We start from the raw sequence: 60,948 nt of genomic DNA on the forward strand, positions 1-60,948 counted from the left end.
GTGGTTCGCAGGGGTTCCGTCCTTCTAGAAGAGTCATAATTTCTGACAAGAGAAACAAACAAAAAAAATCCCAAGACTTGGTCTTGGATTAGCAGTGCTGGAGAAAGAATATAATATTGCACTAATTTCGAAAAATAATAAAATATTAATTAAAAAAATATTATTCCAAAATTTTGAAAATGTAATATTTTATCAATACTAAGCAACGGTGAAAAGATGATGATGTGTTTTTCAAAAACGGTTTTGGAGGAAAAAAACGAAAGACGTAAGGTTTTATTTTAAAGACGAACGATATCTAATTTTTCTTTAAAAAACACCCCTCTTTGCCTGACTGGTGGTTGCACCAAATCAGAGCGGTACCTGCTCTGATACCACTTGTAGGACCGTTAGATTCGATAGAGGGGGGGTGAATATCGATTCGAAAAAGACGAGTATAAACGCAGCGGAAAAATAAAATAGACACAGATGTTTTTACTTCGTTCGGAGCCTGTGACGACTCCTACTCGAAGGCCCGTGGTCCTTGACCACTTTCGTTGGGCAATCACTAACAAGTCGAAATATAATTACAGAATGAGTACAGGAAATGCTAATGACAATAAGGCAATACCGACAAAGAAAATTAAATAAAAACCAGAGGAGCACTTTTGTCGGAGCGTTGTTGTCGTCGCACTTGAACGTCGAGCAGCAAGACCAGCAGTAGAAGAGTTCTCAGTGAAAGTTGATTTCTGAAGCTCCTGCCTGGGGCTTCTTTTATATGCTATTCCGGGCGCCTGGATTCCTTCCGGGCGCCTGGAGTGTGACGTAACTGCTCAAACCAAGATGCTCCACGTGGCGACGACTTGGCTGGATAAAATTCGCCTTCCGGGCGCCCGGATCCCTTCCGGGCGCCCGGATCCCCTCCGGGCGCCCGGATCCCCTCCGGGCGCCTGGACCGCCTTGTTCCAGAAAACTCCCTTTTCCTGCAAAACAAAGTTAGTCCGAGGCAAATGTATATCCTGTAAAACAGATTGTCAGCACAGTTAAGGTTCAACAGATAATTAAAAAGAGTATGACTTAGATTCCGTCTTTCCGAGACCGGAATCTAGTCACGATCTCGACTTAGATATCCGAAATGGATCTAAGCCGGATCGACGCCTAATGTTCCCTTCCCGGGAACGCGTCCTCACAGTCACTCCCTTCCAGTGACTTACCTTGCTTACCTACCAGACGTCCGGTCAGCCCGTCGACCCGTCTGGACTTCTCGCCAAGCGTCCGGTCAGCCCGTCGACCCGCTTGGACTTCTCGCCAGCTATCCGGTCAGCCCGTCGACCTAGCTGGACTTCTCGCCAAGCGTCCGGTCAGCCCGTCGACCCGCTTGGACTTCTCGCCAGCTATCCGGTCAGCCCGTCGACCTAGCTGGACTTTTCCTGCACACTTGATCAAAGTGTCAGACAATAACACAACTAACTTAACCTATTTGTCATTCATCAAAACCTGGGTTAGACCGTTAGTGCTACCCGCACCAACAAATTTGTTCTTAAGGAAATAATAAAGGACATGTCTAAACTAGTACCAACTGTACAAGATGAAATATCACAAGAAACTGCAACACGTATTACAAATGATACACAATTGCAGAAAGTGTCTCGTCGTAGTGGGAGTGTTGTTAAGCAACCTAAAAAGATTCATGTTTTGGGAGAGTTTTTGGACTCAATCCCTGGAGGACATGAACCTGATCTCCGGACATATGACGAAGCACTCCAAGATAAAGATGCAGCATCTTGGCAAAGAGTAATGAATAACAGAATTAGAATATATGTATTCTAATAAAATCTGGAAGCTTGTAGAACCACCAAATGGTGTAAAAGCCTTTGGGTATAAAAAGGTCTATAATAGGAAAAGAGGGATAGACAGGAAGGTAGAAACTTTCAAAGCAAGGCTTGATGAAAAAGGAAACTTTTTCATTGGTAGCCATGCTTAAATCTATCTGGATTCTTTTATCTATTTGGCAAGTGGATGTCAAGACAGCATTCCTTAATGGAAGTCTTGAAGAAAGCATCCATATAAAGCAACTAGAAGGGTTCATTGCAAAGGGCTAAGAGCATCTTGTGTGCAAGCTCAATCAGTCTATGGACTGAGACAAAGCTTCAAAGGTCTTGGAACATCCGGTTTATCAAAGTTATCCAGACCTATGGATTTATTTAGTAACCGGATAAGTCTTGTGTATACAAAAGGTGTGATGGAAACGTGGTGGTATTTCTTGTACTATACGTAGATTACATTTTTGATAGTTGGAAACAATATCAAGGTGTTATCGGAAGTAAGGGTATGGTTGTCCAAGCAATTCGTTATAAAGGACTTAAGAAAATAAGCACATATTCTTGGGAACAAGGTTCGCAAGAAAAGAATGTTGTGCTTATCTCAAGCTTTATATAACAAGCTCGTTTTAGCATGCAAAACTCCAAGAAAGGTTTTCTACCTTTTAAGCATGGATGTCTCTATCTAAAGAGATGTCTTCGATGACATCAAAGGAGATTGAGGACATGTAGGTAGTTCTTTATGCTTCGAAAGTTAGACAGCCTAATGTATGCTATACACGAGATCAGAAATCTGTTTTGCCAAGGGCATAGTTAACAGATATCAAAGTAACCCTAGACAAGGACATTGGACTGCAGTAAAGCATATATTAAAGTACCTTAGAGGCACTAGAGATTATATGCTAGCTTACAAGGCAGTTAATTTGGTCCCTGTGGGTTGCACGAATTTTGACTTCCAATCAGATAGGGACAATAATAAGTCAATCTCGGGGTTTTGTGTTTACTTTAGGAGGAAAAGTCATAACTATGGAAGAGTGATAAGCATAGGTGTTTTTCTGGACTCCACCATAGAAGCTGAGTATATGGCAAGCCTCTGAGGTAGCCATAAAAGCTAAATGACTCAATAACCTTAAGATGGATTTATATATTGATCCTGTCCGAATCGCTGAACCAAGGGACACTGGGCACGCGGCACGCTCCCAATCGTTGGAGTGAACTTCCGGCTAGTCGAACGAAGCTCCGGCGATCCTGCACAAAAGTCTAGCCGGGAAGGGTTCCCGGCGACGACCCTCCGACGCTCAAGTCAGGTAAGTGGTGGAGAAAGTGGCTGCCAAATTTGTATTATGCGTACCTTCGGCGAAGTAATAGCCTCTTTATATAGGATGGAGAAGGAACTGATGCACGTCTACCGAGGCGCGTACGTGTCAGCAGCCCATACCATGGTATGCACTTGTCAGAGAGCTTACCTGACACCATGCTGCCACAGTCGAGCATGTTCTTTGATGTGACGGCAAGACCACCCGTTGTCAGACTAGAAGTATGGCATAGCCATACGACTTGACGGCTGTCAGCAGATATCCCCGTCTTTTACCCACTGTCTGACTGGGGTGCCCGGCCCGCCGAGCGGGCGATGAACGTCGTCCGGACGAGCTTGATTCTTTGCGCCGTCCAGGCGGCACTTCCTTCCGCTCGGTCCTTACGCACTGTTTTATTTGAGCGTCGGAACCCTGGTCCCTACCAGGGTGCCTTTTACTATCAGATTTCTCTTTCTTCTGAGTCCGGTCGGCTTGCCCTTTTCCGGCGAACCACTAGATCCTTTGACCTACCCTCAGCGTTGACTCCTTATGGGATTCCGGATTTTTACTACCGGATCATATATGATTTCTGGTTTGTCCAAAGATTATTACAATTCATTGTAATAATAGTGGTGCAGTAGCAAACTCGAAGAAACCATAAGTCTATAAGGCAAGTAAACGCAATAGAGCGCAAGTACCACCCAATACGAGAAATCGTATAAACGAGAAGAAGTTGTTGCTGCCTAGATTGCATCAAGTGATAACCTAGAAGATTCTTTCACTAAAGCCCTTAAGGCAAGAGCTTTTGATGGGCATGTTGAAGATTTGGGAATTAGATGTATGGCAGCAGATATAGCAGCTTAGTCTTTTAGTATAAGTGGGAGATTGTTAGGATGTATACTAAAAGCCTAGCTTTTGGTATAAACATTTATCTAGAAATAAGAATCACATTGGTCAAATGTCTACATTTATGATAAATGTAGTTGTTCAATTAATTTATATTGTAGATAACATGGTGTGTGGTGTCACACACAGAAGATCATGTTATCGGTTCCTTATAAATTATAAACAGTAGCTCACGATCAAGATGGAAAGGAACAAACCATTGGAAGGTCGTAGTGTAATTAGGTAGTAGTTTATCTTAACTATATAATTACACTAGTACACTTAGAGTGTATTGAGTAGGACCATTAGAGGTCGTTTCTTTTATACTGACTTTATAAATGAACAAAGACCTCAGTTATTATGGAAGTGTGTGCTCTTAATCCTAATATAATAACAAGCACATATATTTGATATTTATTTCTTTAATTTATCAATGAGTGAGATTTAGTTCGATAAATCAATAAGCCCGATAAGTTGGGAAATGATATCACTTATAGTGTGTGTTGTTGACTATAGAAGGAAATTGTGTCCTAGTAATCTAGGTTGAGAATGTCCCCAAGAGGAGCTCATAAGGATTGTCATGTTAAACCCTGCAGGTGGACTTAGTCCGACATGATGATGAAGTTGAGTGGTACTACTCTTGGAGCTAGATATTAATTAAGTGAGTTATCAGTAACTTACTTAATTAGTGGGCATTTGTTATCTTAAACACAGGGAGACTAACACACTTATAATAAGAAGGAGCCCAAAATGTAATTTGGGATTGGTGCGGTAGTTCAATAATAGTTCTCTAGTGGAATGAATTATTATTGATAAAATTAAGTTGTGTGTTCGGGGCGAACACGAGATGCTTAATTTTATCGGGAGACCAAAACCAATTCATCCTCTCGGTCCCTATCGTAGCCTCTTAATTATAGAGTACTATACCCACCTATATCTACCTTCTTACCCATCCCATAAGGGTCGGCCAAGCTAGCTTGGAGACCAAGCCAGGGCCGGCCAAAGTTTGGTTCATGGGTGCTTCAAGGTGGTCGACTCTAGCTTGGGTTCAAGCTTGGAGTGGCCGGCCCAAATTAAAATAAAAGGATTTTTATTTTTTAAAATTTTTTTCTTATGTGGATAACATGATTTAAAAGAGAGTTTAAAAATTTTAATCTTTCCTTTTATAAGATTCTACAAAAGATTAAGAGAAGAGCTAAATCTCTTTCCTTATTTGTAGATTAAAAGGTTGATTTTAATTTTGGTAAAAACTTTCCTTTTTAATCATGTTCATGATTTAAAAGAAAGTTTAAAAATTAAAAATTCTCTTTTATTAGTTTCTACAAAAGATTAAGAAAAGCTTTGATATCTTTCCTTATTTGTAGATTGAAAAGAGATTTTAATTTTTAGAGATAACTTTCCTTTTTGGAAAATTATCCACATGTTTAAAAGAAAGATTTAAATTTATAAAATTTCCTTTTAATTAACCAATCATGAAGGGATAAAAATTATTGAAAATTTTTATAAATTTTCGGAAGCAAATAAGGAAGTTTTAATTAGTGTTTAAAATTTTATTTGCTTGAAGATTTGTATATGGCCGGCCATTGTAAATTGAGAAGAGAAAAATTATTTTTAATTAAATAAATATTTCCTTTTCATGGCAAAAGAATTAATGAAGTTTTTTATTTAAATTTCCTTATTTGCCAAGACTAAGGATTATAAAAGAGGGGGTAGAGGTGCCTTCATGGGTGAACAACTCTATTATTTTTCTCCCTCTTTTCTTCCTTGGTGTGGCCGACCCTTCCCTTCTCTTCTCTCCATCCTTGTGGCCGAACCTCTCTTCCTCCTTGGAGATCAAGTGGTGGCCGGATTTTAGCTTGGAGAAGAAGGAGAGAAAGCTTACATCCCTTGGAGCTTGGTTGGTGGAAAAAGATCTTCATCTTTTGGAAGCATTGTGCTTGGCCGAAACTTGAAGAAAGGAGAAGAAGGTGCTTTGGTGGTTTCTCATCTCAGAAGATCATTGCCCACACAACGTCCGAGGTTAGAAGAGGAATACGGTAAAAGATCAAGAGGTCTTTGTAAAAGGTATAACTAGTATTTTTCCTTTCCGCATCATACTAGTTATTTTAGGAAATAATATTAAATACAAGAGGCATACGATTCTAGTATTTCGAATTTGTTTTCGATGTTGTGTTCTTTTTATTTTTTCTTTTCCTTGTGATTTGATTGTTCTTTTCGGTTGACCTAAAGTTATTTAAGGAAATGAAATATTAACTTTTCCTTAAAAGGCTTTGTCTAGTCGGTGGTGGTTGTTCCCATATCCAAGAAGGCCATGTGCCTCGCCACGTCAGTACTGGGAGCCAATTTTGGAAACTAATATTTAATGAAATTAATAACCTAGGTGATTTGGATCAAATGTGTTAAGTTCCGCAGGAGATCCAAGTCAAAAACTAAAAGAACAAATAGATTAAACTTTGGATCAAACATGTTAAGTTCCGCAGGCGATCCAAGTTTAATTTAAAAGAACACATGGTAGCTAGGAAAAGGTTCAGACCTTTGTACAAAATTTTGTACAGTGGAACCATTAGGTTTTCCGAGTAGCAACCAACACCTGGCTGCAGCCGACCGCGTGGATCCTCAGCTGCCTTGCGTGTGCCTTTCTGGCTCTATTGGAATCTCCGCCGGTCGGGCCTCCGGCGATGATGTTGATCTCGCCCCGAGATACGTTGCCCCTATTTTCCTCCTCCCGAGCGGAAGGTCAAGGTCGTTCGTGTGATGCCCGATGGTGAGCTCTGGGCTGCTGACGATGATGCTGCTCGGGGGATCTCCTTTCTATCCTTTGAACGGGGTTCCGTTGTCGATGTTGCCGGTCTGGTGAAGGCGATCGGCGTCGGTAGCTCCTTGGCGCGGGATGAGCAACGGGGGGAGGCTCCGACAGTCGCGGGTGTTGTGAGTAGCTGACTGATGGAGTGAACAAAACATCGGGGTCCATACCTTCCCTGTGGGCTTGGGCCGATTAGCCGCGACTTGCTGGACGACGTGCGACCGAGTGTGTTGATGAGGACGGGTGGCTTCGGCTCGCGGTCCTCTGGGGGGCTGGTGACTGATGGACTGCTTCCGTTCGGCGGAAGCTGGTTGGTCACTCAGGGCTTCTTTTCTTCTTGCTGCCTGGGCTTCCTCCACGTTGATGTATTCGTTGGCCTTATGCAGCATGTGGTCGTAGTCCCGAGGAGGCTTCCGGATAAGCGAGCGGAAGAAGTCACCGTCCACGAGCCCTTACATGAACGCGTTCATCATTGTTTCCGAGGTAACCGTTGGAATGTCTATGACTACCTGGTTGAAGCGTTGGATGTACGCTCGGAGCGGCTCCCTCGCGCCTTGCTTGATGGCAAACATATTGACGCTTGTCTTCTGGTGGCGCCTGCTGCTTGCAAAATGATGGAGGAACGCCGTTCGGAATTCCTTGAAACTTGTGATGGATCCGTCCGGCAGTCTCCGAAACCACCGATACGCCGATCCCGACAGCGTGGTGAGGAACACCCGGCACTTCACACCATCTGTGTATTGATGCAGAGTGACAGTGCTGTCGAACTTACCCAGGTGGTCGTCTGGGTCGGTTGTCCCGTTGTACTCCTCGATCGCAGGGGCACATAATGCTTTGGCAACGGATCGCGAAGAATGGCGTCTGAAAACTGCCGGTTGATCCGCTCGGGTGACGCGTCCGTTCGGGGCGCCTTTCCTTTTCTGATGTCCCGGACGGGTGCTTCGTCCGATGAAGATCCCTTATCTTGATTAGCTTGCGCTACCTCCGAGGGCGTCTGGAACAGAGCCCAATGAAAAGGTATCGGGGCGGGCGGCGCCCCCATCTGAGTGCCGGCTGGCCCCTTGTTTTGCCCCCATATTGAGAGCTGCTCCTGCCTGTCTTCGGGTGGCGCTCGGCCCCCCGAGGCTGATGTTGCCTGCTGTGCTGCCCGCTCGGCCTGAGCTTTCTGCTGCTACTCTATGATTTTCGCTGCTCACGCTTGGACGAGTGCTTCGAGCTCTTCGGGAGAGAGAGTTACCAGAAGTTGACGTCCAGCTTCTTCCATCTTCTTGGCTCGGATTCAGGTGCGTTCCCACAGACGACGCCAATTTGATCCTATCCGAGCGCTGAGTCGACGGACGCTGGGGACGTGGCACGCTCCGCTGTCTCCGACTAGTGGCGTATATCTCCGGCAAACCTGCAAAGAAGCCGAGCCGGGAGGGGTTTCCCGGCGACGGCCCTCCGACGCTCAAGTCAGGCAACGAGAGAGGCAGCATAATGTGGCTATAGTAAAGATTTACGCATACTTTCGTCGACGTCTGGGGGTCCTTATATAGGACCCCGGGGAAGCACGGACACACTTCTCGATGCATGCACGCTTCCCCCAACATACCTTAATAAGTCTGTGTCAGAAAAGTACCTCTGGCACCATTCCGCAATCGCCCGAGCATACCCCTGTGTACGGCTAAACTCTGCTGCTTGTCGACGGCAGGCGTCTCGAGGATGATGTTATTCCCTGTCTCCTTTGTCCTCTTAGGTTCCTGTCTGTTCCAGGGCCGAGCGGGTCGGCCGCTCGACAGACATATAACTTCAGCATCGGTCGTATGCTCGGATGAGACTGCTTCCGCCTGTGTTGCCTTGTGCATCGGAAACTCGACCCCTAGTCGGGTTGTCTTTCATTCGGCTCGGGGGGATTCACAGCCGGTCGGCTCGATTCATCCGGTCGGTCGGCCTGCTTCGCCCGATCGGCCGGGTCTCAGGGTTGAATCTCTTGACCTTTGACCTCCACGTATCGTTGACCTTCCGCCAATGAAGATCCTCTGTTCTTACCACCGGATCATGTTTCATTAACGTCCACTCAAATTTCAATTAGTCAACATTTGCATTAATAGATGAATTAATGTTTTTTAAATTATCTTTTTGGCCGTCTAATTTATGTGGCTTTAGACCACCTTTCTCTCTCGAATAAGCTCAATGACGAAATCATGATTTAGAAATTAAACTAACCCAAATCAAAATCCCATTTTTTATATATTTTATTTTATTTTAGTTAGAATATTTGAACTATCTGTTCCAATAACGTCCGCTCAAAATTCAAATTAGTCAACATTTGATTTAATAGATGAATTAATTTTTTTAATTATCTTTTTGGGCGTCTAATTTATATATCTGACTTTAGCTGATGCCTTCACAAATCACAACGGCACCAATTGAAGCAATGGCTACCGCCAGCATCGACTCCTACCTTTTGGGCGCCGCCGCCCTCTTGCTCGCCCTCCACCTCCTCCTCCGCCGGTGGATCCTCCGCAAGCCCCGGTCACGCCTCCCGCTGCCGCCGGGGCCTCGCGGCGTTCCCGTGCTCGGCGCCCTCCCCCTCGTCGGCGCAAGCGCGCACTCGAACCTCGCCCGGCTCGCCGCCCGGTACGGCCCCATCATGTCGCTCCGCCTCGGCTCCCACCTCTGCGTCGTCGCCTCCGACGCCTCCTCCGCCCGCGCCTTCCTCAAGACCGCCGACGCGCAGTTCGCCCACCGCCCCGACCCCATCAGCGCCCGCGACGTCAGCTACCAGCGCCAGAACCTGGCCATGTCCGACGCCACCCCGACGTGGAAGCACATGCGCAAGCTGTGCAGCTTCCACCTGCTCGGAGGCAAGGCCCTCGCCGACTGGGCCCCCACTCGCCGCGCCGAGTACCGCCGCCTCGTCGACGCCCTCCGCCGCCTCCACGACGCCGGCCAGCCCGTCCCCATCTTCGACCTGCTCATCTGCACCCTCGCCAACGTGGTGGGGACCATCGTCATCGGCGGAAGGGTCTTCGACGACCACGGCGACGAGTCCAACAAGTTCAAGGACATGCTCTCCGACTTGCTCACCGGCGGCGCGCAGTTCAACGTCGGCGACTTTTTCCCCTCGATTGCGTGGATGGACCTTCAGGTACCGATCTACCGATCGATAACAATCCATGGGATCGCACTAAATAGCATTGAAATTGTATATATCGCCAATCAAAAATCCACTCCACGATCATCCGTAGGGTATTCGATCGAAGATGCTCGGCGTGCACAAGAGATTTGATGCCCTATTGACGAGGTTGTTCGAGGAGCACCAAAGAACAAGGGGGAGTCGCCGTGGCGCCCCCGACTTCGTCGACAAAGTGATGGCCAACAAGGTGTCGGAAGACGGCGCCACCATCTCCGACGTCAACGTCCGAGCCCTCATTTGTGTAAGTTTTCTTCGTACGAGAAGAAGAGAATAGTTTTAAAGAAGGATAAATATTAAAAGATTAAAAAGAAATATTATTTATTTTAGAATAATAATTTTATTCGAGAATTTATTGAATGAATGAAGTATATGATCCAGAGGATTTTTAATTATTTTTATTTAAAATTTAGATTAAAATTTTTAGATAGATTAATTAATATGAATACTCTAATTGAAAAAAAAAATTGAATGGGAGAGGAGATTGACGTGTAACGTTTTAGCACAGTGGAGAAAAATTTTCTTTTATTTTTATTTTTAAATTATTATTTTTATAATATAATAATATTTTTGGAAAAAATATAAAAGGAGGAATTTGTTTTTTTTATATAATGAAAAAACAGAATTAGATTTTTTAGTTTTGGTGTGATATTTTGGACCGTGCAGGATCTGTTCACTGCGGGCACTGACACATCATCGGTCGTGGTAGAATGGACCTTCGCGGAGATGCTGAAGAACCCGGCGATCCTCCGTCGCCTGCAGACCGAGACGGAGGCGGTGGTGGGGCGCGACCGCCTGCTCGACGAATCCGACATCCCCAAGCTACCATACCTGCAGGCGGTGTGCAAGGAGGGGCTGCGCCTGCACCCGTCGACGCCGCTGATGCTGCCCCACTTCAGCCACGAGGACTCCGAGGTGGCCGGCTTCTTCATCCCCAAGCACACGCGGCTGCTGGTCAACGTGTGGGCTATCGGCCGCGACCCCGCCGTGTGGGAGAACCCGCTGGCCTTCGACCCCGACCGATTCCTCCCAGGCGGGAAGGGAGAGCGGTACGACCCTCTGGGCAGCGACGGCAACTTCGGGTTCATCCCCTTCGGGGCGGGCCGTCGGTCGTGCGTCGGCAAGCTGGTTGGGATGCTGTTCGTGCAGTGCTTGGTGGGCACGCTGGCGCACGCCTTCGACTGGGAGCTTCCGGAGGGGGAGGAGGAGATCGACATGGAAGCAAAGCCGGGGCTGGCGCTCCCCAAGGCAGTGCCGCTCAAGGCCTTCGCCCGCCCGCGCTTGTTGCCGGCGGCGTATGTTTGAACACTGAATGGAATTCCGACGACCGTTAATTCCTCGGCATAATGTATAATAATAGAAAAATATAATATATATATATATATATATATATATATATATATCTATATATATATATATATTCAAGAATGACATGTTTAACTGTTTAAGATTCGCTAGATATTTTTTTTTTTTTTGTTGTTCCCGAAGTTTAAGGTTGTGGATCTGGTTAGTCTTGTTCCCTTATTCAAAGGGAGGAATGCTGTTGTTAGATTGACAATAATGGTGCTAGACCAAATATTAGTTTGTTATCCGTATCTTATATAGAAGTAATCTTAATAAAATTCATGTGAATGATTTTTATTATCATGTATAATCTTTTAAATGGAATTAAAATACTACAAAATTAATATTTCCTATAAAACTTTTCATTCAAGCCGGGTAAAAACTCATATACAACAAAATAAATTTTAATAATATAGTAAAAATATTTTTTTTTCATTTTTTTTATCCTGTCCTAGAGTCGAAGAGATGGATGTTGGGATACGTGGCGCTTCTGTTGACCGTACGTGGACTTCGAGCTAGAGGGACATGCAACCATAACAACGTTAGTACCGAGCCAGGGAGAGGTTCCTTGGCGATGACCCTCCGATGCTCGAGTCAGTCACCGGCGATGTGGAAGCAAGAAAGCGGAGCAATAGAGTAACAGTGTGGCTACAGTAAAAGTTAGCATACTTCCGTTGATGCTTGGGACCCTTTATATAGGGCTCCAGGGACGCGCGTGCACGCTCCTCGAGACATGCACGCTTCTCAAGGCTTTCCCTGAAAAGACATGTCAGGTAAGTGTCCCTGACACAATACCTTAATGTCCCGAGCATATCTCTGATATGACAGTAGAAGTTTCCATCGTACGATTCACTGCCTGACCATGCCGACGACCATGCAGTCTGTCGGCGGCACGGATTCCCAGAAGAATATCACAAATCCTCCTTTTGTCCGTTATTGGGTCGAGTGAGTGAACCGTTCGGCTAACCATCAGCCATCCAAATGCTATCACTTTCAGATCGAGTGAGATGGCTGCTCGGCCCACTCTCCAATGTCCCGAGCTCCACTTTGAATGTAATCTGCTTGTTCGTGGCTCCGCTTCCTAGTTTTGAGGTTGGGTATACGCTCGGGCGGGATGGCCGCTCGGCGTGTGCCTCATCGACACACTTTTCTGAGCGTTAGAAGCTCGGTATGTGGCCAAGCTATGATGATGTTGGATCGGTATGTGGCCGAGCTATGATGATGTGGTTAGGAATGGTTACCTAGACTAAAATTGGTTTAAAAATGCTGAAATTAAGCTTTCCCAGCCAAAATCAGTATTCCCAATCGATTGAAACTCGTTCAATCGATTCACAGATCGATTCAGATGTTGTGAATCTATCAGAGAATCGATCCAGCGAGCTTCTGCTCGCGAGAAAACCCCTCTCAATCGATCACCCGATCGATTGAGGCAGATTGAAGCACTAAAAAACTGAAATTTAATTTCAGTGAATTTCAAAAACTCCCAAATTTTTTTACAAAATTCTATAAATCATGAAAATTATTGTAGACATTATTTAGGGTATATATTATCATGGAAAAATAATTTTCTATGAAAATACTTCCTATTTTCAAGGATTGACACAAACTTAAAAACTTGTAAAAACTTCAATGTTTTCTTCTAGTTTGTGTCTAACTTTTCAATGATGATTACTATCAAAATATAGCATTCATCAAGGTTTTCCAAAAGCATTTTAAAATGATTTTCAAACCAATATCCAACCATGTTCTTTGAGCTCAATGCACATGACTTGTACATTAGCATTTCCAATGATTGGAAAACACATAACTATGCGTTTTGATGAACCTAAAACTCAAAAGAATGCACTAAATCAACATCTTGAGTTTTGTTCATCATCCTAACATCTCACTTGTATCTAATGTGCACTAAAACACAACAAGTGACCTTATAGGTCTTTGTGAGATGTAAAGTTTGATTTTGCCCTAAACTAGGGATCATGCATATTTATCTAGGCATTTTAGATTATGAACATCCACAGAGGATGTTACTTGTTAGTAAATGTTATTTGTCCTTAATTGCAAAGAATTTAAAATAATGCATGATGAGTTATGACATATATCAAAATGAATAATTTTCAAAAGAAAATTTTCTTTAACTAGATGATGTATGTATGACATGACATGGTATTTTTGTTTATTTTTCATAATAAGCATGAATGCAACATATGATGTCATAGCATATGATGGACAAACAAAGCATAGTAATTTAGCTTAAAAGAAGTACCTAGATTAGCTATCTAAGTATCCTTAAACCTTAGCTAAACTTAAAATAAACCTAGATGGCTCATATCTTCTTAAGAAAATGCCAAAACTCAACTTGACATTTCTTTTACTCTTGATTTGTTGTGTCAATTAAAATTATACATAATTCTCAAGGTTTGACACACTTTACTCTTTCAAAGAGTAATCATGCAGTGTCCAAAATCACTTATTTAATTAAGGGAATTTATTGAATTAAATTATAATTTAATTAGAATCCGGATTTATTTAATTAAGGGATTTATTGGATTAATTATAATTAGATTTTAAATTTATTTAATTAAATATATTTATGGGTTAATAATAATTGCTCATTTGATTTAATTTAAAATTTATTTAGATAAATTTATTTAATTAATTCAGCTAGCCCTCAATTATGAAAATTTGATTAATCAAGTATATTAAGAAAATAGTAGTAAATATATAAAATTTATAAAGACCTAGTATTTACATAATATATGTGTATAAATTTTTATATAGATTATTCATCTAATTAATATAGAAGTAAAACATTAGTAATATATTATACATAATATAAAAATATATAACTAAACAAAAATAAGAAGAATATAATATATATATGTATAACTTGTATTACGTAGAATATATAGTATACATTATAATTAAAAAATTATAATATCAAAATATATGGAATTATATATATTACCGTATATATGTGATATATATATAGATATATATAAATATGAAATTAGTATATGGATTTAAATATATATATATATGAAATTAATGCAATACTTAGTATTAAGAAACTATAACCTGAATTATATGTTACCATGTATAGCTAATATAAACATAGATATATATAAATATAAAATTAGTATATGAATATAGGCTTCTATTTAGACTTAGTATTAAGTTTTATAAAAAATAATATAAATGATTTAATATTTAGAAAACCTATAACTTACGGATTTTTATATATGTGGATATATAGGGAATTTTATTTTAAAAAATAATAAGATACCAATATATAAATATTTAGTAGTTATATAATTTATGTGTATAAATAATTCTTCTAAATAATATGGAAATGAAATATAAATAACATATTATATATATATATATATATAATATAAATTATATATTATAAAAATAAATGTAAGAACATGTAAATAAGAAATATTATGCATAATATAAAATATATAATGTATATTATATAGTATTTAAAAAAAATGTAAAAACGTGTAACAAAAAAATATTATGTATAATATAAAGTATATAATATAAATTAAACAAGTAAGAAATTAAAACATGTGGATAAAATTTAGTAGATAGGAATTAAAGGACTTAGCATTTAGGGATAAAATTTAATATCTATAAATTTATAGAGATTATTCATCTAATTAATATAGAAATAAAATATATATAATATATTATGTATAATATAAATTATAAAGCATAAATAAAATTAAATGGGGATATATATATATATATATATATATATATATATATATATATATATATATATATTCAACGTGTAACATATTATTTCTATAACTAATATATTATATATAATATAAAATATATAATTAAAAAAATAAGAAAAAAAATAAGATTTAATATATTATGTATGTAACGTGTAACATATATGGAAATAAAAAATATATATAAAGAAAGAGATAAATAAATTATATGACTTGAAGAATAAAATTTAGGGAAAGTCTTAATCTCCATCTCTTTAAAAACTCTACCTCCAAAAGCCTCATCCCTTAGATGTGCCACCGGCCCTAAGGAGCTCCTCTCCTTCCCATTGTTCTCCATCAGTTCTAGAGCCACAAGGGAAGATAAGAAGAGGGAGTTAGTAACCAAAGATTTAAAGACATGTTCTCAACCATGTTATTGTAGTAATTAGCTTCTATAGTCTTGTGTAGTTTCGGAAATTTTATAGCTTGCAAGGTTAGCTTATTTTTCTTGCTAATGATATCATGTTTCAACCTATATGAATTAAATCTAAATTTAAAGTCATTTAATTGCTTGTGAAAATGTTAGGTCCCTCATGCTTCATATATAAATCGAAATATTGGTTATTGTTTTAACATTCATGAAGCTTATTCATTCTTTTAATGTGTATAATGACCTTAAAAATTATAGAACTCATAGTTACTATATGTAGAATATTTATATGAATTAAATCTGAATTTAAAGTTATTTAATTGTTTGTGAAAATGTTAGGTTCCCTCATTTTTCATAAAATCATAATATTGGTTATTATTTTAACATTCATGAAGTTTATTCATTCTTTTGATGTGTATTGATCCTGTATGAGAGTCGAGTCGATGGACGCTGGGGACGTGGTGCTCTATGTTGTCTTCGGATGACCTCCAAGATGACTTTGACCTCCGGCGAACCTGCAGTAAAGCCGAGCCGGGAAGAGGTTCTCGGCTACGACCCTCCGACGCTCAAATCAGGCAACGGTGAGAGGAAGCAAAGTAACAAGACTGTAACTACAGTGAAGAATATCGCATACCTCCGTCGAAGTCTGGGTGGCCTTATATAGGATCCCGTGGAGACACGTGCACGCTTCTCGAGAGGTACACGCTTCTCGAAGTATACCTCAAAATGGTCGTGTCAGAAAAGTGTGTCTGACGCCGTACCGCAATCGTTCGAGCATATCTCTGACACGACAGTGGAAATTTTCACTGTACGATTCTCTATCCGATCCAGCCGCCGACCATGCTGTCCGTCGGTGGCACCTGGCTCGAGAAAGATATCACCAGTTGTCTGCCTCCTTTGTCCTCTTTTGCGCCTTTTGTCTGTTTCCGGGCTGAGCTGGTGGGCCGCTCGGCCACACCGGCGATCGGGCTTAAAGACGTGCCGGACCGAGCGGGAAGACTCCTCAGGCACATACTCGGACGAGAATACGTCCTTAGTTGATCAGCAGCTCAGCCGAGCGAACGGGCCGCTCGGCGCAGCGACTCCTTTATACGAGCAAATCATGAACGTCGGAAGCCCGACCTGTGGTCGACCTATCTTCGCGCTAACCCTGGCGCTACCCTAGCCGAGCGGCCAAGGGGCCTCTCCGATCGACAAGATCCTTAGGTTGGTCCTCTTGACTTTGACCCCCAAGGAGCGCCTGAGGGATCCTCAAGATTGAGCGGCCCACCAGCTCGGCCCGGAAACAGACAAAAGGCGCAAAAGAGGACAAAGGAGGCAGACAGCTGGTGATATCTTTCTTGAGCCAGGTGCCGCCGACAGACAGTATGGTCGATGGCTGGATCGGACAGAGAATCGTACGGTGGAAGTTTCCACTGTCGTGTCAGAGATATGATCGGACGATTACGGTATGGCGTCAGACAAACTTTTCTGATACGGTCATTCTGAGGTATGCTTCGGGAAGCGTACACATCTCTAGAAGCGTGCATGCGCCTCCCCGGGATCCTATATAAGGCCACCCAGACTTCGATGGAGGTATGCGATATTCTTTACTGTAGCTACAGTCTCGTTACTCTGCTTCCTCTCACCGTTACCTGACTTGAGCGTCGGAGGGTCGTCGCCGGGAACCCCTTCCCGGCTCGGCTTTACTGCAGGTTCGCCGGAGGTCCACATCATCTTGGAGGTCATCCGAAGACAGCATAGAGCATCACATCCCCAGCGTCTGTCGACTCGACTCTCGGATAGGATCATGTATAATGACCTTAAAAATTATAGAACTCATAGTTACTGTATAGAGAATATTTATATGAATTAAATCTGAATTTAAAGTCATTTAATTGCTTGTGAAAATGTTAGGTTCCCTCATGCTTCATAAAATCGGAATATTGGTTATTATTTTAACATTCATGAAGTTTCTTCATACTTTTGATGCGTATAATGACCTGAAAAAAAAAAGAGAACTCATGGTTATTATATGGAGAATATTTAGGTGAATTAAATCCAATTTAATGTCATGTAATTGCTGGTGAACATGTTAGGTTCCCTCATACTTCATGAAATCGGAACATTGGTTGTTATTTTAACATTTCATATAGTTTCTTCACTCTTTTGATGCATATAAAGACCCCTAAAATTATAGAAATTATGGTTACTATATGGATAACATTTATGTGGATTAAATCTGAATTTAATGTTATTTAATCACTACTGAACATGTTAAGATTCTTCCTGCTTTTAAATCGGATCGTTATTTCTAGTTTTAACTTTTTATGTAATTTCTTCATTTTATTAATGCATTAAATAACCCTTAAAATTATGGAACTCATGGTTACTATATAGAGAATATTTTAGGATATTTTATCAAAATTTAAGGTCCCTTAAATACTGTAAAAATATATGGGGATCCTCATATTCCATGTATTAAGGCCATTGAATGATCTTGTTGACATGCTAATTAATTATTTAATATCATATGTTATAACTTAAATTTCATGATAAATGTTAGGAAATCAGTAACCTTACATCTCACCAAAGTGATAATGATAATGATAAGAATTTAATAAGGATACTGTGAGGAAAAAGACCCCAGAGGGATCCCGTTTATGGGACAAGGCCCCAGAGGGAGCCCAATACCGGGTAGGTTGACTATAACAAATTGATAATGATAATGATAAAGATTGAATAAGGATACCGTGAGGGAAAAGGCTCCAGAGGGACCCTATTTATGGGACAAGGCCCCAGAGGGAGCCCAATATCGGGTAAGTTGACTGTGACGAAATGATTATGATAATAATTTATGAGAATATTGTGAGGGAAAAGGCCCCAGAGGGACCCCGTTTACGGGCCAAGGCCGCAGAGGGAGTCCAACACCAGATTTTCATAGGCCACGACCTAATGACAAAAGGGTTGCTGGAGACCCCGCCAACTATAGGCCAAGACACAGTAACGAAAAAATGGTTGCTGATGTCCCGCCACCTGGTACCATGATTTTACAGTTGAGATTGATCAATCGACCATATGATAATAGCTAGTCAACGATCCAAAATCGCCTTATTTTATGATAAGATATGTTTATGTTCATGTTATGCTATGTATATGTTGAGGTTCATGATATGCTATGTTTATGTTCATATATGCTATAAATATGTTAGGTTTATGATATGCTACAATTATGTTCATGTTATACTATATAAATATATAGGTTTATGATATGCTACGTTTACATTCACGCTATGCCATGTACATGGTTGGGTTCATGTTCAGGTTCATGTTATACCTATGCTCATGATTACGCTTATATTTATGTTTATGTTCCTATTTAGGATTATGTTAATGTTATGTTTATGCCTATGCCTATGGACATGCTCGTGATCAAGTCTACCCTTATGCCTTGTTCATTTACCATGCTTACATTTATTCTTTCATGCCTATGTTGCTGCCTATGCTTGCATTCCTAATATGCTAGTAGGGAGATCCCAGGTCACCTTGTATGTAGTTTCCCTTAGTACACTAGATTATAGTTGCTAATTAATACATAACACTGTTTAGAACATGCTGAGTCTCTCAACTCACAGATTATACTTTTTTTTTCAGATAATGAGACAAATGAGACAGGAGGCATTGACTAATGAGCCAGCTCGGAACAAGGGTAGTACAACCCGAAGAACATCCAAATTAAATTCCATATTTAGTTATGTTTACTTTTACACCGTCAATGTAATTTGAACCAAGAAATCATTATGAAAGTAAGAATAAGTGACGCCCACAGTTTAAGTTTTATTATGTGTTTTAAAAAAAAAACTAGGGGCGTTACAAATCATTTAAAATTTAGGCCTAACTTGCCCTTAACTTTATAAGAAAATACCAAAACCCCAACTTGACATTTCTTATCCTTTTCTCAAATGGGTCAATTTAAATTAAGTCAAATTTCTCAAATTTTGACACATTTTACTCTTTTTCAGAGTAAATGAAAATTCACTTCATTTTCAAAAGTTAATAATAACCTTGAAAATGCTCTCCGAGTGTCAACTGTTAGGATCCTTCGTACGGCTAGAGAGGGGGGTGTGAATAGCCGACCCCAATCTTTCTCGTTTCTTCCTACGATTAGGTTAGTGCAGCGGAAATACAACGTAGAAAGAAAACAGGAGAAGAAAGACAAACTATATAACGAGGTTCGGAGATGAACTCCTACTCCTCGGCGTGTCCGTAAGGTGGACGAAGCCTACCAATCCGTCGGTGGATGAGTCCCCGGAAACCCGGCTAATAGATACTCCTTGTGGGTGGAGAAACCTCACCACAATCTTTGTAACAGCAATAGGAGTACAAATAGGAACAAGAAAACAAGAACAGAAATGTAAACAACACTTGCTTGCCTTCTTGAAGTTAGCAGGAACCCTGGTGAAGCAGCAACTTCTCGGATCCAAGCCTAGCTAGAAAACCAGCAACAGGAAGAAGCTCACGTGAAGCTTGAGCACCCAACGAGCTTAACAAAGCTCAGCAGGAAGAAGAAGTAGAAGCTTCAGGCAGGAGAGAACTTCCAGAAGGAAGAAGAAGTAGCTTCAGAGAGAGTCTCACCGAAGTCCTGTAGCCCTCTTTTATACCTGCGAAGAAGAAGAGCAGAGAACTAGCCGTTGCTACGCATCGGCTAGTGCGTGGACCGATCAGGCTGAAGCCTGATCGGTCTTGGGGACCGATCAGGACCTGTGCTGATCGGTCCCCAGACCGATCAGCACTCTTCACAGAGAACTCGCCCAAGTTCTCTGATCGTCTCCTGATCGGTCTGTGGACCGATCAGGGTGCATGTGGACCCTCCTTTTCTCTTTGCCTTCTGTTCGCTTTCTGATCGGTCTGCAGACCGATCAGAAGAACCTCAGTAAGCCACTGATCGTTATCTGATCGGTCACCAGACCGATCAGATACCCAGCGTATCGCAGGATCGATCCACTGATCGATCCAGAGCTTGGGTTTTGCCCAAACCAAGTTCCAAGTCTTCCAAACCAATATCCGGTCAACCTTGACCTATTGGTATCTCATGCTTAGCATCTGGTCACTCTCTTGACCTGCTAAGACTCCCTACCAAGTGTCCGGTCAATCCCTTTGACCCACTTGGACTTTTCTCTTCGTGTCAAGTATCCGGTCACTCCCTTGACCTACTTGACCTTCTCAACACCAGATGTCCGATCACCCTTGATCCATCTGGATTTTTCCTTGCCCGGCTTCACTCACCAGGACTTTCACCTAGCTTCACTCACTAGGATTTCTAATCTGCCCGGCTTCACTCACCAGGACTTTCCAACTGCCTGGCTTCACTCATCAGGACTTTCTAACTGCCTGGCTTCACTCACCAGGACTTTCCCACTGCCTGGCTTCACTCACCAGGACTTCCACTTTCACCTAGCTTCACTCACTAGGATTTTCACCTGGCTTCACTCACCAGGACTTCCCACACTGCCTAACATCCCAGTTAGGACTTTCCCACTGCCTGGCTTCACTCACCAGGACTTTCCACACTGCCTAACATCCCAGTTAGGACTTTCCCACTTGCCAAGCTCCCTGCTTGGACTTTTCCCGTGCCAAGCTCCCTGCTTGGACTTTTCCAGTGCCAAGTCTCCATACTTGGACTTTTCAGGTCAACCAGGTCAATCCTTGACCTAGGGTTGGACCAATAAACTCCCAACCATCTATTCTTGTCTCACATCAAGAATAGAACTCTCTCACGAGTGTCAAACATCAACATGCAACTCAACTAGGTCAACCTTGACCTAAGGTTGCACCGACAATCTTCCCAAGTCAAACATCAAAATACAACTCGAGTCAAGTCACCTCGAGTCGGGTCAACCAGGTCAACCTTGACCTAAGGTTGCACCAACATCAACTTCATCAATCTTTGGTTAACTACCCTTCCAAGTAGAGTTGACACTCTCTAACCCATCTAAGGGGTAGAGAAAATGCTCCTAGGAACCCAAAACTTATTGGTGCTCCTTGGATGCTCTAGGTACTTACTAGGGATAGCTTCCCTAGATACCTTCCTAATGACCTTGTTAGGCTTCTTAGAAGCCTTGGTCACCTTTTCTAGGTCAACTCTAGGGAATGCTTCCCTTGTGACCTTCTTAGTGTCTTTCTTAGACTTCTCAGAAGTCTTAGTCACATTTGTTGTTGAAAAGATACTTCTAGGGATAACTTCCCTTGTATCCTTGACTTGACCTCTAGACCTAGTTTTGGTTCCATAGCTATATGGAACCTTATGGTAAGAAGTTACATCCTTCTTAGCCTTTGGTTTGTAACCCAAACCTCTATGACCATAGGATGACTCTTGTTTCTCTAAACCTAGGTTTTGATTCTTGGACCCTTGTATTTCATTTGTAATTTTTCTAAGGGTCCTCTCCAATTTATCAAGTCTTGACCTCAAGACTTGATTTTCTTTCCGTAACACCTCAACCTTAGATTTTTCACTAAGACCTTGATTTTTCTTTTTCTTAAGCAAATACTTAGAATCCTTAGGGTTATTGCCTAAATTATTTTCTACCCTTCTAACTTTAGGTTGAGTGGTTTTATCATGATAGACTTCATAATTTTTCTTAATTCTATCATGCTTCCTATTTTTATGGTAAATAACATTAAAATGATACAAACTAGAATTAGCATGCTTTTTACCATGATATAAGGGGATAGGCTTAATAAATGATATCTTGGGTTTTACCTTGGAAGCTCCCCCTTGACTTGTGCCTCCTCCCTTGACTTTGACCGCCTTCTTCCCCTTTATACATTGGCTCCGATAATGTCCTTTTTGGTTACACAAGAAGCACACAATGTGCTTCTTTATCTTAGTGCCACTTGCTCTTCTTTATTTTAGGAGCAGTTTCCATTGGCTTATCTTTATCCTTTGGTGCCACTTGGCCCTTTTTTTCTTGGCCAATTTAGGGCACTTGCTTTTGTAGTGCCTATGTTCCCTACACTCAAAACATATGATATGATTCTTATTTTTAATTAAAATACTTTTACCTTCATTTGATGTCACTCGATCCTCCATTTGATCGAGTGCCTATGTAGGGATGGCACTCGATCCTCCATTTGATGTCTTTTGATTTTTGGAGGATGCATCATCTTCCTCACCACTTGATCCGGATGTAGAAGCTTCTCCTTGTTCTTGATTCGATGTCAATAAAGGTCGCTCCCCCTCAATCCTAGAGGTGGAGGTTTCTTCATCTTCATCTTGTACATGGAACAAAGAGTATGCTCCCTCTTTGTCCATTTCGTTGCATTCCTTTGAAGATGAAGCTTCTTGGACTTCTTCTTTGGAAGTTGAGCATCTCTCAACTTCGGAGTCCTCTTCCTCTTGATCTTGATCCAATGAGTCACCCTCTTTGGATTCTTCTTGATTTGGTACAGTGGAGGGGATCTAATTAATCTTTGCCAATTTACTCCAAAGCTCCTTGACATCCTTGAATTCTCCAATTTGAGCCAAAATATTGCTTGGCAATAAATTGACCAATAGCTTGGTCACTTTATCATTTGCCTCGCTCGTTTGAATTTGCTTTTTGCTCCATTTGCTCTTCTTGAGGATCTTTCCCTTTGAATTTGTTGGAGCTTCAAAGCCTTCCATGAGAGCAAACTATTGCTCTATCTCCATCATCAAGAAATTTTCGATTCTTGATTTCCAAGAATCGAAGCTCGTCATTGTGAATGGTGGAGGCACCCTCTGTTGGATTGAGATCGCGCTAGAGGGGGGGTGAATAGAGCTCGTGGCGTTCACGCGTTTTGGATTCGTAAAATAGTGAGTAATAAGCAGCGGAAATCTAAAGGAACACAACGCAAACACAAGGTATTTACTTGGTTCGGAGCCTGTGGCGACTCCTACTCCAAGTTCCACGCTCGTTGAGCGTTTACATTGAGCAACAACTATAATTTCAAAAAGGATTACAAATTAAGTACAATCAACAATAGTAAAATACATCGACGACAAACAAGAAATAGTAGATTCAGAGCTCCGGGTCGTCGGCGTCAAGTTGTAGCTTCGTCGGAACTTCTTGTTAGTAGCTGGTTGCGTAAGGATTGCTTGGAAGGTGATGTTCTTGCTGCTGCCTTGAGACTACCTTTTATTGGGCGTTGAGGGTGCCTCCAATGGCCCATGGAGGCGCCTCGGACCCAAAATTATATCCCGAGTTGATCGCTGCGATAAGCCTTCACCACTGCCTCTTATCCGCCTGAGGGCGCCTCCAATGCCCTATGGAGGCGCCTCCAAGAAGCAGTCCAAGGCGCCTCCAAGCTCCATGGAGGCGCCTCTAGCTCCTTTGTGCAGACAATTCATCTTTGCACCCGAGGCACCTCCAAGCTCCATGGAGGCACTTCGGACATTGTTCATCCGAGGCTTAGCTTGTTCCTTTTGTACCTACAAGACACGTTAGTCCCAAAACAACAACATATCATGCAAGACAAAGTTAGAATAGATATAAACATGATAAATCAAGTGATCGACAGTCGTCAGACTGTCCGGGTCTGACTTCATATTTCCGTCCGGAAACCCTAGGTCGACCCGACACCTACTGTTCCCTCTGCGGGGAACGCGTCCTCACCTACTCCCCTCAGGAGAGATTACCTGATGTCAGTCCAGTCCTCCAGACCAACTGGACTTTCTGCCTAGGGTTATCACCCCCTAGGACCTAGGGTTATCGCCCCTAGGGTTTTTCTCCACCTAGGGTTACCATCCCCTAGGACCTAAGGTTACCCCCCTTAAGGATTTTCCTCCACCTAGGGTTATCACCCCCTAGGACCTAAGGTTACCTCCCCTTAGGATTTTCCTCCACCTAGGGTTATCACCCCCTAGGACCTAGGGTTACCACTCCCTAGGATTTTCCTTCACCTAGGATTATCACCCCCTAAGACTTAGGGTTACCACCCCCTAGGGTTTTCACCTGCCTAACCACAGTTAGGACTTTCCTGAGACCTTATTTAAGCACGTTAGATAATAAGGAATCTTAACTTTGAATCCCTTTGCCATTATCAAAACCTAGGTTCGATCGTCGGATGCTTCCCGCACCAACAATCTCTCCATTTTTGATTATGACAACAAAAATTCAAAGTTAAGAAAATAATGCCATAAAAAGATAATCATGAAAAGACAAGCATAAAATTAAGTGCAGACCTAAATTAAGTACAGAGCTTCCTCTTAGTAAAAAACTTAAGTATAAAGACTCCCCCTTCACAAAAGCTCCCATTGAATTAAAAAAATTCAAAAATTTCTATTCTTAAATTTTCTTAAAATTTCTTTGAATTTTCATATACTCTCCCCCTTTGCCATATATCAAAAATAAACGAAAGTGTAAAGGATAAGTGTAAGAAATCGGTGGCCGGCTTGAAGGGGGGTTGGATAGACGGTACCCCCAAATACTTGCTTCTTCCTTCAATGTTAGTGCGCAAGCGGAAATACAAACAAACAAGTAGAAAGACTAAAACTAAGAAAGGAAATGCAAACTGCTAACATGTTCGTTTACGTGGTTTGGAGATAACTTGCTCCTACTCAACGACGTGTCCGTAAGGTGGACGATCCCTTAATCTGTCGGTGGATTAGTCCCCGACAAACTCCGGCTAGCTCAACCTCCTTGTGGGTGGAGAAACCTCACCACAACTCCAACCAAGACCTCTTTGCACACAAAGATCTCTTAAGCACAAAAGACTACTAATTAGACTTTAACCAAATCCAATTTCGTCAAAGATAACCAAGCTTCCAAGCCTTGGTTATATAAGCCGCAGGTTGAAAACCCCGCCTACCAGTCGACTGCCAAAACATGCAGTCGACTGCCCTCTGTGGAAATTTGACCGTTACATCCCAACGGCTCGATACCAGTCGATTGCTAAAACTTACAGTCGACTAGTGCAGTCGACTGATCCACACTGACCGAACGAACAGAACCATTCTGTTCGCACCCAGTCGATTGTGCGGTAGATTGCTAAAACATGCAGTCGACTGCTACAGTAGTGCTACAGTAACGCTACCGTAAAATCCTAAAACTAGGATTTTACTCCGAGTACAATCTCTCGTGCACTCGTACCCTCACCCTTATGACTCACTTGATGCTTCTTTGCAGCCTTAATCTCTTGCCTTCAAGCTTACTTTCTTTGGCTCTCGTCCCTCGGATGCATTCAAGCTTATGGCTCGTCCCCAATGCTATTCTTCGTGTATGCCTCGAAGTCGCTTCCCTCGGTCCTTGTCCTCTTTGCCTTGTCTACGGTCCCTCGGATGCTCCATCCTTCACCGGACCCGAAGTCATCAACCTGAGTCACATGTGTATCCTGCAGTCTTGCACAACTCAAGTACGCATATCAAATAATAAGGGTGAACCTAATTTAAACTCTTTGTCCAAACACCAAAACACATGGTCGCACGGACCATTGGGATTGCTCCAACAATAAGTTAAGTATAAGCCTTAGCTTGTTTTGAGAAATAATAATTTTTATCCATAACAACTTTAAGAAGATAGATGAAAAGTTTAGCTTGGAAAAAAAACTTTTAAATAGAGGGAAAAACTTTGATAAACACTTAGCTTTTTAGAACTGATTTTCTTGTAAAACTTTTTAGCTAAGTGAAATTAGAAGATTCATTACATGTGTAAAGAGAAAAAAAATTGTTGAAAAGGATTAAGTTTGAAACATACTTTAGCTAAGAAAAACTATTTTTGACTTTAAAGAGTAACTTAGCTAATTTTGAAAAATTACTTAGTAAATTTTGATAGGCTTTTGAAGAAATACTTAGTAAAGTTTGATAAGATTTTGAAGAAAAACTTAGTTAAATTTGAAAAATAATTTGGCTTTAAAAGATATTGATAAAAGCTTAGTTAAGATACTAAACAGTTTAAATCTTAATTAAAAAAAACTTATTTTTCTGGATAAAAATAATTGAATTTGCTTTAACTTTTCAAAGAGTTTAACTGTTAAATAAAAAAAACTTGGCTTGACTCCACTCACTCCTCCTTAATTAATGCCAAAATAAATCTCTTGGGTCCTAGAGTCCAAGCATGTAATATATAAAAACATAATAGACATTTTATATTTTCCTAATTTTCCATCTCACCTATTTTAGGTTATCAAGCATGTTCAACTTATGAGTGAGTGTGAGATGAAATTATTTTAAATAAGTTTGAGTATGACTTTCAAATGAGTAAAACATTTAAAATTTTGAAAATTGAGTTTAAAATTATAATTTGAACATATAGTTTGAACATTAGTTATGATTTAAAAATTAATAATCATTAGCCTTCTTTTTTTTTTGAAAATAATTATGATAACAAATCAGATTTTGAGATAATTTAAATTGAAAAAAATATATTTAAATGATTTTCAAAGGGATTTTTCAAATTATTTTTAAATGATTTTCAAGAGATTTTTAAAATAATTTTTAAAATGATTTTCAAAAGATTTTTAAAATAATTCTTAAATTGATTTTCAAAAGGATTTTTAAAATAATTCTTAAAATGATTTTCAAAAGGATTTTTAAAATAATTCTTAAAATGATTTTCAAAAGTATTTTTATAATAATTTTTAAATTGATTTTCAAATGATTTTTAAATAATTTTTCAAAAAAAATTTAAATAATTTTTAAAAAGATTTTTAAATAATTTTTCAAATGTTTTTTAAATAATTTTTTAAATTATTTTAAAATATTTTTTCAAAAGATTTTAAGATAATTTTTCAAAAAAAATTTAAATGATTTTAAAATAATTTTATTAGATCTTAATTATTATTATTTTTTATTCTTAGTCATCTCACCCGATCTAAATTTTAAATCAGGGAATCCTATAATTTTGTGAGATGAATTGTGTTTAATTATAGGATTTGGTTTAACTTTGTGTTAGATTCAGGTTTAGCTTTGAGCTCAACAAATAGGCATTCTCTGGATAAACTTCTGGGCTATGATGAGTCACTTGGACATCATTAAAGTAACCATGCCTTCGAGGTTTTCCAAATAGTCCTATCCACTAAACTTAATACAAAACCTTTGTCTAACTGGTTAGAATCTATAAAGGGTAGCTTCGGTTAGTTCCACTTAGCTAAATGCACCAGGTCGAAGCCATATCTTCCTAGACATGCATAGACTAAACTTCCCTAACGTATTATCATCCAAAATTTCACCAGTACTATAGGTCAATTTAAACTTGTTCCATTTCTAATTAGTCCTAATTACCCTGCCGGGTAGCTTGGTTTGGGTTACCCTGCCGGATAGGTTAGTTTTAGAGGTGCCAGGTATTCTGGAGCCTCCTCCTATATTATTGATAATTTTATTTAATTTTATAAATTAGATTTGAGTTATATTCCTTTAATGGTTTATCTTTTTATTTGGATATTTTTCCTATTTGCTCCCCCTAGATCATAGCCTCGATATGGTCTATCAAGGTAATGTACTTGATCCTTGGGAACCCAATATTGACCAGGTCCAACTTGATTAACCAAGTTAGACTTTGGTACCCATGCTTGGACTATCTTACTATTTGGTCTGTTAATAAGCGATAAATAAGACTGATATTTCTTTTTAGCTTTAAATCCAAGTCCGGATCGATTGTATACGACTTTCTATTTTCCAAGAATCAAGTCAAGATTCTTGGAACCCAGTGTAAACCATTCCAATGTAGTCTTCAAATCCTTGACTTGATTTTTCAGGCTGGAATTCTCTTCCTCAAGCTTTTGGACTTGAGGTGAGGTTCCAGTCTGAATAGGGTCAGCCAAGGATTCGGTATTAATCACTTCTTTAAGGGATGTTACCTCCTTTTGACCCGAATGTTGGATTTTGCTAATTTATTTAACAGATAAGAAACTAAAATTTCTAATTTATCTACATTTGTACCGGAAATCAGAGACCTTACAGTGGGTTTGGGTCCTTCGGAAACGGATATGGATCCGTGGCTTCGCTCAGACTCGGTCTCTGATTCGCTCTCGGTTTCGGTCTCGAACTCGGACTCGGTTTCCGCCACAGATGCTAGTACTGGTAGAGCGAGAAAGCTTGTCGGTTCTTCTTCGTCGGAGTTGGATTCGTCTGATGACTCGGACCACGTTGCCTTCAGTGCTTTCTTCGTCTTGCTTATTCCTGCAAATAACGTAACACCTTTCTCGGCCGGAGTAGTATTAGTCTGCTCAAATAATTCATCTCTTAAATTACACTTACTTACTTTCATGTCTAATGTACTCTCGTGTAGCTCGATCAGCTTCAACCATAACTCCTTTGCACTTGAGAAGGGGCTGACGCAGTTCAGCTCTTCATTGGTTAAGCCGCATTGAAGAGTATAGGTTGCTTTAGTATTGGCCTCGACCTTCTTGATTATGTTCGCATCCTAGTTCTCGTAAGGTACCAGTTTGTCGGCGCCGTCAGTTGGTAGTTCAAGGTCGGTTTTGACGATCATCCAGACTTCAAAGTGAGTCTGGAGATACGCCTCCATCCGACCCTTCCAGTATCCGAAATCATCTCCGGAGAAGAGTGGTGGGTGAGCAATGCTAAAACCTTCTTGGAAAGTCATTTTAGATCTAGCACAAGGAAAATGAACAAAAAGAGTGTCCCGGGACTTGATCCTGGATTAGTAGTGCGGAAGAAAAATAAAAATAGTAATTCAGGAATTTCGAGAAAAAAAATAAGAAAATACTAATAAAATAATATTAAAAAAAATATTTAAAAAATATTACCACAAATTTTTGAAAATGTGATATTTCGCTAATACGGTCCCATGGTGAAAAGATGACAGTGAATTTTTCAAAATTAATTTTGGAGGGAAAAAACGAAAAGCGCTACCACAAATTAATTTTTTAAAAAAATGCTCGAACGATAGTTGTACCAATTCAGAACAACTCGGCTCTGATACCAATTGTTGGATTGAGATCGCGCTAGAGGGGGGGTGAATAACGCTCATGACTTTCACGCATTTCGGATTCGTAAAACAGTGAGTAATAAGTAGTGGAAATCTAAAGGAACACAACACAAACACAAGGTATTTACTTGGTTCAGAGCCTGTGGTGACTCCTACTCCAAGGTCCACGCTCGTTGAGCTTTTACGTTGGGTAACAACTATAATTTTGAAAAGGATTACAAATTAAGTACAATCAACAATAGTAAAATATATCGACGACAAACAAGAAATAGTAGATTCAGAGCTCCAGGTCGTCGACGTTAAGTTGTAGCTTCGTCGGAACTTCTTGTTAGCAGCTGGTTGCGTAAGGATTGCTTGGAAGGTGATGCTCCTGCTGCTACCTCGAGACTGCCTTTTATTGGGCGTTGAGGGCGCCTCCAATGCCTCGGACCCAAAATTATATCCCGAGTTGATCACTGCGATAAGCCTTCGCCGCTGCCTCTTATCCGCCTGAGGGTGCCTCCAATGCCCTATGGAGGCGCCTCCAAGAAGCAGTCCAAGGTGCCTCCAAGCTCTATGGAGGCGCCTCCAAGCTCTATGGAGGTGCCTCCAGCTCCTATAAGCAAACAGCTCATCTTTGCACCCGAGGCGCCTCCAAGTTCCATGGAGGCGCCTCGGATACTGTTCATCCGAAGCTTAGCTTGTTCCTTTTGTACCTGCAAGACACGTTAGTCCCAAAACAACAATATACCCTGCAAGACAAAGTTAGAACAGATATAAACATGATAAATCAAGTGATCGACAGTCGTAAGACTGTCCGGGGCTGACTTCACATTTCCGTTCGGAAACCCTATGTCGACCTGGCGCCTACTGTTCCCTCTGTGGGGAACGCGTCCTCACCTAGTCCCCTCAGGAGAGATTACCTGATGTCAATCCGGTCCTCCAGACAGACTGGACTTTCTGCCTAGGGTTACCACCCCTAAGACCTAGGGTTATCACCCCCTAGGGGTTTTCTCCACCTAGGGTTACCACCCCCTAGGACCTAAGGTTACCCCCCTTTAGGATTTTCCTCCACCTGGGGTTACCGCCCCCTAGGACCTAAGATTACCCCCTTTAGGATTTTCCTCCATTTAGGGTTACCACCCCCTAGGACCTAGGGTTACCGCCCCCTAGGGTTTTCCTTCACCTAGGGTTATCACGCCCTAGGACCTAGGGTTACTACCCCTAGGGTTTTCACCTACCTAACCGCAGTTAGGACTTTCCTGAGACCTTATTTAAGCACGTTAGATAACAACGAATCTTAACTTTGAATCCCTTTGCCATTATTAAAACTTAGGTTCGATCGTCGGATGCTTCCTGCACCAACACCATCGTGTCGAATCCGAGTCCATCTCGAAATTCCATTTGAAGTTGAGCTTTTGTTAGAATCTTTGACTTGATGAAATTGCTCAAACTTCTTCACCCTCTAGCCTTGTTGCCCCTTCCGACGATGATTCCGATGAAGAGTGACCTCGCTCTAATACAACTTGTTAGGGTTGTAATGTGCTAGAGGGGGGGGAGTGAATAGCTCGTAGCGCTCGTCGTTGTATGTTGTTTCTTGCTTATTGGTGATGATATGCAGCGGAAAGAACAAGAAACAAAAATACAACGCTAACACAAAGAATTTACTTGGTATCCACCTCAAGAAGAGGTGACTAATCCAAGGATCCACACACACGAGCACTCTCCACTATGACAACACTCCTTTTCGGTCGCAGTCGGAGGTGGAAAAACATCGTACACACTCACGCAACAACAAGAAGAAAATACAAGTAAATCTTACAAGATTTTAGACAATGAACCCTAGCTAGCTTCTCCTTCTTGTTTGAAACGCCTCTTAACCTTGGAAGTGTAAAAACACCTTGCTCCAAGAAACTTCAAGAACGGGCGGTGAGCTCTGGAGAAAACACTGTGTGCGCGTGGAGAATAGAAGTGAAGTTGTGCGCACAAAATCGCTCACCAACGCCTATAACCTGCGCAACGGTCGGATCCCAATCGATTGGGGAGGCTTTGGATCGATCGGTCGATCGATCCAGAGCGCCTCTGTGTTCTCTGGAAATCGCCTGAATCGATCGGGATTGCCCAATCGATTCAAGGTTTATCGCGCGATTTCCAGCGCTCCAATCGAACGCACGATCGATTGGAGGTTCCCAATCGATCGAGTGATCGATTGGGAGGATCTCTGTGCTCACGACTAGGGCTGTAATCGAGTCAAGCCGAGCTCGAGCTCGAGAAAATTGCATAGGCTCGAGCTCGACTCGAGCTTGTGAGATTGGGCTTGAGTTCGAGCTCGAGCTAGCTCGAGCTTGACTTGGAAAAATAAATTAAAAACCTGTCCCAGTGGAGATTTGAACCGTAGACCTCAAATACACCAAATGGCATGCTCTAGCCATAAACTCTTCCTTAACTTATTCATAATTTTAAAAGTAATAATAATTTTAATTATTAAAATATTAAATTAACCTGGCTCGATAAGACTTGACGAGCCCTCGATCCAGTGTTAAATGAGCTCGAGCTCAGCTCGAATGTTAAACGAGTCGACTCGAGCTCGGCTCAAGCTCAGTCAAATTCGAGCTCGAGTCGAGCTTTGACCGAGCCGCTCGCGAGCGGCTCACGAGCGGCTCGGCTCATTTGCACCCCTACTCGTGATGATAGCTCCCAACCGATCACTCGATCGATTGGGCTAAGGCTTCTTTGTGGCACCCATCCAATCGATCAACCGATCGATTGGACTATGATCCAATCGATCGGCTGATCGATTGATTCACTGATGACTTGCCAAATCAAGTCTAAAGACCCTAAAAATCCAACATCCGATCAACCATGACCTGTTGGGACATCATGGCCTAACATTCGGTCACCCTCGACCTGCTAAGACTTCCTCACCAAGCATCTGGTCAATCCCTTTAACTCACTTGAACTTTTTCTTCTCGTGCCAAGTGTCCGATTAATCTTGACCCACTTGGACTTACTGATACCAGGTGTCTGGTCAACCTTCATCCACCTAGTTTTTCACGTGCCTGACTTCATTCACCAGGACTTTAACTTGTGCCTAGCTTCACTCACTAGGACTTCCCATCTGCCTGACTTTACTCACCAGGACTTTCACCTAACTTCACTCACTAGGATTTCCCATCTTCCTGGCTTCACTCACCAGGACTTTCACCTACCTTCACTCACTAGGATTTCCCTTCTGCCTAGCTTCACTTACTAGGTCTTCCCATCTGCCTGGCTTCACTCACCAAGACTTTCATCTAGCTTCACTCATTAGGATTTCCCTTCTGCCTAACTTCACTCACTAGGTCTTCCCATCTGTCTGGCTTCACTCACCAGGACTTTCACCTGTCTGGCTTCATTCACCAGGACTTTCCAGTCAAGTATCCGGTCAATCTTGACCTACTTAACTCTTCTTTATACTCAACTGGTCAACCTTGACCAAAGGGGAATTACACCTGCAATCTCCCCAAACGGACGATTGCATCTGCAATCTCTATACATTGTCAATCTCCATGTATTGTCAAACATCGAAACCTAAACAACAAGACTCAAGCTTGAGCCAACTCAAGCTTAGTCAACCTGGTCAACCTTGACCCAAGGGATATTGCACCAACACGCATCACATGCCTCCCCCTTAAGTCTAGTCGAAGGAGGCTGTAAGTCCGACTGACTGGACAGAAGCAGTCTTGAGCCCAATTGGTTGATCGACTGTGATGCTAGGTGGACTTTGGTCGGTCTGCGGAAGAGTGTCGGTCGGTCCTAGGACTGATCCTTGAAGCCGATCGATGATTCACGCGTCTGTACTTGAGCTTTATCCTTCGATGTCTTCAAACACGTATGATCAACACTGACATCACCAGAATCTCTTGGAAATTCGTGCAGATCACCTCCATTAAGGGTGAGCACGTGCCCATGTCGGTTACAGACGTTCATTAAATGCGGACCAATGGGGAGACGCCGCGTGTCGCTGCCACAGTCGCCACAGGGTCGAAGCGACAGGCTTCGATGTGACGTCTGGCGGTTCACATTCTATGACCTGATCCGTATCTCGGGCTCTACACCCTAGATCCGACGGCTCCACTTGGCCGAGCCACGGATTTATAACCTCGCGCGACCACCATCGTCCTCACCTTCGCGTTGTGCTCAAGCATTGTCGGCGACTTCCTGTGCGATCAGTGCTCCGATGACCTATTCTTCTGCGACAACCTGTTCCCTCCTTCTGTAAGATCTCTTCAACCTTTTTGCTTTCAACCTTTCGTAGTTTCTTTAGCTCTCCGCCACTTTCAGTGTCTATTTTGGGTTTGCCGTCTCCATTTCTTCCCGTCGAACCCCTTGTTTCCTCTTTTTTCGGCAATGGCGAGCTCTTCATCGCCGTCATACCCAGCTCCCGGGCTCTGGTACACTACCATGGAGACCCGGTTTGACGCGGGCGATGCTGAGAGCCTCAAAAACGCCTTCGAGCTCCCCTCTGACCATGAAATCACCCTGGCTTCTTCGTCCGATCGGCCCAATGACCCGTCGATCGACACCATATGCTTATTCCGAGACCAGTTTGTGGTCGGTCTTCGATTTCCTATCCACCCCTTCATCATCGAAGTCTGCAATTACTTTCGTGCTCTCCTTCCGCAGCTCGTACTAAATTCTTTTCGCTTGCTGTGCGGCGGCATTGTACTATTTCGGCTGCACGACATTTCTTTGACCCCTTAAGCCTTCCATTATTTTTACTATCTCAAGCAATCTGAACTAGGAACCTTCCTCTTTCAGTCTTGGGTCGACCTAGTGTTTATGACAAAATGCTAACCTCCAACAAACACTGGAAGGAGTACTTCTTCTTTATGCGACTCCCCGAACGACCTAGCTTCCGAACCCGCTGGCAGGTCGGCCTACCACCCCCACTTGATTTGAAGAAGTACAAGAGCCGCTTGGACTACCTGCATGATTTATATACTCATTAGCCTTTTTGAGCATGTGGTCGTAGTCGTAGGGCGGTTTCTTGATGTGTGACTGAAAGAAGTCTCCCTCGATGAGCTCCTGGGTGAAGGCATTCATCATGGTCTCAGATGAGACCAAGGGGATATCCATAGCTACCTGATTAAATCACTGGATGTATGCTCGGAGAGCTTCTCTTAGTCCTTACTTTAACAAAAATAAGCTGACGTTCGTCTTCTGGTAGTGCTGACTGCTTGCAAAATGATGTAGGAAGACCGTTCGAAAATCCTTGAAGTTTTGTATCGATCCGTCCGGCAGTCTCCTGAACTATCGTTGTGCCTAGCCGGAGAGCGTGGTAAGGAAGACCCGACACTTCAACCCATCTGTGTATTTGTGAAGTGCGACCGCGTTGTCGAACTTACCCAAATGATCGTCTGGATCGGTCAACCCGTTGTACTCTCCAATAGCCAATGGAGCGTAGTGTCTCGGCAGAGGGTCCTGTAGTATCGCTTCGGAGAACTGACAATTGTCCCGTTCGAGGGATCTGTCGCCTTAAGGTGCCTTGCCCTTTCGGGCGTCCCGAATGGGCGCTTCATCTGAAGAGGATCTCCACTCTTGATTCGCTTCCGTGATTTCCGAGGGCGTCTGGAACAAAGCCTGGTGGAACGATATCGGGGAGGGCGGTGCCTCTCTATGGGTGTCGGTTAACCCTCTGTGTTGTCCCCAATTGGAGAGCTGTTCCGGTCGGTCCTCCTGCGCCGCTCGACCTCCTGACGTTGATGTGGCACGTTGCGCCAGCTGATCAACCAACGCCTTTTGCTGCTGCTGCTCGACTATTTTGGTCGCTCAAGCTTGCACGAGCATATCAAGTTCTTCTTGAGTGAGCGTCACGGTGTAAAGTCGTCCAGCTTCTTCTATTTTCTTGGCTCGGATGCAGGTGCGTTTCCACAGGCGCCGCCAAATTTGATCCTATCTGAGAGTCGAGGCGATGAATGCTGTGGGACGTGGCGCTCCTGCTTACTGTTGGTGGACTCCGAGTCAGAGAGACCTGCAATCATAGCAGTGTCAGTGCCGAGCCAGGGACGAGTTCCCCAGCGATGACCCTCCGACGCTTAAGTCAGTCACCGACGATGTAGAAGAAGCGAGGAAACAAAGTAGCAGAGTAATAGTAGCTACAATAAAGATTATGTATACCTCTGTCAAAGTTTAGAGCCCTTTATATAGGTCTCCGGGGAAGCGCGTGCATACTCCTCGAGGCGTGCACGCTTCTCAAAGCTTCTCCTGAAAAGATATGTCAGGAAAGCGTCTCTGGCACCATATCTCAATGACCCGAACATATCTCTGACATGACAGTGGAAGCTTCCGCCATACGATCCTCTGTCTGTCCATGCCGCCAACCATGCCGTCTGTCGGTGGCACGAATTCCACGAGGATATCTGCTGATCCTCCTTTTGTCTGTTAGTGGGCCGAGCGGGATAGCCGCTCGACCAGTCCTTAGCCGTTCGGGTGGTCTAGCCCTTTGGCCGAGCGGAGTGGCCACTCGGCCAACATTCCACTATCAGAGCTCTGTTATCGTGCTGCGATCCTTTTTCACTGGTTCCGAAGTTCGATGTAAGTCCGCGCGAGCTGGTCGCTCGATGTATGTCTTGTTTTGAGCGTCGGAAACTGAGTGTCTGGCAGAGCTGTGATGATATCTGATTGGTACTTCTTTGTCTTGGTCGGGCTTGTCTGTTGTCCGATCGACCAACGACACAAGGACATTGATCGTCTAAACTTTGACTTCCATCGTGGTCACCTTATCATCGGATCACTCTAGAATAAGTTCAACGTCGAAATCATGATTTAGAAATTAAACTAACCCAACTAAAAATCCCATTTCTTAATTTAATTTATTTTATTTTATTTAGAATATGTGAAGAATATGTTCCATTAACGTCCACTCAAAATTCAATTAGGAAAAATGCTATGCTCAAGGAAAAAAATTCAAGGAAAAGCTCAAGGATAGACACATAAAATAATGGGACCCACAAAAAGTGAAATGATGAGTCATGACTTTATGTGTCTATCTTGAATTTTTCCTTAAATTTTTTTCTTTGAATATATCATTGCTCTTCAATTAGTCAACATTTACATTAATAGGTGAATTAATGTTTTTTAAATTATCTTTTTGGCCGTCTAATTTATGTGGCTTTAGACCACCTTTCTCTCTCGAATAAACTCAATGACGAAATCATGATTTAGAAATTAAACTAACTCAAATCAAAATCCCATTTTTTTCTATTTATTTTATTTTATTTTATTTAGAATATTTGAACTATCTGTTTAAATAAGGTTCGCTTAAAATTCAATTAGTCAGCATTTGCATTAATAGATAAATTAATTTTTTTAATTATCTTTTTGGACCTTATTTTATGTAGAAATTAATAGGTAAAAAAAATAATATAAATATTTTAAATAATCTTACTATAAAAGTAATAGATTTATTAGAAAAATTAAATAAGATATATAATCATAATAATTATAAATAGAATAATATAATAAATTTAGAAATATTATTTTTTATATTTGATTGACGTTGTTATACCAAATATAATAAATTCTAATAGAGTGAAATCAATTAAAATTTATTTACATTATTATCATTCATTTATATATCTGACTTTTAGCTGATGCCTTCACAAATCACAACGGCACCAATTGAAGCAATGGCTACCGCCAGCATCGACTCCTACCTTTTGGGCGGCGCCGCCCTCTTGCTCGCCCTCCACCTCCTCCTCCGCCGGTGGATCCTCCGCAAGCCCCGGTCACGCCTCCCGCTGCCGCCGGGGCCTCGCGGCGTTCCCGTGCTCGGCGCCCTCCCCCTCGTCGGCGCAAGCGCGCACTCGAACCTCGCCCGGCTCGCCGCCCGCTACGGCCCCATCATGTCGCTCCGCCTCGGCTCCCACCTCTGCGTCGTCGCCTCCGACGCCTCCTCCGCCCGCGCCTTCCTCAAGACCGCCGACGCGCAGTTCGCCCACCGCCCCGACCCCATCAGCGCCCGCGACGTCAGCTACCAGCGCCAGAACCTGGTCATGTCCGACGCCACCCCGACGTGAAAGCACATGCGCAAGCTGTGCAGCCTCCACCTGCTCGGAGGCAAGGCCCTCGCCGACTGGGCCCCCACTCGCCGCGCCGAGTACCGCCGCCTCGTCGACGCCCTCCGCCGCCTCCACGACGCCGGCCAGCCCGTCCCCATCTTCGACCTGCTCATCTGCACCCTCGCCAACGTGGTGGGGACCATCGTCATCGGCGGAAGGGTCTTCGACAACCACGGCGACGAGTCCAACAAGTTCAAGGACATGCTCTCCGACTTGCTCACCGGCGGCGCGCAGTTCAACGTCGGCGACTTTTTCCCCTCGATTGCGTGGATGGACCTTCAGGTACCGATCTACCGATCGATAACAATCCATGGGATCGCACTAAATAGCATTGAAATTGTATCGCCAATCAAAAATCCACTCCACGATCATCCGTAGGGTATTCAAGCGAAGATGCTCGGCGTGCACAAGAGATTTGATGCTCTATTGACGAGGTTGTTCGAGGAGCACCAAAGAACAAGGGGGAGTCGCCGTGGCGCCCCCGACTTCGTCGACAAAGTGATGGCCAACAAGGTGTCGGAGGACGGCGCCACCATCTCCGACGTCAACGTCCGAGCCCTCATTTGTGTAAGTTTTCTTCGTACGAGAAGAAGAGAATAATTTTAAAGAAGGCTAAATATTAAAATAGTTTTTTTTTTTTTTTTCGAAATCACTGTCACTTGGTAACGGCGATAATTTTATGGCTGCGTACGTTCGTTCATACATTGCCGTTTATTTTTTTGAGAGATAATGTTGATGAAAATTGACATGACCACGGGAGGGGAGATGACGTGTCAAATAAAATAAGTTTTCATCGTAATGGAGGGAAGGCTAGATCCACTTATTCAGAACATTTTGGATAATCCTGTTCATTCATTGATCTATCTGTTCATCCAACCAATGAATGAAAGGAGCTTTTTATTAACGTTTTATCACAGTGGAAAAGAGCTTGCTTTTATTTTTATTTTTAAATTATTATTTTTATAATATAATAATATGTTTTTGGGGAAAAAAATAAAAGGAGGGATTTGTTTTTTTTTTTATATAATGAAAAAACAGAATTAGATTTTTTAATTTTGGTGTAATATTTTGTACCGTGCAGGACCTGTTCACTGCGGGCACTGACACATCATCGGTCGTGGTGGAATGGACCCTCGCGGAGATGCTGAAGAATCCGTCGATCCTCCGCCGCCTGCAGGCCGAGACGGAGGAGGTAGTGGGGCGCGACCGCCTGCTCGAGGAGTCCGACATCCCCAATCTGCCGTACCTTCAGGCGGTGTGCAAGGAGGGGCTGCGCCTGCACCCGTCGACGCCGCTGATGCTGCCCCACTTCAGCCACGAGGACTCCGAGGTGGCCGGCTTCTTCATCCCCAAGCACACGCGGCTGCTGGTCAACGTGTGGGCCATCGGCCGCGACCCCGCCGTGTGGGAGAACCCGCTGGCCTTCGACCCCGACCGATTCCTCCCAGGCGGGAAGGGAGAGCGGTACGATCCTCTGGGAAGCGACGGCAACTTCGGGTTCATCCCCTTCGGGGCGGGCCGTCGGTCGTGCGTCGGCAAGCTGGTTGGGATGCTGTACGTGCAGTGCCTGGTGGGCACGCTGGCGCACGCCTTCGACTGGGAGCTTCCGGAGGGGGAGGAGGAGATCGACATGGAGGCAAAGCCGGGGCTGGCGCTCCCCAAGGCCGTGCCGCTCAAGGCCTTCGCCCGCCCGCGCTTGTCGCCGGCGGCGTATGTTTGAACACTGAATGGAATTCCGACGACCGTTAATTCCTCGGCATAATGTATAATAATAGTAAAGAGAAATGATATTCATCAAGAATTTTCATCTAGAAAATTCATCTAGATAGATACATAAATGATGGACTCAAAAAAACTAAAATGATGGGTCTTATCTTTATGTGTCTATCTAGATGAATTTTCTAGATGAAAATTCTAGACGAGCATCACAGCTCAATAATAAAATATAATATATATATATATTCAAGAATGACATGATTAACTGTTTAAGATTCGCTAGATATTTATTTTTATTGTTCCCGAAGTTTAAGGTTGTGGGTCTTGTTAGTCTTGTTACGTTCCGTTGTTCAAAGGGAGGAATGCTGTTGTTAGATTGATAATAATGGTGCTAAACCAAATATTAGTTTGTTATCCGTATTTTATATAGAAGTAATCTTAATAAAATTCATGTGAATGATTTTTATTATCATGTATAATCTTTTAAATGGAATTAAAACACTACAAAATTAATATTTGATATAAAATTTTCATTCAAGCCGGGTAAAAAATCATATACAACAAAATAAATTTTAATAATATAGTAAAAATATTTTTTTTTTCATTTTGTTTTTATTCTGTCCGAGAGTCGAGGCGATGGATGCTGAGATACATGGCGCTCTTGTTGACTGTACGTGGACTTCGAGCTAGAGGGACCTGCAACCATAACAACGTTAGTGCCGAGCCAGGGAGAGGTTCATTGACGATGGCCCTCTGATGCTCAAGTCAGTCACCGGCGGTGTGGAAGCAAGAAAGCGGAGCAATAGAGTAACAGTGTGGCTATAGTAAAAGTTAGCATACCTCCGTTGATGCTTGGGACCCTTTATATAGGGCTCCGAGGACGCGCATGCACGCTCCTCGAGGCGTGCACACTTCTCAAAGCTTTCCCTGAAAAGACATGTCAGGAAAGTGTCTCTGACACCATACCTTAATGTCCCGAGCATATCTCTGACATGACAGTAGAAGCTTCCATCGTACGATCCACTGCCTAACCATGCCGACGACCATGCAGTCTGTCGGCGGCACGGGTTCCCAGAAGAATATCACAGATCCTCCTTTTGTCCGTTATTGGGTCGAGCGAGTGAACCGTTCGCCTAACCATCAGCCATCTGAACGCTATCACTTTCAGATCGAGTGAGATGGCTGCTCGGCCCACTCTCCACTGTCCCGAGCTCCACTTTGAATGTAATCTGCTTGTTCGTGGCTCCGCTTCCTAGTTTTGAGGTTGGGTATGCGCCCGGGCGGGCTGGCCGCTCGGCGTGTGCCTCATCGACACACTTTTCTGAGCGTCAGAAGCTCGGTATGTGGCCGAACTATAATGATGTTGGATCGGTATGTGGCCGAGCTATGGTGATGTGGTTAGGAATGGTTACCTAGACTAAAATTGATTTAAAAATGCTGAAATTAAGCTTTCCCAGCCAAAGTTAGTATTCCCAATCGATTGGGGTTGGGTCTCAATCAATTTAAACTCGTTCAATCGATCCACAGATCGATTCAGATGTTGTGAATCGATCAGAGAATCGATCCAGCGAGCTTCTGCTCGCGAGAAAACCCCTCTCAATCGATCACTCGATCGATTGAGGCAGATTGAAGCACTGAAAAACTGAAATTTAATTTCAGTGAATTTCAAAAACTCCCCAAAAATTTTACAAAATTCTAAAAATCATGAAAATTATTGTAGACATTATTTAGGGTACATATTATCATGGAAAAATAATTTTCTATGAAAATACTTCCTATTTTCAAGGATCGACACAAACTTGAAAACTTGTAAAAACTTCAATGTTTTCTTCTAGTTTGTGTCTAACTTTTCAATGATGATTACTATCAAAATATAGCATTCATCAAGGTTTTCCAAAATCATTTTAAAATGATTTTCAAACCAATATCCTACCATGTTCTTTGGGCTCAATGCACATGACTTGTACATTAGCTTTTTCAATGATTGGAAAACACATAACTATGCGTTTTGATGAACTTAAAACTCAAAAGAATGCACTAAATCAACATCTTGAGTTTTGTTCATCATCCTAACATCTCACTTGTATCTAATGTTGGTGCAATATCCCTCAGGTCAAAGTTGACCTGGTTGACCAAGCCTGAGTCTTGGTTTGAGTTTCGATGTGTGACAATACAAGACTTCGATGATATGGACAATGCAGGTGCAGTGGTTCATTTGGGGAGATTATTTGAAGCAATTCCCCTCTGATCAGGGTCTGATCAGGTTGGTTGAAGAAGAGTCAAGTAGGTTAAGGTTGACCGGATACTTGACTAGGAAAGTCCTAACTGGGATGTTAGGCAGAAGGGAAATCCTGGTGAGTGAAGTCAGGTGAAAGACCTAGTGAGTGAAGCTAGGCAGGTTGAAAGTCCTGGTGAGTGAAGCCAGGCAGAGGAAAATCCTAGTGAGTGAAGCTAGGTGAAAGACCTGGTGAGTGAAGCCAGGCAGAAGAGAAGTCCTGTGAGTGAAGCTAGGCAGAATGGAAGTCCTGGTGAGTGAAGCCAGGCACGGGGGAAAATCCAGATGGGTCAAGGTTGACCAGACATCAGGTGAAAGTCCAAGTAGGTCAAGGGAGTGACTGGATACTTGGCATGATGAAGGAAAGTCCAAGTAGGTCAAAGGAATTGACCGGATACTTGGCAAGAGGAGAAAAGTCCAAGTGGGTCAAAGGGATTGACCAGACACTTGGTGAGAGAGTCCTAGCAGGTCAAGGGTGACCGGATGCTAGGTTTTATGTACCAACAAGTCATGGTTGACTGGATGTTGGTTTAGGGGGCTTTGGACTTGTTTTTGGGCAAAAACCAAGATCTGGATTGATCAGCCGATTGATCCAGCAGATCTGGATCGATCAGCCGATTGATCCAAGAAATCGAGATCGATCCAGCAGATCTGGATCGATCGGCCGATCGATTGGATCATGCCCGATCGATCGGGTGAGTCCCCACGAACAGAACACCTTTGGATCGATCCAAAGGTCCCAATCGATCAGTGGATCGATTGGGAGATGCTGTTTGTGCGCGATAAGCCCTGGATCGATCAGTCGATCGATCCAGGCTATTCCAGAGAGCACAGAGGCGCTCTGGATTGATAGGTTGATCGATCCAAAACCTCCCCGATCGATTGGGAGCAATCCAATCGATCGGGATCCGACCGTTGGCGTTGATAAAGGCTGCAGGCGCTCGATTCCTTCGGGACAAGCCTCGACATTCATCTCAGATCTTCACCAGCGACTCCACACTTCTTCTCCACTCTACTGCCAGTTCTTGAAGGGTTCTTGGAGCAAGTTTTTCTAGGATCCAAGATCAAGAGGCGGGCTACAACAAGAAGTTAGGGTTAGGGTTTTCACTGCATATCTTGTAAGCGTTTGCTTGTATTTCGTTTCCCTTTCCTTCTTCTTGTATTAAGAGTGTTGTAGGGCTTCTCCGCATTTGGTAGTAACCATAAAGGAGTGTTTTTCATAGTGGAGGGTGTGTGAGTGTGTGGATCCTTGGATTAGTCACCTCTTATGAGGTGGATACCAAGTAAATTCTTAGTGTTAGCATTGAGTGTTGTTTTCTTGTATATTTCCGTTGCATCTTTGAAGAAACAAGCAACGCCAAGCACACGAAGCACGCGACGAGCTATTCACCCCCCCCTCTAGCTACTTTTCGGTCCCAACAAGTGGTATCAGAGCGAGATCGCTCTTCACCGGAATCATCGTCGGAAGGGGCAAACAAAACAAGCAAAGCTAGAGGGTGAAGAAGTTGGAGCAAATTCATCAAAGTCAAAGAATTCAAGAAGCTCAACTTCAAGATGCAATTCCAAGATGGACTTGGATTTGACACAAGGGTGGCTCCACCATACACATCTACTATTTTCGATCTTTGGAAATCAAGGATCGAAAACTTCTTAATGGTGGAGATAGAGCAATGGTTTGCTCTAATGGAAGGCTTCGAGTCTCCAAGAAATTCAAAGGGCAAAGTCCTCAAGAAAAGCAATTGGAGCCAAGAGAAAATCCAAAGATGTGAGGCCAATGACAAAGTGACCAAGCTTTTGGTCAATCTATTGCCTAGCCACATTCTTGGAAAAATTGGAGAGGTCAAGGATGCCAAGGAGCTTTGGAGCAAATTGATATCAATTCATGAGATCCCCTCCACTGTACCGAATCAAGAGGAATCCAAAGAGGGCGACTCATTGGAGCAAGACCAAGAGGAGGATTCCGAAGTTGAGAGATGCTCAACTTCTGAAGAAGAAGAAGTCCAAGAAGAAGCTTCATCTTCGAGGGAATGCAATGAAGGGAACAAGGAGGGAACATACTCCTTGTTCCATGTACAAGATGATGAAGCCTCCACCTCTAGGATTGAGGGGGAGCAATCCTTGGTGACGCCGGATCAAGAAGAAGGAGAAGCTTCTACATTCGGGTCAAGAGAAGAAGAGGAGGAAGAGGCTTCCACCTCCACAAGTCAAACAAAATCAAATCGTGGAGTATCAGCCTCGGATCAAGAGGAAGCCTCTACTTCCAAGTCAAATGGAGGAGCAAGTGTCGTCCCTACACAATTTAGGTGTATTTAATTCATTAGTTAAAACATGTTTAGTGGTGTTATCTACCAGAACCTGGAGTGTAGATACAGATGCCATTAATCATGTCTGCAATTTATTGCAGGGTTCCAGGAAACCCGATAACTAAATGAAAATAAAAACACCGTCCACATGGGCACTACTGCAAAAGTAGCAGCTGTTGCAGTGGGAGAGGTTTATTCTTTAATAGGAATAAAATATGGATTATTAAAAATTGTCTTTACATACTAAGTTTAGAAAGAACCTAATTTCAGTTTCTAAACTATTATAGAATAGATATTGTGTCTATTTTGATAACAAAGCTGTTATCAAGAAAAATAGAGAAGTTATCTATTCTGGTATGTTGGTTGACAATTTATAATCCAATAACTCCCACGATGCAATAAATGAAAATTATAACACATCTTCTAACTTTAAGAGAAAGCAACCTTCGGAAATGAACCAATTATATCTTTGACATCTAAGGCTAGGTTATATTAACTTGAGTATGATTCATTGGTAGCTGATGAACTTTTGAGTTCATTGGTAGTGGAAATCTTTCCAACCTACGAATCTTACTTGGAAGGAATAATAACCAAGAAGCTTTTAAGTCTAAGGGGTATGAAGCCAAAGATATGGTGGAATTGTTTCATTCTAATTTGTGTGATCCTATGACTATCCAGACAAGAGGTAGTATCGAATATTTCATCTATTTTATAGACAACTATTCAAGATACAAATACATTTACTTAATGTGTCACAAGACTAAGTGCTTTGATTAGTTCAAAGAGTACAAGGCTGATGCGGAGAAATGTCAAAGTAAAAGTATCAAGATACTACGGTGAGATCGTAGTGGCAAGTACCTCTTGGGAGAATTTAGGAGTCACTTATCAGAAGTAGGGATTCAATCCCAACTAACTGCACTTGGTACACCCCAACAAAATGGTGTAGAAAAAGGAAGGTATAGGACTCTTATAGAAATAAGTAGATTGATGATGAGTTATTACCAAATTCATTTTAAGGATATACTCTGGAAACGGAAGTGAATATAGTACCTTCCAAAAGTCAGAACTCTCTACTCATATAGAATTGCTGAATAAGCGTAAGCCTATTTTGAAGCATATTCGGATTCGGGTAGTCCAGCACATATGCTGAAGAGAGATAATGATAAGTTGGACAGGAATTCACTTGTTTGTGGGTTATCCTAGAGAAATGAAAGTAGGATTATAGTCTTAAAAATCAGAAGGTCATTGTTAGCATCAATGATCGATTTTTAGAAAATGACTATGTAATAAATCACGTGCCCATAAGTAAATTTTGTAGGACCGTTAGATTCGATAGAGGGGGGGTGAATATCGATTCGAAAAAGACGAGTATAAATGCAGCGGAAAAATAAAATAGACACAAATGTTTTTACTTCGTTCGGAGCCTGTGACGACTCCTACTCGAAGGCCCGTGGTCCTTGACCACTTTCGTTGGGCAATCACTAACAAGTCGAAATATAATTACAGAATGAGTACAGGAAATGCTAATGACAATAAGGCAATACCGACAAAGAAAATTAAATAAAAACCGGAGGAGCACTTTTGTCGGAGCGTTGTTGACGTCGCACTTGAACGTCGGCGGCAAGACTAGCGAGAAGAGTTCTCGTGAAAGTTGATTTAAGCCCACGGGCTTCTTTTATATATTAAGGCGCTGGATTCCTTCGAGTGACGAATCGCTCAAACCAAGATGCTCCACGTGGACGACTTGGCTGGATAGGCGCCGGATCCTTCCGGCGCCGGATCCTCCGCGCTGACCGCCTTGTTCCGAAAACTCCTTTCCGCAAAACAAAGTTAGTCCGAGGCAAATGTATATCCTGTAAAATTGTCACAGTTAAGGTTCAACAGATAATTAAAAGAGTATGACTTAGATTCCGTCTTTCTGAGACCGGAATCTAGTCACGATCTCGACTTAGATATCCGAAATGGATCTAAGCCGGATCGACGCCTAATGTTCCCTTCCCGGGAACGCGTCCTCGCAGTCACTCCCCTCCAGTGACTTACCTTACTTACCTGTCAGACGTCCGGTCAGCCCTTCGACCCGTCTGGACTTCTCTCAGCCCATCGACCCGTCTGGACTTCTCGCTAGCTATCCGGTCAGCCCGTCGACCTAGCTGGACTTCTCGCCAAGCGTCCGGTCAGCCCGTCGACCCGCTTGGACTTCTCGCCAGCTATCCGGTCAGCCCGTCGACCTAGCTGGACTTTTCCTGCACACTTGATCAAAGTGTCAGACAACAACACAACTAACTTAACCTATTTGTCATTCATCAAAACCTGGGTTAGACCGTTAGTGCTACCCGCACCAACAAATTTGTTCTTAAGGAAATAATAAAGGACATGTCTAAACTAGTACCAACTGTACAAGATGAAATATCACAAGAAACTGCAACACGTATTACAAATGATACACAATTGCAGAAAGTGTCTCGTCGTAGTGGGAGTGTTGTTAAGCAACCTAAAAAGATTCATGTTTTGGGAGAGTTTTTGGACTCGATCCCTGGAGGACATGAACCTGATCTCCGGACATATGACGAAGCACTCCAAGAGTAATGAATAATAGAATTAGAATATATGTATTCTAATAAAATATGGAAGCTTGTAGAACCACCAAATGGTGTAAAAGCCTTTGGGTATAAAAAGGTCTATAATAGGAAAAGAGGGATAGACAGGAAGGTAGAAACTTTCAAAGCAAGGCTTGATGAAAAAGGAAACTTTTTCATTGGTAGTCATGCTTAAATCTATCTGGATTCTTTTATCTATTTGGCAAGTGGATGTCAAGACAGCATTCCTTAATGGAAGTCTTGAAGAAAGCATCCATATAAAGCAACCAGAAGGGTTCATTGCAAAGGGCTAAGAGCATCTTGTGTGCAAGCTCAATCAGTCTATGGACTGAGACAAAGCTTCAAAGGTCTTGGAACATCCGGTTTATCAAAGTTATCCAGACCTATGGATTTATTTAGTAACCGGATAAGTCTTGTGTATAGAAAAGGTGTGATGGAAACGTGGTGGTATTTCTTGTACTATACGTAGATTACATTTTTGATAGTTGGAAACAATATCAAGGTGTTATCGGAAGTAAGGGTATGGTTGTCCAAGCAATTCGTTATAAAGGACTTAAGAAAATAAGCACATATTCTTGGGAACAAGGTTCGCAAGAAAAGAATGTTGTGCTTATCTCAAGCTTTATATAACAAGCTCGTTTTAGCATGCAAAACTCCAAGAAAGGTTTTCTACTTTTTAAGCATGGATGTCTCTATCTAAAGAGATGTCTTCGATGACATCAAAGGAGATTGAGGACATGTAGGCAGTTCTTTATGCTTCGAAAGTTAGACAGCCTAATGTATGCTATACACAAGATCAGAAATCTGTTTTGCCAAGGGCATAGTTAACAGATATCAAAGTAACCCTAGACAAGGACATTGGACTGCAGTAAAGCATATATTAAAGTACCTTAGAGGCACTAGAGATTATATGCTAGCTTACAAGGCAGTTAATTTGGTCCCTGTGGGTTGCACGAATTTTGACTTCCAATCAGATAGGGACAATAATAAGTCAACCTCGGGGTTTTGTGTTTACTTTAGGAGGAAAAGTCATAACTATGGAAGAGTGATAAGCATAGGTGTTTTTCTGGACTCCACCATAGAAGCTGAGTATATGGCAAGCCTCTGAGGTAGCCATAAAAGCTAAATGACTCAATAACCTCAAGATGGACTTAGATATGATTTCTGGTTTGTCCAAAGATTATTACAATTCATTGTAATAATAGTGGTGCAGTAGCAAACTCGAAGAAACCATAAGTCTATAAGGCAAGTAAACGCAATAGAGCGCAAGTACCACCCAATACGAGAAATCGTATAAACGAGAAGAAGTTGTTGCTGCCTAGATTGCATCAAGTGATAACCTAGAAGATTCTTTCACTAAAGCCCTTAAGGCAAGAGCTTTTGATGGGCATGTTGAAGGGTTGGGAATCAGATGTTCTCTAGTGGGATTGGTGCGGTAGTTCAATAATAGTTCTCTAGTGGAATGAATTATTATTGATAAAATTAAGTTGTGTGTTCGGGGCGAACACGAGATGCTTAATTTTATCGGGAGACCAAAACCAATTCCTCCTCTCGGTCCCTATCGTAGCCTCTTAATTATAGAGTACTATACCCACCTATATCTACCTTCTTACCCATCCCATAGGGGTCGGCCAAGCTAGCTTGGAGACCAAGCTAGGGCCGGCCAAAGTTTGGTTCATGGGTGCTTCAAGGTGGCCGACTCTAGCTTGGGTTCAAGCTTGGAGTGGCCGGCCCAAATTAAAATAAAAGGATTTTTATTTTTTAAAAAAATTTTCTTATGTGGATAACATGATTTAAAAGAGAGTTTAAAAATTTTAATCTTTCCTTTTATAAGATTCTACAAAAGATTAAGAGAAGAGCTAAATCTCTTTCCTTATTTGTAGATTAAAAGGTTGATTTTAATTTTGGTAAAAACTTTCCTTTTTAATCATGTTCATGATTTAAAAGAAAGTTTAAAAATTAAAAATTCTCTTTTATTAGTTTCTACAAAAAATTAAGAAAAGCTTTGATATCTTTCCTTATTTGTAGATTGAAAAGAGATTTTAATTTTTAGAGATAACTTTCTTTTTTGGAAAATTATCCACATGTTTAAAAGAAAGATTTAAATTTATAAAATTTCCTTTTAATTAACCAATCATGAAGGGATAAAAATTATTGAAAATTTTTATAAATTTTCGGAAGCAAATAAGGAAGTTTTAATTAGTGTTTAAAATTTTATTTGCTTGGAGATTTGTATATGGCTGGCCATTGTAAATTGAGAAGAGAAAAATTATTTTTAATTAAATAAATATTTCCTTTTCATGGCAAAAGAATTAAGGAAGTTTTTTATTTAAATTTCCTTATTTGCCAAGACTAAGGATTATAAAAGAGGGGGTAGAGGTGCCTTCATGGGTGAACAACTCTATTATTTTTCTCCCTCTTTTCTTCCTTGGTGTGGCCGACCCTTCCCTTCTCTTCTCTTCCTCCTTGTGGCCGAACCTCTCTTCCTCCTTGGAGATCAAGTGGTGGCCGGATTTTAGCTTGGAGAAGAAGGAGAGAAAGCTTACATCCCTTGGAGCTTGGTTGGTGGAAAAAGATCTTCATCTTTTGGAAGCATTGTGCTTGGCCGAAACTTGAAGAAAGGAGAAGAAGGTGCTTTGGTGGTTTCTCATCTCAGAAGATCATTGCCCACACAACGTCCGAGGTTAGAAGAGGAATACGGTAAAAGATCAAGAGGTCTTTCTAAAAGGTATAACTAGTATTTTTCCTTTCCGCATCATACTAGTTATTTTAGGAAATAATACTAAATACAAGAGGCATACGATTCTAGTATTTCGAATTTGTTTTCGATGTTGTGTTCTTTTTGTTTTTTCTTTTCCTTGTGATTTGATTGTTCTTTTCGGTTGACCTAAAGTTATTTAAGGAAATTAAATATTAACTTTTCCTTAAAAAGCTTTGTCTAGTCGGTGGTGGTTGTTCTCATATCCAAGAAGGTCATGTGCCTCGCCACGTCAGTACTGGGAGCCAATTTTGGAAACTAATATTTAATGAAATTAATAACCTAGGTGATTTGGATCAAATGTGTTAAGTTCCGCAGGAGATCCAAGTCAAAAACTAAAAGAACAAATAGATTAAACTTTGGATCAAACATGTTAAGTTCCGCAGACGATCCAAGTTTAATTTAAAAGAACACATGGTAGCTAGGAAAAGGTTCAGACCTTTGTACAAAATTTTGTACAGTGGAACCATTAGGTTTTCCGAGTAGCAACCAACACCTGGCTGCAGCCGACCGCGTGGATCCTCAGCTGCCTTGCGTGTGCCTTTCTGGCTCTATTGGAATCTCCGCCGGTCAGGCCTCCGGCGATGATGTTGATCTCGCCCCGAGATACGTTGCCCCTATTTTCCTCCTCCCGAGCGGAAGGTCAAGGTCGTTCGTGTGATGCCCGATGGTGAGCTCTGGGCTGCTGACGATGATGCTGCTCGGGGGATCTCCTTTCTATCCTTTGAACGGGGTTCCGTTGTCGATGTTGCCGGTCTGGTGAAGGCGATCGGCGTCGGTAGCTCCTTGGCGCGGGATGAGCAACGGGGGGAGGCTCCGACAGTCGCGGGTGTTGTGAGTAGCTGACTGATGGAGTGAACAAAACATCGGGGTCCATACCTTCCCTGTGGGCTTGGGCCGATTAGCCGCGACTTGCTGGACGACGTGCGACCGAGTGTGTTGATGAGGACGGGTGGCTTCGGCTCGCGGTCCTCTGGGGGGCTGGTGACTGATGGACTGCTTCCGTTCGGCGGAAGCTGGTTGGTCACTCAGGGCTTCTTTTCTTCTTGCTGCCTGGGCTTCCTCCACGTTGATGTATTCGTTGGCCTTATGCAGCATGTGGTCGTAGTCCCGATGAGGCTTCCGGATAAGCGAGCGGAAGAAGTCACCGTCCACGAGCCCTTACATGAACGCGTTCATCATTGTTTCCGAGGTAACCGTTGGAATGTCTATGACTACCTGGTTGAAGCGTTGGATGTACGCTCGGCGCGGCTCCCTCGCGCCTTGCTTGATGGCAAACATATTGACGCTTGTCTTCTGGTGGCGCCTGCTGCTTGCAAAATGATGGAGGAACGCCGTTCGGAATTCCTTGAAACTTGTGATGGATCCGTCCGGCAGTCTCCGAAACCATCGATGCGCCGATCCCGACAGCGTGGTGAGGAACACCCGGCACTTCACACCATTTGTGTATTGATGCAGAGTGGCAGTGCTGTCGAACTTACCCAGGTGGTCGTCTGGGTCGGTTGTCCCGTTGTACTCCCGGATCGCAGGGGGCACATAATGCTTTGGCAGCGGATCGCGAAGAAAGGCGTCTGAAAACTGCCGGTTGATCCGCTTGGGTGACGCGTTCGTTCGGGGTGCCTTTCCTTTTCTGACGTCCCGGACGGGTGCTTCGTCCGATGAAGATTCCTTGTCTTGATTAGCTTGCGCTACCTCCGAGGGCGTCTGGAACAGAGCCCGATGAAAAGGTATCGGGGCGGGCGACGCCCCCATCTGAGTGCCGACCGACCCCTTGTTTTGCCCCCATATTGAGAGCTGCTCCTGCCTGTCTTCGGGCGGCGCTCGGCTCCCCGAGGCTGATGTCGCCTGCTGCGCTGCCCGCTCGGCCTGAGCTTTCTGCTGCTGCTCCACGATTTTTGCTGCTCGCGCTTGGACGAGTGCTTCGAGCTCTTCGGGAGAGAGCGGTACCAGAAGTTGACGTCCAGCTTCTTCCATCTTCTTGGCTCGGATTCAGGTGCGTTCCCACAGACGGCGCCAATTTGATCATGTCCGAGCGCTGAGTCGATGGACGCTGGGGACGTGGCCCGCTCAGCTGTCTCCGACTGGTGGCGTAGCTTCTCCGGCGAACCTGCAAAGAAGCCGAGCCGGGAGGGGTTTCCCGGCGACGACCCTCCGACGCTCAAGTCAGGCAACGAGAGAGGCAGCGTAATGTGGCTACAATGAAGATTTGCGCATACCTTCGTCGACGTCTGGGGGTCCTTATATAGGACCCCGGGGAGGCACGGACACGCTTCTCTATGCGTGCACGCTTCCCCAAACATACCTTAACAAGTCTCTGCCAGAAAAGTACCTCTAGCGTCATTCCGCAATCGTCCGAGCATACCCCTGTGTACGGCTAAACTCTGCTGCTTGTCGACGGCAGGCGTCTCGAGGATGATGTTATTCCCTGTCTCCTTTGTCCTCTTAGGTTCCTGTCTGTTCCAGGGCCGAGCGGGTCGGCCGCTCGACAGACATATAACTTCAGCATCGGTCGTATGCTCGGATGAGACTGCTTCCGCCTGTGTTGCCTTGTGCATCGGAAACTCGACCCCTAGTCGGGTTGTCTTTCATTCGGCTCGGGGGGATTCACAGCCGGTCGGCTCGATTCATCCGGTCGGTCGCCCTGCTTCGCCCGGTCGGCCGGGTCTCAGGGTTGAATCTCTTGACCTTTGACCTCCACGTATCGTTGACCTTCCGCCAATGAAGATCCTCTGCTCTTACCACCGGATCATGTTTCATTAACGTCCACTCAAATTTCAATTAGTCAACATTTGCATTAATAGATGAATTAATGTTTTTTAAATTATCTTTTTGGCCGTCTAATTTATGTGGCTTTAGACCACCTTTCTCTCTCGAATAAGCTCAATGACGAAATCATGATTTAGAAATTAAACTAACCCAAATCAAAATCCCATTTTTTATATATTTTATTTTATTTTAGTTAGAATATTTGAACAATCTGTTCCAATAACGTCCGCTCAAAATTCAAATTAGTCAACATTTGATTTAATAGATGAATTATTTTTTTTAATTATCTTTTTGGGCGTCTAATTTATATATCTGACTTTAGCTGATGCCTTCACAAATCACAACGGCACCAATTGAAGCAATGGCTACCGCTGTTGGCTCAGAATCAATGATTCGCACACACGCACAAAGCAAAGAAGAAAGAAAAGAGAAACACAGAGCAGTGCCTTCACAAAAATAAACTTGCAGTTAATTGATTTCTACGTACATCTGTGATGTATTTATACACAAAAGTTGATAAGAATTAATACTACGAGATGCAACAAAATAGGAAACGAAATAGGAAAGATCCATACAAATAGGGAAGACTGAGTAAAAGAATTATCAAAAAAACGACGTGGGGATAAGGCTTATTATATCAGGATTATTTTCTCACATTACTCCCCCTAATCCTGACATGGTTGTAAATCACGGACGCCGAGTAATTGTCGCATCGCAGCTAACTTCACTCCTGACAATGCTTTAGTTAATACATCGGCTCGCTGTTCTCCGGTATTAACGAACTCAACCTCAATCTGTCCCTTTTCAACACATTCTCTGATAAAATGAAATTTTGTATCTATATGTTTGCTTCGACCATGGAATACCGGATTCTTCATGAGAGCTATGGCAGATTTATTATCAACAAATAATGTTACCGGCTTCGGCTCTACACCGGTTAATTCGCTTGCAAGGCTCTTTAACCATAAAACATGACAGGCTGCAGTTGTGGCTGCCATGAACTCTGCCTCACAAGATGAAAGTGCCACTGTCTTCTGCTTCTGTGAATTCCAAGACACCAAGCTTTCATTAAGATAGAAAGCCATTCCACTTGTACTTTTCCTTCCATCAAGATCACCAGCTAAATCACTATCCGAGTAGCCGAATATACAAAATTCCTGAGGTCCTTTTATGTAAACAAGCCCAAAATGGATTGTACCTTTCAAATACCTGAGAATTTGTTTGACCACCTTGTGGTGCATAATTGTGGGTCTCTCCATGTATCTGCTCGCCATTCCGACAGAATATGACAGGTCCGGCCGTGTATGTAACAAATATCTCAGGCAACCAATGAGGCGCCTATACTCCGTGGCGTCAATTGGAGTCCCTTCCAAGTCTTTATGCAGCTGTGTCTTGGGTTCCATTGGATGCTTTGTGGCGTTGCAATCTGCCATCTTGAAATGAGATAGAATTTTCTTGGCATAAGCTGATTGTCTAAGTAAAATCCGATTCTTCTGTTGTTCCACTTCAATCCCTAAGTAGTAGGAGAGAAGACCCAAATCACTCATATCAAATTCTGCCATCATTTGTTGTTTGAACTTGTTGATGTTTTCTGTGCTACTTCCTGTCACGATGAGATCATCGACATATACTCCAACAAGTATACTTACTTCTCCTTTACGCCTTGTATATACTGCATGTTCTTGCGTACATTTTTTGAAGCCAAGCTCTTCTAGACTCCTGTTCAGTCGTATGTTCTAGGCTCGTGGAGCTTGCCGCAGTCCATAGAGAGCTTTGGACAATCTGTACACCTTATCTTTCTGATTTGGTACTTCAAATCCTTCCGGTTGATTGACATATATTTCTTCTTCTAACTCTCCATTGAGAAATGCTGACTTCACATCTAGATGGTGTACCTCCCAGCTTTGATTTGCTGCAAGCGCAAGAATTACTCGAACAGTATCAAGTCTAGCGACAGGTGCAAATACCTCTTCAAAGTCGATGCCGTGTCTTTGTACATAGCCTTTCGCCACTAACCTTGCTTTATGCTTAATGACTTTCCCATCTGCATCTTTCTTCAGTTTGAACACCCACTTTAGGCCGATAGGTTTGTGGCCTAATGGGAGTTCAGTTAGGGTCCAAGTCTTGTTCATCTTGATAGACTTCAGTTCCTCCTCCATTGCTTTGTACCAGCAAGCCTCGGTTGCAGCCTCTTGGTAACATGTCGGCTCTTCAGACATCACCATCATCACCTCTTCATTAATACCAACAATTTCCTCAGTGTTGGCGTAGATATCGGCAAGGGATCTATAACGGACTGGTCCTTCATAAGACTCGGGTGTATTTGATTCCGAAGATGAGGTAGCTGCATAGGCGTTCGATGATGGTGTAGATGGACTTGATACACTTGTCATGGGCATCACGGCTTCTGATGGTGGTGTGACATCTTCCACTCCTGCCTCAGTATCTGCTGCAACAATCGGCTCATCGAAATAGGATGCATCCAACATAATAAACTCCGGCAAGTTTTCTTCATTGTTAGCACCTGCATTCCATGTCCATTCACAATTTTCTTGAAATATGGCATCTCTACTTACTTGTAGCTTGCCACGCTTTGGATCAAATAGCCGATGAGCTTTGCAGCCTTCCTCGACACCCAAGTATACCATGGGTGAACTTCTGTCGTCGAGCTTCTTAAGGTGAGGGGTTGTGTTTTTCACATATGCAACACAACCGAACACCCTCAAGTGGGAGAGATGTGGCTTTCTCCCCATCCAAGCTTCAAATGGAGTACGCTCTCCTAGCGCCTTAGTTGGGAGACGGTTTAGTAGATAGACAGCATGCCTAACCGCCTCTCCCCAGAACCTTGCCGGCATATGCGTACCCTTGAGAAGAGATCTTGCCATGGCCATAACGGTGCGATTACGGCGCTCCACAACACCATTCTGTTGGGGTGTGTAGGGAGCCGTGAGGTGTCGCTCGATTCCTTCATTTCCACAAAAACGAGTGAACTCCGTGGATAGAAACTCGCCGCCTCGGTCTGTTCGAAGTGTTCTGATCTTGTACCCAGTCTTGTTCTCCGTCAAGACTTTGAACTTCTTGAATGCTTGGAATGCATCATTCTTTGCTGCCAATAGAAACACCCACATCCACCTTGTGAAATCATCAACAATCAAAAATAAATACTTGTTACCGGCGAGTGTACATGGTGAGATTGGCCCGCAAATATCAGCATGGAGGAGTTCTAACGGCTTCTCTGCTCTAAAGTTTGCTTGGTACGGGAATGATGACCTTGCATGCTTGGCCATCACACACACTTCGCAAAGCTTGTTTGGCTGGGGCAATAGTGGCACACCAACTGCCAAATTCTTCTCCCCCAAACGCTTCAAGTCCTGGAAATTGACATGTCCGAGTCTTGCATGCCATAACCAGGTTGGGTCTTCTAAGCTTGCTATGAGACAGACTTGCTTGAATGTCTTCAAGGTTATCTTGTACAAGCGATTTTGTGTTCGCTTTACCTGTATCAAGAGCTTCCCGCTCCTATCAATCACCTTCATGGTATCTCCTTCCATGTGCACCTCGTTCCCAATTTCTGTCAATTGACCAAGACTTATGATATTACTACAAAGTTTCGGAATGTAGTATACCTCGTGGATAGCCTTCGATCACCGTTCTTGCATTCGAACACAACCGTCCCCTTGCCCATGATCTCAATGGTTGATCCATCGCCAAACCTCACCCTCCCGGTGATGGTTTCATCTAGTTCTTGAAACTTCTCACGATGGCCAGTCATGTGGTTGCTGGCACCGTTGTCAAGATACCAGACGTCTTGATCTTCTTCTTTCTTAGCGTTGCGATACATCTCTGGTAGAAGTCGTTCTTCGTTGAGCAGAATGATATCTTGCCGCTCATGCCTAGTGTGAGACTCCTCGTGGTACACTGTCATCATCAGTGTTGGTTCTTCATCGGCGACGCAAGTGAGGTGAGCCTCATCTCTATGAGGCTTGTTGTAGCATTCAGATGCATAGTGCCCCATTTTCTCACAATTGAAACATTTTATATGTTTCTTGTCCCGAGTGCCACTGTTGTTGCTGCTAGTGCCTCCTGCACTGTCTTGGCGCTGCGTACCACGGCCACGTCCGCGCCCTCGCCCACGTCCACGCCAATTGCCACGATTGGGATTGCTGGATCCACGCCCCTTGCCTCTTGATGAAGTGTCCACATTGCTCCCTTTCTGTCGCATTTGCCATTCGGCATGAGTAAGTAGGAGCTCACCTTCAGTGTTGTTGGTGTTGCCATGTAATCGTAGTGTTCGTTCCTCGTACGCCTTCAGTCGCCCTATAGCCTCCTCAAAAGGCATAGTCTCAAGGTCGTGGAACTGCTCAATACCGGCAACAATAGGGAAGAATTTATCAGGGACAGAATCGAGCAACTTCTTTACCAGAGAGGAATCTTCAAGTGTGGCACCAAGGGTGGAGAACTTGCTGCTCAAGGCGCTGAGTTTGCCAGCAAACTCATCAATCGTCTCGGTCTCCTTCATCCGGAGGGCGTCAAACTCGCTCTTCAATGTTTGTACGCGTGCCTTCTTCACCCGATCACTACCAAGATACCTCGTCTTGAGGCTATCCCAGACTTCCTTCGCCGTCTTCTTATTTGCGATCTGGAGAAGGATGTCTTCGGGGACACACTGCAAGATATATGCACGTGCCTTTTTGTCCTTCTTTGCATCTACCTGGGCTCCTTCTACTGGCTCCACCGTCTCCCAGACTCCCTGGGCATCTAGAATCGCCTCTGTCTTTATCGCCCACACAGTGTAATTGTGAGGGTTTAGCATCGGATAAGGAAATGGCACTCCGCCGTTCTCCTTCGCAGCAGCTTGTGGGATACCCGACATTTTTTGTAGAATCGTGGATTCAAGGCTCTGATACCAATTGTTGGCTCAGAATCAATGATTCGCACACACGCACAAAGCAAAGAAGAAAGAAAAGAGAAACACAGAGCAGTGCCTTCACAAAAATAAACTTGCAGTTAATTGATTTCTACGTACATCTGTGATGTATTTATACACAAAAGTTGATAAGAATTAATACTACGAGATGCAACAAAATAGGAAACGAAATAGGAAAGATCCATACAAATAGGGAAGACTGAGTAAAAGAATTATCAAAAAAACGACGTGGGGATAAGGCTTATTATATCAGGATTATTTTCTCACAACCGCCAGCATCGACTCCTACCTTTTGGGCGGCGCCGCCCTCTTGCTCGCCCTCCACCTCCTCCTCCGCCGGTGGATCCTCCGCAAGCCCCGGTCACGCCTCCCGCTGCCGCCGGGGCCTCGCGGCGTTCCCGTGCTGGGCGCCCTCCCCCTCGTCGGCGCAAGCGCGCACTCGAACCTCGCCCGGCTCGCCGCCCGGTACGGCCCCATCATGTCGCTCCGCCTCGGCTCCCACCTCTGCGTCGTCGCCTCCGACGCCTCCTCCGCCCGCGCCTTCCTCAAGACCGCCGACGCGCAGTTCGCCCACCGTCCCGACCCCATCAGCGCCCGCGACGTCAGCTACCAGCGCCAGAACCTGGCCATGTCCGACGCCACCCCGACGTGGAAGCACATGCGCAAGCTGTGCAGCTTCCACCTGCTCGGAGGCAAGGCCCTCGCCGACTGGGCCCCCACTCGCCGCGCCGAGTACCGCCGCCTCGTCGACGCCCTCCGCCGCCTCCACGACGCCGGCCAGCCCGTTCCCATCTTCGACCTGCTCATCTGCACCCTCGCCAACGTGGTGGGGACCATCGTCATCGGCGGAAGGGTCTTCGACGACCACGGCGACGAGTCCAACAAGTTCAAGGACATGCTCTCCGACTTGCTCACCGGCGGCGCGCAGTTCAACGTCGGCGACTTTTTCCCCTCGATTGCGTGGATGGACCTTCAGGTACCGATCTACCGATCGATAACAATCCATGGGATCGCACTAAATAGCATTGAAATTGTATATATCGCCAATCAAAAATCCACTCCACGATCATCCGTAGGGTATTCGATCGAAGATGCTCGGCGTGCACAAGAGATTTGATGCCCTATTGACGAGGTTGTTCGAGGAGCACCAAAGAACAAGGGGGAGTCGCCGTGGCGCCCCCGACTTCGTCGACAAAGTGATGGCCAACAAGGTGTCGGAAGACGGCGCCACCATCTCCGACGTCAACGTCCGAGCCCTCATTTGTGTAAGTTTTCTTCGTACGAGAAGAAGAGAATAGTTTTAAAGAAGGATAAATATTAAAAGATTAAAAAGAAATATTATTTATTTTAGAATAATAATTTTATTCGAGAATTTATTGAATGAATGAAGTATATGATCCAGAGGATTTTTAATTATTTTTATTTAAAATTTAGATTAAATTTTTTAGATAGATTAATTAATATGAATACTCTAATTGAAAAAAAAAATTGAATGGGAGAGGAGATTGACGTGTAACGTTTTAGCACAGTGGAGAAAAATTTTCTTTTATTTTTATTTTTAAATTATTATTTTTATAATATAATAATATTTTTGGAAAAAATATAAAAGGAGGAATTTGTTTTTTTTATATAATGAAAAAACAGAATTAGATTTTTTAGTTTTGGTGTGATATTTTGGACCGTGCAGGATCTGTTCACTGCGGGCACTGACACATCATCGGTCGTGGTAGAATGGACCTTCGCGGAGATGCTGAAGAACCCGGCGATCCTCCGTCGCCTGCAGACCGAGACGGAGGCGGTGGTGGGGCGCGACCGCCTGCTCGACGAATCCGACATCCCCAAGCTACCATACCTGCAGGCGGTGTGCAAGGAGGGGCTGCGCCTGCACCCGTCGACGCCGCTGATGCTGCCCCACTTCAGCCACGAGGACTCCGAGGTGGCCGGCTTCTTCATCCCCAAGCACACGCGGCTGCTGGTCAACGTGTGGGCTATCGGCCGCGACCCCGCCGTGTGGGAGAACCCGCTGGCCTTTGACCCCGACCGATTCCTCCCAGGCGGGAAGGGAGAGCGGTACGACCCTCTGGGCAGCGACGGCAACTTCGGGTTCATCCCCTTCGGGGCGGGCCGTCGGTCGTGCGTCGGCAAGCTGGTTGGGATGCTGTTCGTGCAGTGCTTGGTGGGCACGCTGGCGCACGCCTTCGACTGGGAGCTTCCGGAGGGGGAGGAGGAGATCGACATGGAAGCAAAGCCGGGGCTGGCGCTCCCCAAGGCAGTGCCGCTCAAGGCCTTCGCCCGCCCGCGCTTGTCGCCGGCGGCGTATGTTTGAACACTGAATGGAATTCCGACGACCGTTAATTCCTCGGCATAATGTATAATAATAGTAAAATATAATATATATATATATATATATATATATATATATATATATTCAAGAATGACATGTTTAACTGTTTAAGATTCGCTAGATATTTTTTTTTTTTTTTGTTGTTCCCGAAGTTTAAGGTTGTGGATCTGGTTAGTCTTGTTCCCTTATTCAAAGGGAGGAATGCTGTTGTTAGATTGACAATAATGGTGCTAGACCAAATATTAGTTTGTTATCCGTATCTTATATAGAAGTAATCTTAATAAAATTCATGTGAATGATTTTTATTATCATGTATAATCTTTTAAATGGAATTAAAATACTACAAAATTAATATTTCCTATAAAACTTTTCATTCAAGCCGGGTAAAAACTCATATACAACAAAATAAATTTTAATAATATAGTAAAAATATTTTTTTTTTTCATTTTTTTTTATCCTGTCATAGAGTCGAAGAGATGGATGTTGAGATACGTGGCACTTCTGTTGACCGTACATGGACTTCGAGCTAGAGGGACATGCAACCATAACAGCGTTAGTACCGAGCCAGGGAGAGGTTCCTTGGCGATGACCCTCCGATGCTCGAGTCAGTCACCGGCGATGTGGAAGCAAGAAAGCGGAGCAATAGAGTAACAGTGTGGCTACAGTAAAAGTTAACATACCTCCGTTGATGCTTGGGACCCTTTATATAGGGCTCCAGGGACGCGCGTGCACGCTCCTCGAGACATGCACGCTTCTCAAGGCTTTCCCTGAAAAGACATGTCAGGAAAGTGTCCCTGACACAATACCTTAATGTCCCGAGCATATCTCTGATATGACAGTAGAAGCTTCCATCGTACGATTCACTGCCTGACCATGCCGACGACCATACAGTCTGTCGGCGGCACGGGTTCCCAGAAGAATATCACAAATCCTCCTTTTGTCCGTTATTGGGTCGAGCGAGTGAACCATTCGGCTAACCATCAGCCATCCAAGCGCTATCACTTTCAGATCGAGTGAGATGGCTGCTCGGCCCACTCTCCACTGTCCCGAGCTCCACTTTGAATGTAATCTGCTTGTTCGTGGCTCCGCTTCCTAGTTTTGAGGTTGGGTATACGCTCGGGCGGGATGGCCGCTCGGCGTGTGCCTCATCGACACACTTTTCTGAGCGTCAGAAGCTCGGTATGTGGCCGAGCTATGATGATGTTGGATCGGTATGTGGCCGAGCTATGATGATGTGGTTAGGAATGGTTACCTAGACTAAAATTGATTTAAAAATGCTGAAATTAAGCTTTCCCAGCCTAAATCAGTATTCCCAATCGATTGAAACTCGTTCAATCGATTCACAGATCGATTCAGATGTTGTGAATCTATCAGAGAATCGATCCAGCGAGCTTCTGCTCGCGAGAAAACCCTTCTCAATCGATCACCCGATCGATTGAGGTAGATTGAAGCACTAAAAAACTGAAATTTAATTTCAGTGAATTTCAAAAACTCCCAAAAAATTTTACAAAATTCTATAAATCATGAAAATTATTGTAGACATTATTTAGGGTATATATTATCATGGAAAAATAATTTTCTATGAAAATACTTCCTATTTTCAAGGATTGACACAAACTTAAAAACTTGTAAAAACTTCAATGTTTTCTTCTAGTTTGTGTCTAACTTTTCAATGATGATTACTATCAAAATATAGCATTCATCAAGGTTTTCCAAAAGTATTTTAAAATGATTTTCAAACCAATATCCAACCATGTTCTTTGGGCTCAATGCACATGACTTGTACATTAGCATTTCCAATGATTGGAAAACACATAACTATGCGTTTTGATGAACCTAAAACTC

General features: G+C 43.2%; 2 protein-coding genes and 1 pseudogene across 2 annotated transcripts; all 3 read left to right on the plus strand.

Annotated features, from left to right (window-relative positions):
• The first annotated feature begins 9,180 nt into the window (after positions 1-9,180).
• Positions 9,181-11,308, plus strand: LOC121974448 (flavonoid 3',5'-hydroxylase 1-like). The gene is made up of 3 exons (XM_042525513.1): positions 9,181-9,909; positions 10,010-10,198; positions 10,621-11,308. The coding sequence occupies exons 1-3, from the start codon at positions 9,196-9,198 to the stop codon at positions 11,257-11,259; spliced, it is 1,542 nt and encodes a 513-aa protein (XP_042381447.1). The 5' UTR covers positions 9,181-9,195; the 3' UTR covers positions 11,260-11,308.
• Positions 11,309-36,977: 25,669 nt separating this feature from the next.
• LOC121977322 lies at positions 36,978-39,189 on the plus strand (annotated as a pseudogene).
• A 17,467-nt stretch (positions 39,190-56,656) lies between these two features.
• On the plus strand, positions 56,657-59,137 carry LOC121977250 (flavonoid 3',5'-hydroxylase 1-like). The gene is made up of 4 exons (XM_042529841.1): positions 56,657-56,854; positions 57,013-57,735; positions 57,836-58,024; positions 58,447-59,137. Exons 1-4 carry the CDS (start codon positions 56,657-56,659, stop codon positions 59,083-59,085), a joined length of 1,749 nt encoding a protein of 582 aa, XP_042385775.1. The 3' UTR covers positions 59,086-59,137.
• The last annotated feature ends 1,811 nt before the right edge of the window (positions 59,138-60,948 follow it).

Source organism: Zingiber officinale, chromosome 4B (genome assembly GCF_018446385.1).
Source record: "Zingiber officinale cultivar Zhangliang chromosome 4B, Zo_v1.1, whole genome shotgun sequence".
NCBI classification, from domain to species: domain Eukaryota; kingdom Viridiplantae; phylum Streptophyta; class Magnoliopsida; order Zingiberales; family Zingiberaceae; genus Zingiber; species Zingiber officinale.

Excerpts from the sequence above, each read along its gene's own strand:
- LOC121974448 (XM_042525513.1), top strand. The coding sequence starts at position 9,196 with ATGGCTACCGCCAGCATCGACTCCTACCTTTTGGGCGCCGCCGCCCTC. Across the intron at positions 9,910-10,009 it reads TTGCGTGGATGGACCTTCAG|GGTATTCGATCGAAGATGCT; the intron begins GTACCGATCTAC and ends GATCATCCGTAG. Across the intron at positions 10,199-10,620 it reads ACGTCCGAGCCCTCATTTGT|GATCTGTTCACTGCGGGCAC; the intron begins GTAAGTTTTCTT and ends TGGACCGTGCAG.
- LOC121977250 (XM_042529841.1), top strand. The coding sequence starts at position 56,657 with ATGGCACTCCGCCGTTCTCCTTCGCAGCAGCTTGTGGGATACCCGACA. Across the intron at positions 56,855-57,012 it reads TGCAGTTAATTGATTTCTAC|GATTATTTTCTCACAACCGC; the intron begins GTACATCTGTGA and ends TTATTATATCAG. Across the intron at positions 57,736-57,835 it reads TTGCGTGGATGGACCTTCAG|GGTATTCGATCGAAGATGCT; the intron begins GTACCGATCTAC and ends GATCATCCGTAG.